At 44.7% G+C, this 70,242-nt stretch overlaps 5 protein-coding genes across 7 annotated transcripts; 2 read left to right on the forward strand and 3 right to left on the reverse strand.

Annotated features, from left to right (window-relative positions):
- Positions 1-9,646: 9,646 nt before the first annotated feature.
- On the reverse strand, positions 9,647-11,503 carry mrm2 (mitochondrial rRNA methyltransferase 2; the record flags this gene model as incomplete). Its single annotated transcript, XM_079282383.1, has 2 exons — positions 9,647-10,682; positions 11,215-11,503. The coding sequence occupies 2 exons, from the start codon at positions 11,501-11,503 to the stop codon at positions 10,252-10,254; spliced, it is 720 nt and encodes a 239-aa protein (XP_079138509.1). The 3' UTR covers positions 9,647-10,251.
- A 212-nt stretch (positions 11,504-11,715) lies between these two features.
- nudt1 (nudix (nucleoside diphosphate linked moiety X)-type motif 1) lies at positions 11,716-15,239 on the forward strand. 2 transcript variants are annotated; one of them, XM_079282673.1, is made up of 4 exons: positions 11,716-11,953; positions 12,037-12,200; positions 13,216-13,361; positions 14,748-15,239. In XM_079282673.1, exons 2-4 carry the CDS (start codon positions 12,046-12,048, stop codon positions 14,918-14,920), a joined length of 474 nt encoding a protein of 157 aa, XP_079138799.1. In that variant the 5' UTR covers positions 11,716-11,953; positions 12,037-12,045; the 3' UTR covers positions 14,921-15,239. The 2 variants fall into 2 exon arrangements, with proteins under 2 accessions (XP_079138799.1, XP_079138800.1); XM_079282674.1 differs by having other exon boundaries at positions 11,716-12,200.
- Positions 15,240-15,348: 109 nt separating this feature from the next.
- Positions 15,349-24,715, reverse strand: snx8a (sorting nexin 8a). Its single transcript, XM_079282675.1, has 11 exons — positions 24,619-24,715; positions 23,614-23,804; positions 23,246-23,366; positions 22,566-22,702; positions 22,314-22,394; positions 22,065-22,225; positions 21,729-21,858; positions 21,570-21,638; positions 18,855-19,004; positions 16,956-17,105; positions 15,349-16,503 (listed from the first exon to the last, which is right to left on the reverse strand). Exons 2-11 carry the CDS (start codon positions 23,752-23,754, stop codon positions 16,423-16,425), a joined length of 1,221 nt encoding a protein of 406 aa, XP_079138801.1. The 5' UTR covers positions 23,755-23,804; positions 24,619-24,715; the 3' UTR covers positions 15,349-16,422.
- A 2,187-nt stretch (positions 24,716-26,902) lies between these two features.
- ttyh3a (tweety family member 3a) lies at positions 26,903-46,655 on the forward strand. 2 transcript variants are annotated; one of them, XM_079282333.1, is made up of 15 exons: positions 26,903-27,306; positions 27,698-27,868; positions 30,348-30,517; positions 32,208-32,319; positions 32,461-32,681; positions 33,042-33,137; positions 33,948-34,020; positions 35,486-35,561; positions 38,211-38,266; positions 38,885-38,977; positions 39,657-39,749; positions 40,370-40,506; positions 41,803-41,976; positions 42,349-42,424; positions 44,613-46,655. In XM_079282333.1, the coding sequence occupies exons 2-15, from the start codon at positions 27,743-27,745 to the stop codon at positions 44,718-44,720; spliced, it is 1,611 nt and encodes a 536-aa protein (XP_079138459.1). In that variant the 5' UTR covers positions 26,903-27,306; positions 27,698-27,742; the 3' UTR covers positions 44,721-46,655. The 2 variants fall into 2 exon arrangements, with proteins under 2 accessions (XP_079138459.1, XP_079138458.1); XM_079282332.1 differs by having other exon boundaries at positions 26,903-27,183.
- A 6,629-nt stretch (positions 46,656-53,284) lies between these two features.
- lfng (LFNG O-fucosylpeptide 3-beta-N-acetylglucosaminyltransferase) lies at positions 53,285-60,127 on the reverse strand. The gene is made up of 8 exons (XM_079282348.1): positions 59,617-60,127; positions 56,102-56,150; positions 55,851-55,953; positions 55,610-55,763; positions 55,415-55,500; positions 55,116-55,281; positions 54,937-55,022; positions 53,285-54,841 (listed from the first exon to the last, which is right to left on the reverse strand). Exons 1-8 carry the CDS (start codon positions 60,013-60,015, stop codon positions 54,775-54,777), a joined length of 1,110 nt encoding a protein of 369 aa, XP_079138474.1. The 5' UTR covers positions 60,016-60,127; the 3' UTR covers positions 53,285-54,774.
- Positions 60,128-70,242: the final 10,115 nt, after the last annotated feature.

Here is a 70,242-nt window from a genome sequence, read left to right on the forward strand (position 1 = left end):
ATCGCTTAAAGATTTTCGCTTAAATTATTATTGAATTTTCAAATAACTCAATGCTGCTGGAGCGGCCTCCGTATGAAACACAACTGTTTATTGCAAAACAGGAATGACTTTTAAAACCAGCAATGTAAAATGGCTGCCTCAGGTGTGTGTGTGTGCGTGTGTGTGTGTGTGTGTGTGTGTGTGTGTGTGTGCGTGTGTGTGTGTGTGTGTGCGGGTGTGTGTGTGTGTGTGTGTGTGTGAGTGTGTGTGTTGTCAGTTCAATGAGGGCGGTCATACAGACCAGATTTTTGTCTTGTTTCTTATCAGCATTTTCTATGGACTGTGTTTTTCTGAATTAAATGTGAAGCACATTATTTACTGAAAAGTCCAATTTGAACACGCAGCAGTGGAGCAGTTGTGTTATCACTATGACTGCAAGCTGTATAAACCCTCTTGAGTGATAAAGCTTCAAATCAATCAGGCAAATCACGTCGTGTTTGCTGTCAGTGGCCCAGACTTGCAGTGTTTCATCAACACGAGACGCTAATACTCGCCACTCTCCAGGAAAACAACACAAAACACTGCCCGTAGATGTTGAATTTGAACCAAAAATTGCAGTATTTTGTGTACCAGCATTGTATTTCGGCCAGCTGTTCCGATCTGAAACGACTCAGTAAGTAGGAAGCCTGTCAAAAGGTAAAAGATACGCCTCTTATTTATGGAAGATCAATAATATGGATGTTCTATCTGCAACTTGCTCCTTTGATTCACTCACTTCATTCGGATCTACTCTCCTGGGCTTGTTTCAGTCCGACTCCAATCGATGACCCTTTCTGTTGATGAAACAGTCACATGATCCTCGTATTTTTAGCGCCGGCACCACGATCATTTATTGCATTGCCATGCTGATTCCAGATGATGTGCTCAATTCTTTGTGCCTGTTATAAAATGTGAACGCAGCAGCGTCAGGCAAATGGCAAACTGCCGTACGTCATAACCTGACTTTCTCTCCGACTTCAGATTTTCAGCGTTATGCAACCAAAAGTGCCCTCATAATGCACTTATATTACAACATGCTAACATTTGCTAATTAGCACTGAACACAAAGTCAGACTCTGAATGATGGAAACGTGGGATTTGTGCAGATTTTTTATCGCTAAAATGAATTAAAATGTGACCTCATGAAGGTGCTGTGAAAAGTTATACAGGATGGACAAAGTTATTGTAGTTCATCCTGAGGTGGACGTGAATGTGAGCACCAACTTTCACAGCAAGCCGTCCAATTTATTCAATCAAACACTTCATCCAGCTTGTACAGGTTGATTTAAGTAATCATATTCATTGTGTCACACGTAGACGAGCTGGACTATGAAATAGGAATTGATTATAATACATGTATTCTGATGCATCACATGCAGCGGCGACAGTGTCACAGCAGAGCACTCATATGAATATCAAATAAGCGGCATGTACACCAAAGCTCGAGCCTCCGGTTTCCTGCACCTGCTGCACGGACCGACTGAATGAAAGAGCGGGAGATTCTACCACAGAGCGAGTTTGTTATTCGTCGTGTGTCTCCGGTCCAGCTGAGATCGTTTTCACCAGGAGAGATAAGACACTTCAATTAGTCAACGCCTGCTCCACATTACAGTGGAAGTGGAAATAATTATTTGTGGTCACATTGAAAGTGAGACACATTGATGATAAAAGAGTGCGTATGCAAACACACCTCTTCATTTCTGAATCTAATTAAAAATGCTGTGTTTTACATAGTCCTGGGTAAAATTGCAACACATTATGTTACATAAGCCAACAAAGACTCAATATAACCAGAAAGGACAAAAGATGAAGAGGAAGAAATGCATCAAATCAACCGTTTCCTGGGAACATTTGCTGATTTCAGACAATCAAAAGGACTGAATGTGAAATACATGCATATCATCACATGGCATCCTGGAACATAAGCACATATATATGTAAAGCAGGTATCGATGAGGCACTTGGATATCCAGGACGTCTCTCTGCTCTGCATGCGTGAGCCTCAGTTTGTCTGCAGGAAGTGAAGGCAGGAAAAGACAAGGACGGAGCGACCCGCACAGAGGCCGTGGTAATGAGAGCTCCTTTCATTTCGGCTGCCTTGACAATGGTGATTTTTCACCATTAGCTTTAGTTTAAAGGCTTTATAAAGGAAATTATCCGGCATAATTTGCTGTCACAGCATGAGAGAAGCAGCGGCGAGGTGGTGACACAACAGTCCTCACAGAGGTTGTCACGCGCTGTGAGAGAAGCAAGAAAGTCCCGTTAAGGGTGGACAACCTTTTATAACAACATAATACAGTGAAAATTAAGAATATTATATATTCTCTATTTAATGTGCCGTGTATCTATCAAGTCAGATAGGGAAGGGTTAACTTTAGGGTTAAATTAATTAAAAGCTGTATTAAGTTCAGCTAATTTAATATTTGCTCAAACTGTCACTATATCCCGACAGTATATAGTCTGTGATAATCTGTGATTAGTGTTCTTAATTGGTATTTGCAAGATTTCACTGCGCCCGAAGAAAAACAACCAATCAGAGCCGAGCAGTCTCTAACACAGCTGTTGATCAATTCAAATAGGAATCAAGATTCTGTTCATGCGTGGCCTACTTTAAAAACTAAATTCAGTTGGCAGCTTCCCTGCTGGTTGCCTGATAACCTCACAGTGACGGCACGACTCTGGGAAGTCACTTTGCCAAGAAATGACTACGGCACATAAACCCACCTAAAAGCACAAACGTGATCATTACCGAACAGTGACGCACACTTTTCAATTCATAGATCTAGGTTTGGTACGTTAAATTCATCACAATCAAAAATAAGGTGATTATTTCATTATGTGACAGGAAACAACAAATGCCCGGCATTTCTTCTTCTGCCTCTTCAAACATCTCAGCAACCTTAAATAAAATGAAAACGATGCCCTTGGGAAACAAGGTTTTTATGTTTTCATGTATTGCGTTTTGCTCTTTCTGTCCTTTTTCTTTCACAAAGCCAAAAGACCGTGGCGAGAGATGTTCTTTCATTTCACAGACGGCTGAGGAAAAGTGGACGACGGAGCGATTCTGAAACTAAATCAGAACAATAAGAGTGGAAACAAAGAGACCGCTCGCCCTGCACGTGGAGGCGAGTCACAAAGGAAGAAGTTTTCAAAATGGTGGCTTCTGCCAAGGCGCTCCTGAACCTGAACAGAAATGAAAAGCACGGCAGCACAATGCTGTCGTCACAGACAGAAACCCAGGCAGAACAGGATGAGGCCACGGTGGCGACTGTGCGGCGGGACGGGGACAGATATAGAGCGTTAATGGGACTCAGGTGCTGCTGGTTGTCTCATCAGGCCGCCGCTCACCTCTCACCGCCTCGGCCCCGCCACGCCACACTCATCCATCTTTTCTCTGTGCTCATTTTCTTTCCTTTCGCAATGTTTGAATATTATGTCTTTCGATTTGTTTCAAAGCTGTAGAATATGGAAAGGAACTCGTTTGAAGCCCCCTTTTCTTGTTGGTTTGCACTTAGAGCCTGCTAGATTCACTCATTCTGACGAATGGATCAGAAACAGACTCTTATGTTGTTCACTTCAAAGGCGTTTTCAGGGGTTCCTTTGGCATTAAGACCACACAGAATGTATAAAAACCAGTTAACTATTTTCCCTTCAGACTCTGGATTTATTATCCTGTTGCACTGCAGACAATCATACATGTGGGATTGTTAAAAAGACGAATGATAAGTTATTTGTTTTGATGATTGTATGTCAACACTGACACTCTTAAATCCACATCCTCTTGAAAATGGAAAAGTCCTCCACGTTAACACAGGATCTTTGCAAATTATATGAATATTTCAATCACAGCATGAATCCACGGAAACTCTAACGAGAAAAAAAAGGTACCAAGTACGACTCAAGCCTCTTTCATAACAACAACGACATGTTTTTCCTCTACATTCATCAACCTCCCGCTGCTCTCGACTGAGACAATCGGAGATGCTTTGCCAAAAGTGCTGTGTTCCCCTCCTGCTGGTAGGAGTTCTACACCTTCCAGGAATGAGAAGTCAACCATAACAACCAGTCGAGCTCCGAGGAAGCACGGAGAGAGCGGTCGCTCTCCATTCTGCTCGAGAAAAAACAAAAACCCCAAACGCAGCGGCGCTGGTTGTGCAACCGGCTCCCCACACAGTGCTGACATGAGCCCGCCGTACAACCATGGCAAGTCCTGCCTTCAGCATCTTTTGGAAAGATTAATGAGCAAGCACACTCCAAAAGACTCCCCTGCTTCCCCTCTCGCTTTCTCAGTATTCCGGGAGGGATTGCAGCCATTACCTGGGATGAGTTGAGTGGGTGGAATTTACTTCAAAGTCTTGGATTTGATCGACATTTCTTCATTTATATAATTACAGCCCAGCAGACTTCCATAAGATGGAGATGGTGGCAGCATAAGTGTAATATTGAGAAATGAGAAAATGTTTGCTAGCTGAGAGAAAATATATATTTGGAAGTTAATAGAAGAAAAAAAAAAAAGCAGTTATGATTTTGATTTTGTTTGCAAAGCAGCAACTTTTGCCTGAGTGGGAGTACAGACACCGTAACCTCCTCGGTATAACATGTGAACAGTTACATGAAGTGAGATGTCACACAATTAGCCTTTGCACCATCTGTCTTCTGCCCGGTCGTTCCCAGTGGTATTTCCTCGTTTTCAACCCACCAGCAAGCAGATCGGCCCCACGATGCCCAGAAGACTGCCCCCCCCCTGTCCCATGACAAGTTAATTAAATGGAAAAGAAAACAAAAACCTCATTAAAACCGCCATGTTTCTGCTCTTTGCACAGAGCACTTAAACTGAGAACTATTGCATGCATGCAGCTCGCTGTTGCCTCTTCTGATGAAGCGATGATTCATTCAGTGATGACGAGGCTTTTTCTTGCTTTGCTCACTAAGAAGAAACAAGGATTCTTATAGGTGAGGTAAGAAACATGCCCCACAACCTTTAAACACAGTGGAGCCGCAGAGATGTAAAACAAAGATGAAATTGCGAACGTTGCAGCCACGTCAACTCAAGTTTATGTGTATCGCCCAAAATCACAAACAAGTGTCTCAACGGACCAACATCATGCGGGCGTCACGATGGCTTTGGGGGCTTTGCGACACCGATCATGTAATCGCAGCTTCCCCATCTCCAAACCTGCCCGGGGATCTTTGTTGCATGACATTCCTTCTCTCCGTCACCTCTCTACTGTCAAAATGAAGTCTCACATTTTGTGTTTTTTTGACCCAAGCTGAAGAAGGAAAAGAAGGAAAGACTCAATGTCCACGTAAACTAACATCCGACACGTCATTCATGTTGTTGAGGATTTTAAATAGTATTTCAACTTTACCATTGAATACATAATCCATAAAGACAAGATCACTTCAGAAAATGATCCGTTGACAAGACATGAATAGATACCATCTTTGTTTTTGGTTCCGGATCTTTTGCATTTATTGCATTTTGATGAATTCCTGAAATGGTAAATCTAAACCAGACACTATCATCCTGCTCTATTCTCTGTCTCCTTTTTGAGAAGAATATAATAGAGAGGTTGATTTGGGTCAAAACATTTACAGACTGAAGTGCAGTAGGGGGGGGGGGTGCTCTCTCAGAGTTCACAACAGCAGCTTTAATGCAGTATTTCTACTGGCACCAGCAGCCATCCACCTCAGCACAACGGGTGCCAGGCCGTCTCCTGTGCTGCACCCAAACACATCCCCTCACATCCGCATGCTGGACTCCATTAGAGAGGTCAAAACTGCTCTTTAAACTTGCTGCAACAGCTGCATCTTATTACACACAGACATAACTCATTGCTGAGCCATGTGCGGGTTCAGATGCACGGACATTACCCATGAGCCAATGAGCAATCGTTAAAAGGGTGAGACTTTTATAGCAGAATATAGATGCATAATTTAAAATAACATCTGTGCTTCACAGTTTGATGCCAATAACAGGGCAGAGCCTTTCACTCGGTGAGGTTTCGGTTTGTTTTTTTGTATTTTGGAGTTGACGCCAGCTGGAACCTCCTCGGTCTTCTCCATTCAGACTGCAAAAAGGTTGAAAACGATGTAAACCGATCAGTATCGCCACGAAAACAAGTCGTCTGGCTTTACGCACACATTACTGCAGAAACGGACGTCTGCACAAGAAACGAGGGGAAACATCCAATTCACACCGACTCATTAGCCGAGTCATGGGAAACGTGTTAATACGATCTCACCATTACAGACGCTTGAGGTGTTTACAAAGTCGGTAACTGATCTTTTCTTTGTGCTCTTCAAAGGACAGCTGATGATATGAAGCACTGGCATTCATGAGCTCCAGAGGGTTTAAAGCTGTACTCCTCTTTAAGCTGACACTTTAAGCCAGAATCTTTCATCTGCGTAGAACCAAGTAAGTACTAATGACTAGTTTATCAGTGGAAGAGAAGAAAAGAAACCAGTGTTTGAGTGCAAATGCAAAGAACAGAGTAGAAACCAATGAAGAAAAGAAAAGAGCGACTCTATATGATCCCCTTCCTCCTCTACCTTTGCTCGACAGACGCTCCTCTGATACATTACCTGAAGGACATCCAGATTGGCAGTGAGAATGTTAACATAAGGTCATTAGCTTTCACTTTCGCTCTGCAGTCACTTTCCATGCTCGCGAGTAAATGTCAGGCCCGGCTGATACCAGGATGCAAATGGTGCCACTGAGTGCAACCTGTGTTTTGTTTGTTCTCCGTACAGCCCGTGTCCCTTTAACCCTCCTCCCACAACAATCCTTCACGCTGTTTGCAATAATGTTCGTGACATTTTTCCGCAGGACTGACGCAACAAAAGTGCACAGCGAGAAAGAGGAGAAGAAAAAAGGGCAGAGATCAAGAGGAGATTGCTTGGTTGTTCACGTGGGTCCCTTTTGTGTGATACAAAATACCTGGAAGTGTTTGGCAAACTTTAACACGTCGTGCTGAGAGCCGCTGCGGCTCGTTTTGTCAAACAGCTTGCAAAAACATCCGACATCATGAACTGAAAGCGGAAAAAAAAGAGAGTTGCACTCGTCATACCGTACTGAGGTTTCAGATTAATTTAGCCGTGAAGATGGTATGAAATGATCATCATAATAGCAGTCATTACGGCGTGTCAGTGAATGCCTGCTTGGCTCAGGGAGTGATGAATGTTGTCAGACGGGCTATTCATTTCGGGAGCTCGGGTCAGCCGAGGGAATGAAAGCCACGATGGTTCGAAATGATATTACCGTTTCTTTAATTTCCTGTCAATCTCAGACTCTCACTGTGTTCACATCGGAGAGACGGTTTGTTTTCATTGGAGAGACGGAGCAACATTTGAAAAGGAGTTTCGTTGCATCTCATGATCAACATTTGCTCGTCTGAAAACGCCGTGCAGTGTTGATGAAAGCGTGCATGCGGGGGAACAGATCGATTCGGAGCTTTTCGAACTTTGTGTCTTCTTTTAGGCCTCTGACACCATCAAATAACGTCAGAGCACACAGGAGGCAGATGAATCTATTAAGAGCTCACTAATGAACGCAATTATATTCATAAACACCTGTAAAAGGGAACACCTTCCTCCCAAACACTGTGTTCATGCACAGACATCTCCAGCTCATTAAGGTGACACTAAGTGGCAGCTGATTATACTCATCTTCATCCTCTTAACGTGATCATAAATCCCCTCTTACGTATAAAGTGAAGGAGGAACTTCGAGATGTTTAGCAGCTATGTGTTGAATACATATTAACGATATTAATAGTATTTAAGCTGTTGTATGTGACGTCACCTTTGATATCATGAGTATCAACTGCGCGCAAACACATTCAACAAGTAAACAATCTGAGCCGTTCAAAGAGGCTTTTTGTGCGGCAGATTTGTTTGCAAAATTCAAGCAATCATTGAGTCGATTGCAGCATCTCAGCGTCCAATCAGATTTTTACATTTGCGACTGTTTTCCCCCTTAATTTACTAATATTTACATCCGAACCTGCAGCTGGCCGGGGAAGAATGAATCAACCTGCGAATGAATCATCATTCATCCTGAGCCGGGCTGCTCGGCTCGGTGGAATTAACATAAATCCCACAGTCATTGGAATCTAAATCGCAAACGGCTCAATAATCAACAAGTAATGAGAAGTAGAATTGGTCATCTGTTCACATCTTTCACCGTCGGCTTCATCGACGGCCTCGGCTGCTCCCGTTCATTCCAAACAATCATATTTAGAGGTCAGTCTCTGCAGTTTATTTCACCAAGAGGCACGAATGTTTCACTTCCTTCTGTATTACTCATCACCCCTGAGACAGAAAGGCTAAATAGCAGCTTTATTAATGTATTCATGTGAGCCAGCTCTTCCTTTTGCTGCCATAGATGCTAATTCAGTCTTAATTAATAAGCTTCTAAATTATATTTGTGGAACGATCAGACTTTTAAGAAATCTAGTTACGAGTAATATGATTTCAATGACAATGATAAGCTATCGGTCATTTGAAGGAGTTTTTTAATAGGTAATATGATTATACAGTTAGTTACATTATTAGAAACGTGAATTCAGATGTAAAAGGCAATTTAATAAAAACGACATTCCTCTCTGGCCAGCTCTCTTTGGCTATAATTGAGACATAAACTGCCCCAAAAGATGATTTGTACATGCATGAGAAAGGACGTATGAAGAAGGGAAGGGGGCCCACTTAGGGCTGCACAATTCATCTCATTTTAATCGTTGGCTGCCACGATTAAAATGTGCATGATCGTCTGCGATATTGACGTTTAAAATGCGTGCGAAATCAAGCGCTTCCTCAACTAACAGTCAGCCGACCACCAGGGGGCGAACGAGATGGGAGGTGTCATGCGCGCACCCTGCAGACTCCGGTATGAAACTGAGACTAAAGACTGAGACTAAAATGAATGAATAATCGTGATAAATAATCGTAATCGCAATATTGATCAAAAATAATCGCGATTATGACTTTGGCCATAATCATGCAGCCCAAGGCCCACTGAGGCGGCACCGGGCCCAAATATTGGTGCTACGTCCCTGATGAACAGAGACACTGGACTGCGAGTGTAACAGAGTTAATGATTCCACTTGCCATCCTGGCCTTTGGTTGCTAGTATTACTATATTATTTAAGTTATTGCTAATCCATATCATTTTCATATCATTTCCTTGTTTAAATATCATTTACAACGTATCATGAGTTCCCCATGGAGACAAGTGGGTTGTGTGTAACAGCGCCCTCTGCTGGCTGCTTGCAGACTAGTGGTGCGCCCAGCTTTCATGAACTGGTCTGAAGCAAGCTGTTTTCATGTGTTCCGGAGCTTGTGACCACAACGTTGTCCATGAGAGTCACTGAAGCTGTTCTGTCTTTTACCAGCTATATTCTGTCCGATGAATAAACGTCTGGTTGGAGCCATCAAAAGATATCGTGTCCTGAATTAAACACAACGCAACGGAGAGTACGCAACTGCTACACGAGTCAAAGAAAAACAATTACACATGCCACTGCAGACAATGTTGTATTAAAGCCATTCAGTCAGTCCCTTCATAGATCTCTGTGACATCAAATATACGAGTTGTGTCTTCTACAATGCAGCTTTGATAGAAAGCATCCTTTTATTCCAGCACCAGAATCATATCAGTGTGAGAAGACAATAAATAGTACTTTTGTGTCCAACACCGTGATTTAAAGAAGACTCGTGAGAGGAAATCTGTCAACTGGCACAGGAAACGGACATCTCTGCACTGTCAGAGAGCAGAGCCCGACAACACTCGCGGCGTGCCAAGATTCCGTATCGACCCACTTCCCATTCGTCATGCTGTATGTGACTCTGTATTGGCTCGTCCCTTCATAAGCTCTCGATGAGAGAATGATTACATATTTCTACATGGCTGGCAGTGCAAATTATTAGCAGAAGCAGAACTGGAAAATGACTTTCTGTAACAAAGCAAATACCGGAGTGACTGCGTAGAACAAACACTGAGGGGCGAACAATAACTTCAGAGAAAACGGGGCTTTTGAGGAATACCACACTGATGATTCTCGCATAAGTTTGCATGTTACTGGTTCACTGCTGCCGCTGTGTTGCGTTTGCAGGGATAGAAATCAGCATCCAGCAGCGAGCGATGCGCCTGCAGCTGTGAGCCTCACCGGTGCCTCAACAGTGCCACCTTTTGATCAAAGATATTTAGTAAGCCTCTTCTTCATGTTCCTGGTGATCATTTTGCTGCCTTTCTGTACATTCGAGCGAGGAAATACCTCTCAGCTGACTCCTTCCTGCTGGCGTTGGGCTTTAAAGTCTGAACCTTACCGAACACACTCGAGAGCTTCTCCTGGAGTTCGTGAGCGAGGATCCCGTCCCAGTATTTACAAACCAGGGAGCCCCCCGGCTGTAAAACCCTCTCAGCCATGTCTATCAAAGACAAACACATTGTGACGAGTTTCTCGTGGTCCATCTCCCGGAAACCGCTGGCGTTGGGCGCCATGTCACTCAGGATGACGTGGGCCCGGCCGCCGGGGAGCAGCTCCAGCAGCTTGGCGTGCGTGACGGGGTCGGTGACGTCGTGGCTGGACAGGAAGTGGGCACCGTCTAGCAGTGGTATGTTCAGCAGGTCTATGCCGACCACCGTACCATGTGGTAGCGCCGGATCTAGGACGCAAGAAAACCTGTCAGCTGTAACGTAGATACTTCTGTGTGTACGTGAGAGTGTTATTTGGCTTTCTTCCATCAGATTTAATGAATCCCAGGCTGACAAAGCAATGTGGCTAATTATAATATAGTATTACCTCCCTGCTACCCGTCACTTCTTTCCCTGTCTAAACAAATACAGTGATGCTTTATGAATAAAACTTGTAAAATGAGTCTCATTGCTGTACATTATTATTTATTGATTATTTTTCAGCAGAAATAATATTTATACAATGTATAACAAACTGCTTACTTGTACCACAATAACACATCATGTCTTACATGTAAAGTATTACGTAAACAGACGTAGCCTACTGAGTAAAACATATAATAAGTGTACTTGTAATGTTAATGTGGTGCAAAATGACCACATCCTCCAGGACCACTAATGATAAATAATGATCAAACTGCTTTATTTAGGCCTTTCCATCCACACAGGGCTGCAGTCAGGAGGGTATTTTAAATGTCTGTGGACCCGTCTCACCCCCCTCACCTGTCCCGGCTGAGTTGACCCTCTGGACGGCCACCTGGCTCCAGGCTCCGGGTGCAGCTCCGCAGTCCACCACACTGCATCCCGGCTGCAGGAGCCTGAACTTGTCATCTATCTCCAGCAGCTTGAAGGCGCTTCTGCACCGGAAGTGTTGTGCGTGGGAAGCTTTGACATACGGGTCTTTGAGCTGCCGCTGCAGCCACCGCTGCTCGGCGGGACTTTTCCCCGTTAACTTCTTCATTAAACTCCACGAGGAGTGGAGGGGTCTCCTCTGGAGGGACACGCACCACATTACTGTGTTTACTGCGGTCAATGGTACAGGGTGCATGTGTAACGTGTGGTAAACTGCGCCTGCGTGCAAATGCAACTCCCCATTGGCTCAATACTGTGCGTCATTCGTATATGTCCCCTTACTACAAAAACGTTAACAACAGTAGTTCCTATCCGGGACAGTCATGTTTCACGTCTCTGTTTTTAAAATGGGTTTGACTGGAGGACACGTTAGTCCGGTACAGTTTCTAGTCGGACATACTTTAAGGTAACACGCCTCATTCAAATGATGGGACTCGTGGTTCAAATCTGACGTTGATCAGACCAATCCGCGCTCCCACACGTCAGCGCGTCACGTGACGACGTCTGCGGCGCTGCACGCGGGAGTCTTTCAACGTGCAGTCTTGTTTCTATACAACATATATATTCTTCTGCTGTCTTCTTCTGGGCCCACAGAGCAGAATTTGAACAGGTGAGGAGGACTGAGCTCATACAGTACATTAACATCAGACCACGTTGCGTCAGGCTTTGTTGACATTGTGTTAACTGGACCAGACAGGTGAGATGTTGAGCTCCAGCAAGCTGCTGACCCTGGTGCTGGTGGTCCAGCCGGGCAGAGTGCTGCTCGGCATGAAGAAGAGAGGATTTGGGGCTGGGAAGTGGAACGGGTTTGGAGGCAAAGTTCAGCCTGGAGAAACTATTGAGGATGGTGCAAGAAGGTAAAAACTGTCTCCAGTTGTTGTTGTTGTTGTTGTTGTTGTTGTTGTTGTTGTTGTTACGATGCAGTGCACAGGTTTGACAGGTAAGCAAAGTCTGAATGAAAACAAGCTATACAACAGAAACTTCTATATGTATTCGTCCTTTAAAAAAGTATGAAAAACAAAGTATTACTTTCAATTATGTGTTTTCTTATAGATTTAATTGATTTCACAATCAACTTTTCAGCTGCATTACATCATGCCAACTTGATTTTCTCATGTGTATTTTATATTCTCATAAAATACAACTGTTGTATAACTTGTGTAACAGACTATCATAAGTTTGCATCATGTAACTTGTGATCCATACAGCTGACTGCCTGCACACATGTCCTCTTCTTCTGCGTGTTGGATAACAAGTACCTATTGTATGTTCACATGTTCTGTGCCTTAAGGATAACACGTATGCACCTGTGTGTCTGTTGTTGCACAGATAAAGCACTTCTTATACTTCTTTAACGGCACGGCCTGCACGGGATGAAACAGGCCCCCAAAATCATTTTTTCCATCACACAGCACATGCAGTGACAGCGTTCAAGTGTTAAAGGGGGGAGGCTGGAATAATCATTTAAAAATGTGAGTTTGTGTAGTTTGCAAGCTCGGCAGAATAAATGAATGTTGAGTCCGGATGACGGTGTGGATCAGCAGGACGTTTGCTTCAGAGCTAAAGGAAGGAAACCCTGAAGGCCAAGATGTTTGCTCTCAGATATAGAAAGAGACCTGCTCTGTGTGAAGAATACAGGCAGGATAAATAAATCAGGAACATCTCAAGCCAGCGTTGGTGTTCGGAAGCAAGAGACCAGTCCTTCCTCTTCGTATCGGTGAAGATACTTTATACTGTTCAGCTAAGATGTCCGGTCTGGAAAACACCGATTTTAGCACTTTACCTGCTTTTAGTGTCTGTGTGAAGTCTACTGTGAGTTCACGTTTTAAAATCCACCTCATCAAATATTCATTTGATGTTTTTCATTTTCAGAGAGCTGCTGGAAGAAAGCGGGCTGACGGTGGACGCTCTCGAGAAGGTCGGAAACATCAAATTTGAATTTGTCGGTGAAACGCAGCTGCTCGACGTCCACGTTTTCAGAGCCGACGCTTATGACGGAGAACCGACGGAGTCAGAAGGTTGTATGATTTTCTACTGCACCACACGGAACTGTGGAGAAAGACGGTCGTGTTAAAATCGCATCATTTCTTTTCAGGGTTTTGTGTTTCATGAAAAGTGAGAATAAATATTATGGATCAGTGGAGCTAGAAAACAGCTCTATGAGATTCACACAGCATCGGTTTTAAAACGCTTAGAAAATAGAAGTGCCCTTTATTACCATGAAATGGAACATCTGTGGAGTTGTACATAATTTCACGTTGCTGATGTGTAAAGAAAAACATGTGATCCTGCAGAAAAACAATCTTTTCACTTTTGGTTCCCCTTAATCATGACTTCCAGTTCAGCACTTGGCACTACTTTGTCCTTAAAGTTGAAATAATGAGACCTTCTGAGAATCGAAACAGTTTTCGGATCAACTTTTAAAACCACATTGACCGCAGCGATCCGTCTAAGTAAACTGATTGAAACACTTCTCACAGACGTGCCAGTGAGCAGGGAGAGCGCATCAGTTAAGAGGAGGAGTCTTTGAGAATGTGCTCTCAGAGGTTTAAAAGACTGGAAATACACAAAGGGATGAAGAGGCCCCCAGCAGAAGGAATGCAGAGAGACCTGAAGGGTTTCCTGAGAGTTCAGTCAAAAGTCAACTGGGGGAAGTTTAGAGACACACAGCAGAGTGCAGCACTCGACCAAAGAGTCTGGAGGCCATACAGCCACGGGGCCCAGAGACAAACGGAGGGAAAAGCAGATGTGCTGAAGTTAGTGGAAAGAAAGAATGTAGAGGTGTTGACACCGATTTCACAAGAGACGACTCTAGCCAGGTTCATCCTGAAAGGCTTCTACCCGGAACCATTTGCTTCTGAAGAACCCTTTTTTGAATAAATGGTTCTTCAAGGATTGTTGAAAACATGAGTGTGTTAAAGGGGAACGATCCACAATCCAGCCTGCAAGCCCCCCAAAAAACTGTGATTGTGAATGATTGTAGTGGGTTCAGCTGCACCACATCAGCCCTTGGGAGGGTTCTGGATGAAACCCTTGGAATAAAAAGGGTTCTGAATAGATCCCCCTGTGTGGGTTCTGGATGAAACCCTTGGAATAAAAAGGGTTCTGAATAGATCCCCCTGTGTGGGTTCTGGATGAAACCCTTGGAATTTAAACAGGGTGTAGTTAGCACCCTGAGAAGGTGGAAAGGTTCTGGACCATTACACCTTTGAGGAGTTCTCTATAGAACCAGATGTATCTAGGTTTAACCCTTTCTGTTGGGTTTTAGGTGTAACCCTCTGACAGGGTTCCAGGTGGGACCTTTATGAAATGTTTTTCCTTGTGTAGAACAGATAAGGTCGTGTCAGATGATAAAATGGGTTTAATTCTTAGGTCTACTAATGTTGTCCTCTTTTGTCTTCTAGAAATGCGGCCTCAGTGGTTCGATTGTGACCAAATTCCTTTCAGTCAAATGTGGGCCGACGACATCCTGTGGTTCCCGCTGATGCTCCAGAAGAAGAAATTTGTCGGATACTTTAAGTTCCAGGGTCACGATGTGATCCTCGGCCACAAACTGGAAGAGGTGGAGGAACTGTGAGAAGACCTGCGTTTCAGAGGACATTTATGAGTGTGACAAAGAAAACCATCGGCCTTCACCAGTTCTTCCTCAAATGCAAAAGTAATCCCGCTGTTCAGTGTTTGTTGTGGGAGGAAACGGTTCACATGGAGTGTGTTTACATGTGAAATGACACATTGAGATTTAACTCTTTGTTTTCTGTTACACTTCAGATGAATAAAAATCAATCAAAGCAGAATTACACTGACAGAAATATCCGTTCTGTGATTTTATTTTCAGGATAATTGATTTAACACAATTCAACAAGGACTTGTTCAATAAAATATTTACAATATCTACAGTAATCATTTTATTGGATTTCATATTGTGTGCAGGTTAGTTATATGATTCCAGATGAATTTCTTTTGCACGCTATCACAGTTTCTTCATGAAACAAAAGTCGATCTATGTGCACATTTCCTGATTTGCATGTTGTCATGTTCAACAGTCAGTTCGGTGTATTTGAGATGATATCAGTTTGTGAGGTAACAGCACATATACGGCAACTTGTTCCTTTTGATTTTATTATTTAGAAAAATACATAAAGTTCTGATAAACTATACATGTGCAGACATAAAGGTGCATGATTGTTTTCATGCCAAATGTCTGAGTAGCAAAGCAACAGCCAGATCTTGTTTTTCCTGATAAGTTAGAAAATAGCCTCCATCTACAATGTGACATGGTCAAAAAGTGCTGATTATTAAACATCTAAATTCACACTGCATGATTTATGCACCGCTGTGAGGATTTATATAATTTCCCTTTGGTAGTAAATCAATATCTTATAGTGTTATTGACATTATGCCACTAGAGCTAAAGGTTGTCATTTTTAAATCTGTGTTTACTCTGTGTAGTATTGTACTTGGAGCATCGGCCTTTCAAAGTAGCTTATGAAATAAAACTGGGAGTCAATTTAAGCAGAGGAAGCAAATATGTTGCTTTACAAAAAAGTAAACAATGTAAAAGTAAGATAAATGCCAAAATTGTCCATAAAACATAAAACGTACGCTGCCACACATCCTCATGAACTGAAATCTGTATAAAAACACATTGGTCTGAAGTCATTCTGAAAGTAAAACCTTCATGACTGGAGATTTAAAAGAATCCCATCCTTTAATAAAGTAAAACTTGCTGTCGCTCTCTCGATGTTTCTGAACTATCTTAGTGTATAAAACTCCTCACAAGTTAGAAACAGGAGATGGACCTCATTAATATACCGTCATCCCTCACGTCTGACATTCTGACGGGTCCCTTGTAAAACAGCATTTATATTTCCTCATCTAGCATGGCATTAAATGGACCCACATGGTTGATGATCAAAACCCCCCAAAAATAAGATGAGAAACCATTTACATAAAAAGAAATACTCTTGTTGAATGGAATGTAAAGTGTGTAAAAGAAGACGTCTCTTCAGCTCACAGAGCAAGTTATTTTGCAGTTTGTGATCCTCGGCGGCGGCAGTGGTTCTCTGCTGCGTTTAGGTTTCAGGTGAGAGGTTTCAATCCGTTATTTCCACCAAAGAGACATCCGAGCTTTGGCTGGAGTTCATTCCACACCGCTCCCATCTGGAAAGAAAGCAAAAAGCCACTTCTCTTTACCGACATTTCCTCGAAACTCATCATACTAATATAATCTCAAGCATTCAAAAGATTACTTGTAGTGGTTCGCAAGTTATCCTTTTCAGGAAGCATCTAAGTTCAAGTACCTACAGAAACCCTCTCAAAATGTTGCCATATTGGAATTTGAGTAAAAAAGATGAGGTGCAGATAAAAAAAACACCCAACCACAGAAATACATACTGTGTGCTTTATTTGATTTTAAAACAGGAGGAGGTGTATGAGAGGTTCACTTGTTCCTGTGGAATGAAAGTCAGCTCAAAGCTACAGAAGGAGAGGGTTTCTTTGCAGTGATACCATCCACCATTATTCGTTATTTTGTTGGACTTTAAAAGCCAATTTAAAAGTGATTTGACCCTGAAGGGTCTGTAGAGAAATGAATTCCAGACAAGCAGCCTCACCTCTCTGTGTCCTTGGACCTGGGAGTTAACGAAAGCCCCCAGAATGTGGGATGTGATTGGGAGGTAGATGAAGATGAGCTGTGTCTCTTGGTGGAGGCAGAACAGGGAGAAGTAGTTACGCAGCTCCATGGTCTGAATGGCGTTTTCTTGCTATTAACAGAGTAATGAAAAAGGAACTCCGTGACATCAGCACCACTTATCAAATGATGAGTGATGAAAAAAAGACATTTTCCTCAAACGATACCAGAGATGAGGCTGATGAAGCTCTGCTCAAACAGGGCGATGCCCATCAATCATTCCATTGGGTCATTAATTGGCTCCACGTCATCACCGACTCACTCTCCCTCACTGACACCAACACAGCTGTCTGTCACTGACGAAGAAGCCTTGTGGAAGCTTGCAGTCACAGTTGTAGGACTGAGCAGATATTCAAAATGAAAAGCCAGGATGCATTCATCTCAGCATATTACTCTTCTATTATTAAAATGCCAACGGCCACTTCAGTCCGACTAGAAACCTCAGACGTCCATGAGAAGATGAATCCTCTGGTGATCCCCTGGCTCTTTCTCCAGTATCACATTTGTGTTTTTTTATGAAATGTCTCAATAACCATTAGATATATTTACATTTGGTACACACGATCATATTTCCCTCAGGATGATTTGTAATAACTTTGGTGAGCTTTGTGACCAAAAAGCCGACCTGATAAACTCGTGACATCCCCGTCGACCTCAGCTGTACTTTGTGCTTAGTGCTAATTAGCAGATGTTAGCATGCTAACACGCTAAACTAAGATGGTGAACATGGATGTAGTCACATCGGCATGTTAGCATTTTCATTCTGAGCATGTTAGCATGCTGATTAGCAGTTAGCTCACAGCATCGCTGTGCATGAGTACAGAGTCGTAGAGATGCTAGCTGAGATGTGCAGACATCTTTTGAATAACGCAGCACATCTAACGTTAGTTGTTGAGCAATAGTTTCCTTGTGACTCAATCGACAAACATCTACAAGTTAATGCGCAAATCTCCAAAACTCAGCAATTATTCTCTAACTGCTTTGAGGCCTAAAACAGACTTACGGCAGCTTTTATTTGATAAAAACAAAATGTTGCTCATTTCGGCAGCATATCAAACACTCTGTCTGTGATAATGATGTAATAATCTACACACTTGAGTCACTGAATCTCAGCTAATAACTGACAGAACAGTCCTCTGGGCCCAGACTGAAGGTACATTGGTCAGAAAACTGCCAACGTTCACTCTTTAAACTCATGATGCAGATACGTCAAACACTCACAAACCACACTGACTAAGAGGAACGACAGTCACGAGATGAAAACCAACAGCAGTATCCAGCAACAGTGACACAATGATGATTGGCATTGTTTGAAATGGTCACTTGGTTCATTCAAATGTATTATTCATGAAGTAATATCATTGCATCAGCCTCCTCACAATGACTTTTTCAACAGAATTTGTATTTTTGTTGTTGATTTAATTTCTCAACCTGGAAAATATGAAACAGTGTGAGCATTTTAAACTGTATATAGAAACTAACACTGGGAAGGAGAGGTCTGTATCTCAGCCGATCATTTTTAAAATATTGATTTTATCTGAATTTTATACTCTTTATATTTTATAACTTTTTCTGCTTCATGTGCCACTGAGCAACTTGCTTTCTAATGAACACTGGATCCAGTTCTCTTTACACATCCATGGTTTAAACATGCATGTATTTGAGTTTTGGCTGGTGTAGTATGAGGAGGTTTGTGTGTGTATTAGCAACAGATACCCCCGGGCCAATGTAGCATCTTGCTTATCTACTACTGAACTAACACAGTGTGCTATCAATCAGGAAGCATCCCGACGGTCTAAAAGCGTGGAAAGAGATCGGCCACCTGAACGATCCGTGACTCCAGCTGCTCCACAGACGCCTGCTCTTTGGGCTGCACCGTGGCGCTCATCATCTGCCTCTTCATCATGCCGTACTTGTGCAGAGCTCTCTGGTGCTCGTGGAGCACGCCTTTCTCGTGCCGCTCGCAGAGGTCCTAGAGAAAGAACACACGAAGCTCATGTCTCTCAAAATGGCACGGTTATATAATACACAACAGCCAAGGACGACAGGAGAATTGTTTGTACAAATTATGACATTACCATATGACAGTTAATAGAGGCTATAGAAAACGCCACTTCATCTGCCCACCAGTGCCCTTGTTTAATCTCTGCAAACCACCCACTACTAAGAGCTACGGCTCCAGGTGAGATGAAAAAACAGGGTGCATTGTTGTTAAATGACTCATTGCATAATGTCCTGAACTAGAAAAAGCATTTCCTGCTGAAAATGCGTTGGAATGCTGAAAACTGAAATGAATCTCAAAAACATTGCTGAAAATAGATATCCAATTCAAAAACAAATTGCAAAAAGCTTAATAATTCAAAGAGTTTAAAGATTACAAATATGAAAAGTCATATCACACCTCTCCTGAAAGAGCTGAACATTTTGATATTTGAACAGTTTCTGTGACTTAAAAAAATTCATCAGTGGTGATATTTGTAGTAGTATAGGTTTTAGTACAAGTATTATTCGTAGAAGTATTAGTAGCATTAGAATAAGTACTAGTAGTAGTGATATTTGTAGTCGTAGTAGAAGTTGTAGTTGTAGTAGAAGTATTATTAGAAGTAGAAGTATTAGTAATTAGAAGAAGTAGTAGAAGACGTAGTATCAGCAGTCATAGTAACAGCTGTAGTATTGGTCGTAGTATTTAATATCACAGTAGTAGTAGTAGTAGTAATAGTAATGGCAGTAGAAGATGTAGCAGTAGTAGTAGTACTAGTAGCAGTCGTACTAATAGCTGTAGTAGTATTACTACTTTTAGTAGCATGAATAGCAGTAGTAGTAGTAGCAGTTGTCGTATAAGTAATAGTAGTAGTGGTAGTAATAGCAGTAGTGGTAGTAATAATATTGATGGTAGCAGTAGTAGCAGTAATAGTAGCAACAGCAAAAGTTATAGTCGAAGTAGTAATACTATATTAGCAGCAGCAGTAGTAGTTGTTGCAGTATTAGTAAGAGCATTCATTTTTTTAACAAAAAAGCCAAATTTTGAGCTTGTTTAAATACAGTTAATCCATGGGGCTTTTATTTTGAAAGGGTGGTGCTGGGTGGGGGAGAGGAGACATAATCATAATGTCTGACACACATGAACAGAGGTTATTAAATGCCTGGCTTCATCACAAGCATTTCAATTAGAATTCACTCTTTGGGGCTTTTATTTTGAAATGGGGTGTGTGTGGGGGGGGGTCCTCTAAAAGTCTCTAAGACCTGAATGACTGTATGAGAGAGAGACATAGACAGGGAGAGAGAGAGAAGAAAGAATTAGTGAGAGAGAGAGAATAAAGAATTAGTGAGAGAGAGAGAAGAAAGAATTAGTGAGAGAGAGAGAAGAAAGAATTTGTGAGAGAGAGAGAGGAAAGAATTTGTGTGAGAGAGAGAGAGAGGAAAGAATTTGTGAGAGAGAGAGAGAAGAAAGAATTTGTGTGAGAGAGAGAGAGAGAGAGAGAGAGAGGAAAGAATTTGTGAGAGAGAGAGAAGAAAAAAATTGTGAGAGAGAGAGAGAAGAAAGAATTTGTGAGAGAGAGAGAGAAGAAAGAATTTGTGAGAGAGAGAGAGAAGAAAAAATTTGTGAGAGAGAGAGAGAAGAAAGACTGTATGAGAGAGAGAGAGAAGAAAGAATTTATGAGAGAGAGAGAGAGAGAAGAAAGAATGTATGAGCGAGAGAGAGAGAGAGAAGAAAGAATTTATGAGAGAGAGAGAGAGAAGAAAGAATTTATGAGAGAGAGGCAGAGAGAAGAAAGAATTTATGAGAGAGAGAGAGAGAGAGAGAAGAAAGAATGTATGAGAGAGAGAGAGAAGAAAGAATTTATGAGAGAGAGAGAGAGAGAAGAAAGAATTTATGAGAGAGAGGCAGAGAGAAGAAAGAATGTATGAGAGAGAGAGAGAGAAGAAAGAATTTATGAGAGAGAGAGAGAGAGAGAGAGAGAGAGAAGAAAGAATTTATGAGAGAGAGAGAGAGAGAGAGAGAGAAGAAAGAATTTATGAGAGAGAGAGAGAGAGAAGAAAGAATTTATGAGAGAGAGAGAGAGAAGAAAGAATGTATGAGAGAGAGAGAGAGAAGAAAGAATATTTATGAGAGAGAGAGAGAAGAAAGAATTTGTGAGAGAGAGAGAGAGAGAGATAAGAAAGAATTTGTGAGAGAGAGGCAGAGAGAGGCAGAGAGAGAGAGCGAGAGAGAGCGAGAGAGAGGCAGAGAGAGAGAGAGAGAGAGAGAGGCTCTGATATCTCTGGAAAGACCTCTAAAGATCCCTAAGACCTGAATGACTGTATGAGAGACACAGAGAGAGAAGGAGAGGAGTGTATGTGCGAGTGTGTCTGTGAGTCACAAAACAGGAGATTGATATTTGTATTGCCTTGATGGATAAAAAGAGTTTTGCAGTGCTTCATAAAGTGAACCATCATCAGACTGCGATTAGAGATGTGCAAACGTCAGTAGAGAACCACCTGTCCATGCTCAGGTTAAAATGAGCACGACAAAAAAAAGAAAGTGAAACTGACTTACTCTGTACGACTGCAGCAAATCCAGGAAAAGATTCAGTTTTTCCACAACATCATCCTCTTCCCGTCTGCCCTGAGGACACAAAAACAAAACAACATTTATTACCCGGTGCCGGTCTCGGAAAAGCGCGGCAGAGCAGGTGGTGGGCATGAAGGGCCGTACCTGCTGAGCGGCTTTGTCAGACAGCACAGCGAACTCCACAGACAGACTCTTCAGAGCCTGACGAAGCGTCCCCCAGGTGCTTTGAGAAGAGGCCAAGGAGGGAAGAGTCGAAGCATCTGAGCCCAGAGTACTGATGAAAAAAATTAAATAAAAGAAGCATTATTAAAGGGCCAGAATGTGACATTGAGGCGTCTTAGCTGCCAAACTCATTTCAAACTAACAACTATGAAAAGACACAACAACACCGAGGATTTGGAATCTCATTTACATTTGTTTTCTCAATCCAAAACATCTGGATTGCAGAGAAAGACTTTATACCCACAGTAATAAAATTACCTGAGCTCTCTGCCAAACATGAGGAGATCAGTTGCATTCTCCTTAGAGCGCTCTGCCATCTTCTCAGCTCTGTCCCGCAGCTTCTGGAAGCTGTTGTGAATATTTCTAATCAGCTCTCTGCTTGTCGAGAACTGAGCCTGGATGTCAGCGGGGAGATATTCCTACAAAACAAATCCAATCCTTTAAAATGCAGCGGGTTGTTTGTGGAAAACGTTTTTTGTTTTTCCTCATTGCACACATGTGACAAACCTTCGCCTGGGTTGCAAGTCTGTTGGTCATGAACTCATCGCCCGTTTTCTTGTAAGTGTCGCGCAGCTTGCTCTGAACATCCTGTTTTGGGAGGACGGGGGTGAGGAGGGGGTGAGGAGCGTGTGAGTGGAAAAAGACAGTGAGTAACTGGAACAGGATGCTCCTCACTGTCAGTCATCATTACGATAACGCTTTATTGTGCAACAGCCGGTGCCACGGCACGAGGCAGCCAGTCACAATGACGCTACGTACGGAGCCGCTGAAGGCGAGGAAGGTCTTGACGAGCTCGTCCTCTGAGAAGAAGGGATGCCGTGCCACCAGGTTAATGAATCTGCCAAGAGCACGTCTCCTCCCCTCGATGAAGTCGCGCTCAGAGACGGACGTCAGCACTGTGGACGGACACCAGAGAAAACACCATGAGACCAGGACACACTATAAAAGGATTAGACAGCTGTCAAAAACAAACGTCAAATGTTTACGGTTGAGTTACCATTTGAAATAAATTAAATAATAATAAATAGAAATATCAGATGACAACTACACCTTTTGACAGGAGTACTACTGCATAAGTGAAAATAAGTTGTATAAATCTTTATGTGGCTTCATACGGAGCCGTTACATATCAGATCACTTTTTCGAAAAAAGTGCTGCTCGTCCTCTCTGCCTGAGGCTAGCCGCGCTAAGCTACTTTAGCTGCTGCTAGCATAAAACACCTGAATCTCCTACTCAACTATCCGTGGTCAGGTTGCATTGTGGGTAATGTAGGCACCAGGTTTTGAAAAGGAAAAATCATCAAGGACAAAATCCAAAGGCTCCTGGATATTTACAACTGCCTTTCAGTAAAGCGTATAAACCCAAATATTCCAAACGATGCTCTGGAAACATTAATGGGATCAGAAACAAAGGAATACATTGATGAATGTGTAACGTACCTCCCTTTAACATCCTTTTAGGCGGCAGCGCCGGCACCACTCTGTAGGCAAACCGCTGAAGCAAAACCTCGTGGAAGACATCAAAATCACTGTAGCGCCGGTAAACTGATATCTTAAAACGCTGAAGACAAAAAGCAGAGAAAGAAAATAATCAGAAAAAAAGTTTTCTGTCACAAACTTAGTTCCATAATAATAGAAGGTACATCTGTACTTTTCTTCATGTGGACTGCAAAACTCAACAAATTACACTGGAACAGGGGAAATAATTCAAAGTAAGACAAACAGGAAGAATGCTGCACCCTGTTTTCTTGTTGAGGTTATTCTAACACACTCATTTACATGCGGTGGGAGTTTACGGGACCCCTTGCCTGGCTGGTGACCTGGTACTCCACGTGTTTGAGGAACAAGCCCTTCTTCTCAGGTATGAGCTCCAAATGGACCGTGTCGCTGACCAGCAGTTTGTCCAGCGTCTGGGACATCGTCAGGACGTCCTCCTGAGCCGGCTGCATCCTCAACGCGTTCAGGTCCCTCGGCTCCCCGGGCTGAGCTTTTGGTAACTCTGCCGAGCACAAAAGCAGCTCCAACTTCTCATATTTGATTTTTTTTTTGTATGATTTAATCAATAACTCTTGAATGAACTGAATTTCCTAACTTTAAGGAACGCTGGTGTTAAAACCACTTTTCTCTTATCAACAGTGTGTCGCTCTGTTTGTCTTTATCTAGCACCGTATTGTGCATGCCGTCTGTTGTCCGTCCCTTTCTGGACATTCCAAGAGGGTCATGAATTGAATGTAATGTGCCGCGACAAAGCTTGAAAGCTTGTTCTTGCACACATGAGGAAGTGGCAGGCAGCTGGCTGCCATAGTGGCCCCACCTGAAATAACAGAGAGAGCCTTAAATAATCACAGAGGGTCGGGAATGAATCTCAAGCCGGCATAATGGCTACCTCTATGAAAACCATGAAACTCCCCCTATCATCTTCCCACTGTGGCACAGTGAAAGAATGCAACACTTGCACACAGCTCAGGCTTCCCTACCAAAATAAAACAAACAGCTGAATTTAAGTACATTTTCTTTTGTTGTAAAAGAAACTTAAAGTATGGATTGAAAGTGTATACAGTATATGAAATACTCCCAAATGACCCTCTGTTACTTTATAATCATTATGATTTTATGCTGTGTATCTAATTTAAAGAGATAAGCGGATGCATCCCAGTGGTAAACTGTCACAGAGAACTTCTGTCAGCCAATAAAAGAGTGATGACATTTCTTAACAGTCGGAGGATCGCTGAGGTTGCCCTCAGACAATCAGAGGAATCATCGAGCTACTCATTATGCAAAAGCTTTACTGCTCCGCTGTCACTGTCGCCTACCTTGTATGCAGCTCTCCAGGAGTTTGGGACTCGGTGGCTTTCCTTGCTGAGCGAGGGCGATCAAAGCGAGCGCTTTATTGAGGGAGAACTTGCTCAGGAATCTGAGGAGGACAAAGACGACGTGACGATGAAGGTCCCTGTTTCTCTGTCCGAGATTCACAATTCAAACTGTGGTTTGCATTCCTCCACGCCAAAAAAAACCCAGAAAGTGCTCGCTGGACATAAAGGGAAATTCTACTGAACCATGACAGACATAACACACTCAGATGTGTTGTGACATTAGCTTCTGTCTCAGCATGACCGGAACCAAATCTGACAGATTGTGAATAATAACGGTCTGCTAGCCTACACCCAGCTTTCACAAACCCCCTGCTGATCAGACATTACACCTGTATCTATATTATCTGCGTTGCCTAATGTAAATTTACAAAACATACAACGTCTTATCAGAATCAAATAAGTATTAGCACGTTTCATAGTCCAGCCCCTTCAAGAGCCAATCAGTGGATCTAAAGAGTGTGTGGCTGGATGGACGGACACATAAGCTGTGTAAGTTATGATAGTAAAAGATAAGAATCAGAGAGTGATATTTAATTGTTTCTGGTCGGCGCTGCCTCTTTCTCATTACAGCTGGATAACACATGTTTTTATAGACTGTTGCTGTGTGACCCCCTCACCTGGCCTACAACCGTCTCGGAGATATCGGTCCTTTGGAGCAACCGCTGAAACACTTCAACCTGCACTCTCTCATCTGCCCTACAGCGGATGGCCTCATATACTTCCCTGTAACAGGCAGGAACTGAGCCTAAAAGACGAGCAACACCTAAAATAGCATCACAGCCTCCCAAGTGGGATAAATATTTGATCTGCAGCAAACCCCTATTAATGCCCCCTTTAACTTTAGAGTCTAACTTTACACCAGCGGTACTCAATACTGAGGTTATGGCCATCGTATCACCTTTTATAGGACAACTCCTTTCATTTCCCATCACATGACTTTGTCCCAAAACAGATTGTACCGTTTTGATAGTTTAAACGGTGTACAAAACAGACAAGCTTAGAGATTCATCCTTATCATAGCTTTACAGTGGAAAGCAGATCAAATAAAGATGTGAAATCTGAGTTATAACTCATATACTACTAAAGTACTGCAATGCCTTTTTCACATGGCAGGGGGGGGGGGGGGGGGAAGCATGAAAACTTCCATAAAGCCTTGTCTCCTCTGGCATTATCTTTAACAGGAAGACAGAAAACAGGCGAATTGATATAACGTCATCCACTCGTGGCGGGTTTTAAGATGGAGCAACGTCATTTTGAGATCTTTATGTACCCAAAAGTTCTCATCGGTTCGCTCCAGCAGGATTATCCACGTTTTTAAAAACGTCGAATACAAGAGTTTCGACTGCAACGCTAAATAACAACATCAACAACAACGTTGTCATTGAGGAAAGGATTTGGCAACAATGCGTTAAGAAGAGTGTAAGAAGTTCTCGTACCTTCATTGATCTCTCCTGCCATCGCGCACACTGTCATGTGAGCGCAAGAGCACCTCCATGTGATTTCCTGCAGAAAAGGAAAAACAAGTCATTTATTTCTTAAAGTTGTAGAGGGCGCTGGTTAAAGTCCAAGTGCGGAGTGGAGCAGTATAAACTAACACTCTAAACTGACGCACTGGCAGCTCATGCGCATGGCATTTCATACAGTAATCTAAATGTGTAAGACCTTTTAAGAGGTGGAGAAGCGCTGGTGCATGAGTTTGTGTCGAAGCAGCTCAATCAGCTGCTCTGTTCATGAAGGAATATTGTGTTATTGAGACCTGTTTGTTTCCTGGTTTCACTTTGGATCTTATATTTGAGATTCTTGAAACTCAGCCTAATAACTAACGTTGCCTTAACATGCTCCTTGTATGTTTCAGCTCCTTTATTTATATTGTCGAAAATACATTAATCACATCCCACGATCGGAGTATTTGCAATTATGAAGTGGCACAGCTATAACAATTTAGGATTTGAAATAAACCAGTTATGGTTTCTTATGTACATCGTTTTGGTTGAGATGAGGGATATATGCTTAAGCTGCTCTCAAATCTCAGAAATTGGCCAGTGTTGGTTGAATTCACGTCTATAAGTAGTTGTAATATTTCCGACGCTACTTGAATCGCTCACCAGCGCGACACTATGGCGCCTCTGGGCCTCTGGGTGGCGCTGTTGGGTCAGTTTTGTGCCGGTGAGGTGGGCTGTGTGCGGGCCGGGCCGGGTGAACTGCCAGCTGGGTGAATGTCGTGAACAGTCGCTGTGTTTGGCTCCAGTCTCTCTCTCTGCGTCCAGTAACTGGATGGAGGTTTCTCTTGTCTGATCGGTGGAAGTGGAATAAAACCGCAAGAGAGGAACCGAGGAAATACCAACGAAACAAAAACAGGATGTAAACAACCGCGGACCAGAATGACAAGTGGAACAAAAGAGACTTCTTCTTCTTGTGTTTCTCCTCCGAGTCTCAGCGGACTGAACTAACCGGGGCAGCTAAACCGGCTAACGTTAGCCGAGTTAACGCTAAGCTACATTACGGGTATAACTAACTCTATAAAAAAACCTCCTTATTTTTTAAACAAAAAAACTAAATGGATCACGTGCACTCGGGAGTTTACATCTAACATTAAAACAGGACCACAGTCCGCGATGCAACATTGACGTAAGTTGACGCGATAACGCTAAATAGCTTCGGGTTAACGTTAAAGCTAGCGTTATAGCTACTAGTTAATGTTAGCAAGCTAACTAGCTACCACATAAGCCAACTAAGTTAGCTACCACGTAACGTTACATCAGTGTTCGTGAAGTTAGCGAGCAGTTGTTGTTATTTCTAATTTATTTAATCTAATATGGCCAGTTTTTAACGTATGTATTCCTTAAAATCAACAATCAGACTTTTGTTTTGATTGGCCCAGTCCAAATAACACTTTGATGTTACTATCCTGACTAACTTCGTTCCTCGCACGAGATGAGCAGCGCTGCTCTTGTTCTGTGTTTCATCTCGGACACAGACGGACTCAGTGAAGTGGATTCTCCTCTCTGTGTGTTTACAGCTTCTAGCATCCTCTCTGAGCGGATCCCGGTGACGTTGGCTCGCCATGGCAGCAGTGGTGAGCTACTCTCCACCATGGTGGGTGAACGTTCTGCACAGACTTCCACATTTCAACCTCATGTTCGAGCAAACGAGCAGTGACTTCCGACCGGAGGACTGGACGTATCAACAGGTAAAACAAACCCTCAGCGATCCCCTTTGTCTTGCATCAAATTACCCATTCTACAGATGTTTACTACAGATGTTTACTTTAAGTGTTCAGTATAAGATGAATATATCCTCCACATTGTGGAACAGGACAATAAGACTTTCTGCAGGTTTGCAGCCTTATATTGAAGTTAGAATGTATCGGTGTTTCTCGGTGACAGATGACCTGTTTGCACCTGTTCCCCCTCTTCACCTTGTGATCCATGTCACCATCTGTGTGTAGCTGTTCTGTCCACGTCTTGACCTTTGACAGACAGACAACCAGCTGGCATCGTGTCATGTGATCCGAGCCACTTTAGTTGACCGAAACTGCCTAATTCTTGATATTTAGTCAAAATATAATTCTAACCTGTATTAGTTATACTATATAAGGGGCATGTGGACTCTGGAGTAGCTTTGCAGACAACCGTAACTCCTCAAGATGTGTGGATTAAAGAGGTCCATGGTAGCAGAGGTCCATAAGTAGACTGGAGAGGCTGGAGATCAGCTGAGACTGGGGGAGGGGGGCGAGCAGCAGGGCATGTGTTCACAAGTTTAACATTAAAGAGACTCTCTACATTTAGGTCAAGTGATGCTTTTATTGTCGTTTTTTAGGTGTTTACCATATTGGCATTGATGCAGATGTCGTTGGTTTCTGTTACGCCTCGGTTGGTGCGCAGGTTTTGCCTCTCAGAACTCACACCCACTAGCTTTCACCCACAGGATCCAGTGAAATGACTCTGCACATGTATCCTGTTTGAAAATGAGAAAAACTGAATCTCTGAAAGAAATCCTGCAAATCCTCCTAAGAAATTCTGTAGAAACTGTTGAGTCAACTGTTAACAACTAAGTTAATCTCCCGTCTCGTCGGATGGGAGGTTGTTTAATTCATCGTCGGCGTGAGAAAGAGTTAAATGTGCCAACATCATTTCTGTGGTGCTGTGGGTTGTTAAAAGGCTCTGACAGACTGCTTGTTGAGTGTGTGGTCTTCTAGCTTCAGAGACTACTTGGCAGACGTGGTCGGAAGACATAAGAGAGTGGTGCGTCCATTTCACAGCGCCGGTATGATTCACGAAAAGCAGAAGTGAATCATTGCTCCCGAGAAACAGGAAGACGAGTTCCAGACATGCATCGTCGTCGTCGGGGGGGGAGATGTGTTGAAGCTTGTGCAGACATTCGTGTTTGAAAATTAAAGTAATCTAAAGTGTCAAACGCCAAAAATCCTCGTTTCACTTTGACTAACTTGTGTAGGTGTCAGATGTTTGCTGTCAGGTTTCTTCAGTAGAGAGAATGATCTAGTTCAGACACAACGAGTATTTTAAGGAACGTATTGTTCACCTGAAGTGTCCCTGGAGTCCGTTTCCTGAAACAGGTCATTTTACGACATCATTGTGAACATTTGTTCGGCTCTCTAAAGTCTGATCGGAGCCTTTTTCCTGGTCGGATGCAGGAAGGAATCATTGGCTGGATAATGGCTGCAGCTGTTTGGCACTCAGTGTGTACGGATAGAAGTTCAATGGAACAACATGACGATTTAAAGAGGACGTTCAGCGGAAACATGAAGCATATTTTAATAACATGCAGGTGATACAGCTGTTGGAGCACATTATGTCACTCCCTTCACACCGTTATCTCAACAAGAACAAAGCATAAGAGGTCATCATTAACCACACTTATTATCACACGGTGATGACAGGCTGTCAGTGGTGCTCGCGTTGGGACGCCTTCATGAATAAGCAGCCCTGGGTGCCTTTGCACAGAGGATGTGGAGGCAATGCACCAAGAGTAGCAAGCAGCACGCTTCTGGTCTGACGACATGGAGGAAATCAAGTATCACAATATTTTAGTCCAAAATCCTCGATGTGGATATTACGCCGATGTAGTAGGGTTAGCTATAGATGCGTTTCATATCATGATGTCAATATCGTATCTATGTTTGGCCGTACTCCTGGATCGCTGTGGCACTCAGGGAGCTTTGTTTGGTTGAACTGTGCAGAGCAACATGTTCAATGGTATTTGTGTATGTGATCGTCCAGTCTGTCATTTATTCACAGTGTCACAGTCGACACTACACCGAGTCTCTCCACATATTATGTTGTCAAGACAGTGCTTTGAGCCCGCAATTGTTCCAAGACCGAGCTCATCCGCTGGCATGAAAGCGGGTCCACGGCCGCTGCATCGGGGCGTGTCGGTCGCTGTGAAAGATGAGACGTCTTACTATAGAGATGTTTTCACCTGATTACAGAGCATGCTCCACTCCACTCCACCCTCAGTTTAATTTAGGACATCTAATATATTTATTAAAGCTAAAAGTGTAATGTATTCTGCAGACGAGAAGGCAATGCATTTGGAGCTCTGTGCTCTTCTCCTCTGTGGGACACTGGAGGCCCATTATCCGCTCTGTTGTTGATGTGAAAGTGGTCTCAGCTGTGAAGTGTCCATAACCCCGTCCCTCTGTCCACCAGTCCATCCTGTTACTGGGAGGTGTGGCGCTGGCCTGTCTGGCCCTGGACCTCCTGTTCCTGCTCTTCTACTCCATTTGTCTGTGCTGCCGGCGCAGCAAAAACGAGGATCGGCCCAACGGCGACTGCTGCTGCACGGCGTGGTGCGTCATCATCGCAACGCTCGTCTGCAGGTGAGGATTCAGGCCGTGTTCTTCAGATCCCCGAGCACATTCAACCACAGGGCGGCGATTCCTTTAATCCTGAAACTGTATCTATATCTCTGGAGCGAATCATCTTTAAGATGCGTTCACCAGTTGTACCTTTGCTGCTCGCTGCTTTGCATTCACACACCTAGAGGCAGAGATGCAGGAAGAGGCAGGGCACCAGTCAACAACGGACCAATCACAGCTGAATATGTAAATCGCATGTGGATGATGTGGTCAGCAGTAAACACCATGGAAAGCTACAGATACATCCTGAAACAGCTCCTCTGTGTCATTCAGACACCAAACCATCTAACAGCAGAGGGTTGAAACGTTCTTCAGTCGCTCAATAAAAGAAAAATATTCTTTATAATTCAACACACAGAAGGAAGCCATGGTCAAATGAAATCACAGTTCTATGAGATAGATGAACTTAATTTCCCCCAAACTGAGCATCTACGGCCAGACGTGCACTCAGACTGACTTTTGCACAATTGCATTGATAAACAAGTATAAAGTTAATTGGAATTTTTAATAAACTGCTGAATACATATTAATTTGGGGTTGTAGGAGTCACAGTGGGGACTGTACAGAAATGACATTAGTCTGTGTGCACACTTAAAGCACAAATGACGACAGCAATACCATAAACGTTTTTTTATGTTTTGTAATATTTAGTTTTGAAGTCGATCGTGCTAGAACTGTTCCATCTGCACACGCTTCCTATCACTGAACTCTGCACTGGTTTCCTGTTTTGCTCCTCCGGTTGATGGGCGACTGGAGAACCACCCCGGCTGATTCAGAGCGGCACAAAGAGCTTCGGGGAGCCGACGAGTACAAGAACTGCATCACAATCACTGCATCTGTTTCAGTGTGTTTGAGTGAAAACAGGAAGAGATCCTTCATTTCTCTGTTTTGCTTTTGTTCTTTGAGGGAGTCCGTGCTTTGCGTCATTGCACAAAGCACTGCACCGACACAAACAACATTCTCAACAGGGGGTCGCTGTGACAACCGCTCCTGTTCACCTTTTCCACACTGCAGAGTGTGAGGGGAAGAGATTAGCAGCCCTCCAGGAAGCGGGGAAACCCATTGATTCACTGAGTGCTGTTGGCTTCCACTTGGTCCGACTTCAGCTTGGAGTGATTCGTTTATCATCACCATCATCATCACCATCACGCCTCTTGATAAAATCCACTCTGTTATAGGGGGGGTGGGGGGGGCACACAGGACGAGATATCGGCTCTTGCTTCACATTGCTTCTCAGGGATCAGAAAGAGAGTTTATTTTAAGCAGTATCACTGTGAGAAGTGTCTCCTCTCTCGTGTGCATCAGGACAGAGGATCACAAAGTGCACACGGATGAATTCTCAGAATATTTAAGTTATTTTGGTTGATGCACCTGTACGAACTGTTTCCCATGCAGTCGCCGGAACTGTTTTTCTGTCCACCTGAGGCCCGTCTGTCTGCTCGAACCGGAGCCGGTCTCCCGCTTCAGTACGGCCTTTGTCAGCCGTGGGGGGGGGTGTTTGGGGTCCATTCCTGAGTGTTTCTATGGTTCTGTATGGGCTCTTTCTGCTGCAGCTGAAAGGAGCCTGTTGACTGGCCTCTCTCCTCTCTGAGTCTCTTTTGGCTGATCCCAACCCCCCCGCCACCCCCCCTTCCCTTTTGTCTCCCCTCAGCGCTGGCATTGCTGTCGGTTTCTATGGGAACGGCGAGACCTGCGATGGAGTGAACCGGCTGACGTATTCGCTGCGCCACGCTAACCGCACAATCACTGGAGTGGAGACGCTGGTAAGACCCGAGAGCGCAAATTCCACCAACGTGTTTAATAATTCATCGCCCGTCTGCCATGAGCATCGCTGCCCCCCCCCCCCCCTCACCATTCTTCTTCCAACTCCACCGTGTCCTTGTTCGTCCCCGTGCTGGCTCTAGGTGTACGACAGCACATCCTCACTGAACCAGACGGTGGAAAACAATCTGCAGCAGCTCCAGGGCCAGTATGCGGAGCACGCCGACTACCTGTCCATCATCCAGAAGCTGCAGGGCCAGCTGGACGAGCTGGTCGGGCAGATGGTGGAGATCCCCTTCTGGGAAAGAGCCGACATCTCCCTGGAGGAGCTGGCCGTCACCATCGAGCTGTACGACTGGTACAGGTAAGGCCGTGGCAGAGCAGTCGTTCAAACAAAAGAGCCCCATAATGCAACACATTACATGCTCAGCTCCTGTCTGATGCTGCAGAGCAAGGCGGGGGAGCAGTGAGCCACGCAGACAACAACAGACCAAGATTCATGTGCTTCTTCTCTTTAAGAGACGAATTAGGAAGCAGATGCGACTAATGACTCCTGTTTGTGAGCACATTTGTCTCGTTAATTGTTTATTATTTAAGAGTTTTCTTTTATGAGCAGAGAGATGATTGTGCTTGCTCTAAAGATTGCGCTCTATATATATATTTTAGGAGATGGTGTGCTGTGCTGCTCGTGGCCATCTGCTGTTAACGACATGTGTCCTCACAGGTGGCTGGGCTACATAGGCCTGCTACTGTTCGACGTCCTCATCTGCCTCCTGGTGCTGTTTGGCCTCATACGCAACTCCAAGGCAACGCTCATAGGGTGAGTCTCGTCGCTTCACGTCGTTCTGCCCGACCAGATTATTTTAGCTGTTCACAGAATGAGTGGTAATTAATGTACGTGAAGCCATCAAGGCCACCTCGTCATTATCGTTTAGTCGGGATGAATTTATGCCCCATAAAGATGTCCGCCCAGTCACCATTCATCCCGCATCATGACCCTGAGATCCTCAGTATTTGGGGGATCGCTAATGACACTTAATGACTCACTTAAATCTGCAGCTTTGCCCTTAAATCTGTTTTATATTCAATAGAGCAGCTATAAAGAAGGCTATTTATAGGCACTAAAAATAATACTGTAAATGCTGTAAAGTCTGCCAAAGTAAGTGAGACCGCTCAGCCTTTCCCTTTTAATGGTAGATCAGGGCAGATTTAAGCAAATAGGTAATCAAATACATTGCAGACAGTACGTTAAATAAGTCATAAAAATGCTTAATTTAATATTTTATAATCTTCTACGTTAATTCAACAAGTAGTTTGTTTTTCCCCCATTTCACACTTTGCACATCATCTTTTTTTAAGCCGTATTTAAGCTTAATTAATAATAATTAATTAAAGTTCTACTTTCTCCTTTTGTTGTTTACCGCAGTTCAACCTAAACGTTCACGATGTCAACACAGTGTTTGTTTGTTTACTGACTGAAAGCTGGTCCAATGTGAAGCATGAGCGGTCTTGACACGTACTTCAGGACCACCGTAGTTAGCTTAAACATGTCTCCTGCTCCGCTGTACAGATGATCAGTAGTGCTGTGACACTGCAGGTTAACGGTACTTAACCCCCCCTCTCCCCCCAGGGTGTGCTTGTTTGGCGTAGTCGCTCTGGTGATCAGCTGGGCCTCCCTGGGGCTGGAGCTGGCCGTCTCAGCGGTAAGTGTCTCCACCGGAGCGTGATCCTATTTTTCGGGGCAGAGCTGCACATTTCATGACATATAATTGGGAAAGATGTTTTTTTTTTTGTGTGTGTGCTCAGCCGAGGACTGCAGAATGTGGCCTTAGAGGGACGTTTTATTGTTGGAATGCTGTGAAGCATTCCAACAATGCTAATACAGTATTACTACTACTGCTACTACTACTTATACTATAACTTTTGCTGTTGCTACTATTACTACTACTACTGCTACTACTGCTACTATCAATATTATTACTACCACTACTGCTATTACTACTACTACTACTATTACTTATACGACAACTGCTACTACTGCTACTGCTATTCATACTAAAAGTAGTAATACTACTACAGCTATTAGTACGACTGCTACTAGTACTACTACTACATCTTCTACTGCCATTACTATTACTACTACTACTACTACTGTGATATTAAATACTACGACCAATACTACAGCTATTACTATGACTACTGATACTACGTCTTCTAATTACTAATACTTCTACTACTAATAATACTTAGACTACAACTACAACTTCTACAACTACTACTACAAATGTCACTCCTACTACTACTAGTACCAGTACTTATTCTAATGCTACTAATACTTCTACGAATAATACTTCTACTACAACTTATACTACTACAAATATCACCACTGATGAATTTTTTTAAGCCACAGAAACTGTTCAAATATCAAAATGTTCAGCTCTTTCAGGAGAGGTGTGATATGACTTTTCATATTTGTCATCTTTCAACTTTTTGAATTAAGCTTTTTGCAATTTTCTTTTAATTGGATATCTATTTTCAGCAATGTTTTTGAGATTCATTTCAGCTTTCAGCATTCCAACGCATTTTCAGCAGGAAATGCATTTTCTAGTTTCACTTAATCTGGAGAGGTGAAGAGTGGAGAGGTTGATGAAATGTGGCGAATAGAAACACCTGTATGATGTAATGCAGGGCTATGCAGTAACCTCCCCTCCAGACATGCTCAACATGTAAACATCATCGGATGTTTTTTTCCACACATCAAAGTTCTTCTCCCTCATTGAAAAACCCCAAAATCTATGAATATGTAAATATCGTTAATTTCAAATATTTCTCTCTTACTTCTCTGAAAAGCCCGTTCTCGTGTTGTGAGCGCCGGAGGTTTCATGTTTCCTCACCCACACCACATTTACGTTGAACAACTACAGAGTTGTCGTATTTGGTTCCGTCACGATTACAAGGTTTCATATTGTTCTCGTCAAGCAGAATGTGATTAGCATACTATTGCAGCCGTTGTTCACAGAAGACCAGAGCAGCTCATTTGGCTGCTGTATGGAGGACGAAAACAACTTTATTGATGCTTGGTCCTCAGCTGGTAAAGGACTCGGCCTGTCACGTCGTTCAATCCCTCCCTCGTCCAACATGACAGTGTTGTCTTGCTTGTTTTTCTAGACCTCCAGTGACTTCTGTGCGTCTCCTGACACGTACGTGACCAAAGTGGCAGACCAGTATGGCGTCATCAATCAAGGTATGAATAACACACGAGTTTCACTCGTCGGCTGCTGCGGTGGCGTAATGAGATCTCTTTGACATGGTGAATATTAGCCGTCTCACGCTGAAGAGGACGCTCTAGCCGGAGTTAGTCCCCTCCCCCTTCCTGCTCTCAATGCTCTGATTATGGTGCAGCAGTGAGGCAGCATTGTTCTGAAGGGCCGGGGCTCCGTGTTGTCCACGGCACATAAAAAGTCTCCAGAAATGACTGGCACATCTGCGGCGGGGTCAGGAGGGCAATGAGCTGCCTTTTATACGCAGTACAGAAGCCTCTAACACGTCTCCGCTTAGTCATTACCCAATCTGCCCCGTGATGGGGGCAGAAATGATGAGCGCCTCGGTTGTGTATGAGGGAGATAAGAGCAGCGGAGAAGACTATCAAAGACACGACATGTTTGCTACATCCCTCCCTCCAAAGACTTCCTGCTTCACAATGTCTCTTTCTCCTGCTCTCCTCTCTAGAATATGCCGATCGCTTAATGCACGAACGGAGCGTTTTGGTTCATCAGGCCAGAAAAGCAGAGCATCAGCTGTAAACTTCCTCTTTGCACTAAACCGTATTCTGAAGCTGTGTGTGGCTCCAGGGCTGAGTTGTGCAGAATGGGGGCTTTTCTCTTCTATATTTAACCCTGTAACACATTCAGCCGTTGAAAGAAATCTTTTTTATATTTAGAATTATGTTTGATTCTGTTCTGGAAATATTGCACACAAAGAAAAGCACATGATTACAAACTCTAAGATGTCATTTGTCTTTACATTGCTTTAGAAACATCTTGCTCAGTCCTTTACAGCTCTGAAAGAACAGCAGACAAATCTCCAGATAGCAATAAGTGTCTTATTATATCGGCAGATTTGTTGCTTCATAACTGGTTCTAGAACATGCATCATTCCAACGACCCTCATTGTTATGTTTCATTCCTCTGCTCTCTCCTCGTTGCACAATTGTGTCGGACACGTTCCGTTTCTCCGTCCACGCAGAGAGGGAGACGTGACCTGTAGCAGCCAGTCTGAAACACTGGATAGCAGCAGTGACTGCATCTCAATCCAACTCTATTTCAGTATTTATTCAGTCTAAGTTCTAAAACATTTGCGTGAGAACAAAATATCCTATTTCGACTCCCTCTCCCTGCCACGAGGTTTAACCTGGTGGGATAAAGTGTCCAATAAACAAGCTAATGTGACCGTAGCCTCAAGCTCACCGATGATCAATCCGATTGTAAAGAGAGAATCATGTAGAATTGCCTCGTTAAACGTACATTTGTTTGATCATTATGAGCCATAATTGAGTCTTCTTTCAGCTCCCTGTGTACCGGCTGAGAGATCCCTTCTGTACGTGAACACAGTCGACTCTTAAGCGATACAAGAACTTCAGTAGCTCCGTCTGTTCTGAAGAAACCTGCTCCTCCTGATATCTCTGTGTGTGGGTGCATGCGTGGCCCGATCTGTACTTCTCTGTACCGGAAGTCCGCTCGGCTGCGTGGGAAAGCAGCTCCCGACGTCACTCTCGCCATGAGCCGGGTCGGCGGCGGTGTTCTCGCAGCTTGTATTTGTGGACGCTTTGCTGTTTGCCTTTGAGTCACTCGGCGAGGATTCCTCATCCGATCCTACTCACTGCTGTGGGTTAGCAGCCCGAGTGGGCTGGAACAGCATGTGAAGAGTCCAAAACCTCAATTATAGCTTGTTTTGCTTCCTGGTGTTCTGTGAACCGAATACAGGTTTGGTCATGTTGCAGTTTTAACAATAAGCCCAGAGAGGATTAAACCGCTCTGGAGGGATGTGTAGCTGGAGCCTGTGTGCAGTAAGAAGGGTTTTTACCTTTTGTGTTCTTGTTGCTGCTGCATCATGGGAAATACACTCTGGTGTATACTGTTAAGCACCTGTGAACTTTGTTCTTTTGGAGCATTTCGCTGCAGAGCTCAGGATTAGTTCAGCGGGAGCACAGTTACAGAAGCAGTCGAGCTCTAATGAGGCGAGCGGGGAACACGACGAGGCAGAGCTGGAGAACAAAATACGATGTGAGCGGACTGTCGGCCTCTTTCACCGAGCAACACGGTGGCGGAGGAAGCAGTGACCCGAGGAAGAGGAGGCACAATGCATCGGGAAATACCAGACGCAGAAATCAACTCGGTTTCCATTAGTGAGATGGGGATGAGCAGCTCTGATTCAATATAATAAAATGCAGTATTTAACGCCATTAGTGCACCGTGCTCATTCGAAACAAATATTGTGTTCAAATATCTGACACGCCTCCATGTCAGTTCTTCTTGTTGGTCAAATAGTGTGAGGCTGCAGCTGAAGATTGTTTTCATTGTCGATTCATCTGCCAGTTTATTTCTCTGGTCAACGATTATTTGTTTGATCGATAAAATGACGGACTATCTCACAACTAACAACAACTATCACAACCAACTAATGGGCTGTTCATAAATGACCTTAAACCTTGTTCGGCTTGGGTTTTTTATTCCTTGTTGCTTATCAGCCAACATATCCATAGACACTAATATATCTGTAATCAGCTAATACCAGCTGATTGATCTGGTCAGACTGTTGATGGATGAAGATCATTCTTTTCTACACGTGAGCTTATGCGACTCTGCTCACTTTGTTCTGTCCTTGTTATCCACAGACATCCTGCAGCACTACCTCAGTTGCAGTTTGGAAGGAACGAACCCCTTCCAGCAGGTTTGTTGTTTATTGTTGACTCTGGAATGAATCGCGCGGTTCAACAATCGGGTCAGAAACGGGCTGAAATGTGCAGTGTGATGATAAGACTCAAATCTCAGCATCAACAACAGTCTGTGTATGATGCATATGAAGCTGTAATTGGTGAGAAGTGGGCACAATGAGTCACTGCCTCTGTTTTTCCATGTAGTAGTACAATACGACCCATCCTGCCAGGAAGAGTGATGCAGTGTGTGTGTGTGCGTGTGCGTGCGTGTGCGCGTGTGCGGATAGGATGCGCTTACATAAGAAAATGTGTGTTAGAAGCCAGAGAAGGAGAATGGCACTCTCCACTGTGCATCTTTAGTTTGCTTTAATGGCCTTCCTTCAGCACACCACATGAATAAATCACAGCTTGTGAGTGCTGCTGAAGTCCAGCCGTCTATTGTTCGTACGCCGGTAAAGAAATGGAAGCTATAGATGCGATATAGAAGCCTTTCAGCTCACTTCTATGAGCTGTCGGCAAGCTTTCACTCGACGTCCACGTGACTACAAAGGGAGCCAACCGAAGGCCCTTAATGAGTGAAATAATGGGAATACTTTTGCGATGCCGGCTACAGTCTTCATACTTGATTTCAGAAACTCTCCGGGAGCCACAAAGCGCTGGTGGAGATGCAGGACGACGTGTCTGAACTCCTGCGCTCTGCCACCAGAGAGTACAAACAGACTCAGGTATGTTTCTGGCCCCGTCACTACACTCTTTACCAGACATGCCACATTCACAGGGTACAGCCCCCCCCCCCCCCCCATCCCCCCACCTCCACATAAAGGTGCTGACGGCCCACCTGGGACCCGCTTTATGTCCATTTAGCCGCTTTAGGCTTTCACCGGCCCTCGTCAATACAACACTGCCGTATTGTCCCAGCGCCGGCCCTTACGCTGCGTTGACAGAGGCACAAGCGAGGGCTGACATCGGGAATAGAGAGGGGCATATTTCCAAATGTGCCGAGGTTGTGGAAATGTTTCTATCTGGCCATCAGACGGGTTTTCCGCTGGAGGAAGAGTCTATTCAGATGTATCACACAGTCAAATCTGCTTGTTCAGCTGGAGCTGCTGTGTTCTGTTGATGAGAGACGCTGATAACGAATTTGATTTACTCGTCACCTGCTTCCTTCTTTTTTTGCAAATGTTTGCGTCGTCTATTCTTGAATTATTTTTTACCATTGACAGGCAGGAAACGACCACTTAGTGACATTTTTATAATGCAGATAATGAGAATTACACTAGTTCCAAAGCTCTTTTTGGGGGGGGGGGGGTTCTGGCATCCAAGCATGCCCAGGTGCCAAAGTTGGACTTCAAGTTAAGCCTGTTTAAATCGTGCTAATTGTGTGTTTGTTGTTTTTAATTCCAGGGAAGTTTAGAAGAGATCCAGGGGATCCTGAACACCACAGAGATCAGTCTCCATCAGCTCACTGCCCTGGTGGACTGTCGCAGCCTGCACATGGTGAGCAGGGAGGAGGAAGACTTACACACCGCTCTCACAGAGTCGCTCCACGTCGGATGATAAACTGCTGATTGATCAGCTGCGACGGCTTCGTGGTGCAGCTCGGTTGTGCAAAAGCAACCTTTCTTTTCACGCGACTACACCTGTCGCCACCAATAACGTTTGCCGTGTCCCGTGTGCGAGTCCTTGTCCAGTTGATGCTGGCTTTGTGCCGCTTCTGAAGCGGGCTGAACAAGTGCTTCCTGCTCCGCCGTCTCTCCTGAACCCCCCCCCCCCCCCCCCTCGACCGAGCTTATTACTTGATGAAAATCGTGCCGTGCACACAGAATGGAGCTTCTCCATTGTGATACTGTTGGGTGTAGTGCTTCTTCTCAAACTGGGACAAATGCCTTGCCTTCCTTCTAGTTTGCCAACCATGAGCTCATTAGTGTGACCGAGTTTAAAGGAGAAATCACAGCAGATGCATTTAAGATTCTTAGAAAACTCCAGCCCTTTTTTACTACTTCTGCATTTTAGTTTTGTTTCTTTCCTTCTCGTGTTTCTCTAATGTCCTGCTGTTTTTAATGACCCAGACCTGCTGCCACGTGCCATAATAACCCAGGTGTCTCTCCTTGCTGCAGGACTTTGTCCAGGGCATGACGGGGCTGTGTTACGATGGACTCGAGGGCCTCATCTACCTCGTGCTCTTCTCCTTCATCACGGCTCTCATGTTCAGCTCCATTGTTTGCAGCGTGCCTCACACCTGGCACAGCAAGAGGTGAGACGTCCACTGGCCACGCACTCGCCCTTCAAGTCCCCGCCGCTGCAAAAAAAAGGCTTTTAAGCCGAGTTTGTGTGCGGGACTGCGTATACAGTGAGAAATAATTTAAGAACATAAGCCTATCAATAAACGATGCTTTCATGGCATTCCTCCTATTCCTCTTCAGCAGTCGCGCGGCATGAAAATGACGCAAGCGAAGTAATTTGGGATAAATAAGGCTGTTTTTATCACCGGGACTCGTCCAGAAGGCTCCAGCTGCTTCCTCAAATACATCGCTTCCCGTCGTCCACCCCCCCCCCCCCCTAATTGTGCCGAGTTGGCCTAAATCTATCGTAACCACGGTGGCCCGGTGGCTCTTTCTGCAGCAGATGGGTTGAAGTCATCCTGATTGTCTTCTTCCCGTCAGCAGCAGATAAGGAAAGTGGTCTCCCAGACGCAGCCGTCGGCTCGGCTGCGCCGTGTAATTAACTGATCTCTGCTGACGATTGGGGGCCACGTTCATCAGTTTGACCTCAGCTGGTGCTTCCTGTTATAAAACACAGGCTGACACGCCACCAGTGTCTTGTCTCAGTGGTCCTAAGCTTGTTCAGTGTTACTGTTTAATTCATTGGACCCTTCTGGAATTATATGAAGACTAATAATTATTATGCTGCGTTAGTTTACCGAGTGTACCTAGTATTAATATTATTATTAATTAGTTAGTAAGACGCCGCTTTCTCTGATATGCACACTGAGGTAAATATGTTTTGTACATCCATTGCACTGAATGAATCTCTGTGGATGGATTATCTCTGCTTGAAGAAGCCTGAGGGGTGACCACTAGAGGGAGACCGGCGCCATGTTGCTCTGTTTTGACCATGTTGAGTGCGTTGCTGTTGTATCTCACATATTGGGCCTCCTTGTTTGAAAAGAATCCAGTGGACTCACGTTCTCTCTGCGTGAGAAAGCTCCTGCTTTCTGTGTGACAACGTGAACCGATGCATTTATTGTCCTGACGCTAAATTAGGGCTTTTCATTTTCCTGCAAAAAAACCCCCCTGATCCAATCACACGAGGCTATTTTTACCGCCTTTGTTCAGTCCCATTATTAAGGTCAGCGGGAAAGACTGCGTCGTCTTTGCTTCACGCAGCAGAGGATTCATCTGGTCCCCCCCCCCCCCCCCAGGCAGCGCTGAGCGTGAATGAAAGCGGGGCCCACGTGGCTTCTTCCTGCTCCTTTGTTGTCACTCAGACGGGACAGGGGGTCCCTCTGCTGGTGGTGGTTTTCACTGCAGCGCTGTGTGATGTTTTGCAGGAACGAGGAGGACAGCGAGGACGAGTCCCTGAGCCACGGGGGGAGGCAGAACCATGACAACCTGTACCGGGTCCACATGCCCAGCCTGTACAGCTGCGGCAGCAGCTACAGCAGCGAGACCTCCATCCCCGCCGCCGCCCACACCGTCAGCAACGCACCCGTCACCGAGTACATGTAAGTCACCGCTTCATGTGAAAGGCAGAAGGCCCGGTGTGAAGGTGGTGTGGCTGATATTAGATACTCGATGTACTCATGAGCCAGTTTGTCCCCAGAGAGGAGCTCAGCCCTCCGATAGAAAGCCATGCAGTGGGCAGCAGATGCAGCTGTTGCTCTCCAGCTGTGGAGCCTCATGAGTCGAGCTCATGTGTTGGGGGAGGGGATCCGTTCTCTGTGCTCTGTGTTTTTAGGGCTTCGGTATGCTGAAAGCTGACGTGGAGAGTTCCTTGTGTGCGGTGTATAGTTTCATAATCTCTAGAGCGCTGTGTCGGGGTTTATGCACCGCTCGGCTTGTTGTGTTTGATCTCAATGTGTGTTTGATTTCAACAGGGCTCAGAACGCCAACTTTCAGAACTCTCGCTGTGAGAACACGCCTCTGATAGGACGAGAGTCTCCGCCGCCCTCGGTAAGTGTGTAGCGAAAACACAAAACACACACGAGAGCTGTAGGAACACGTCTGGTCTCTGGTAAGGGAGTGACCACCCGCCCCTTATTCTACCAATGATCCAGGAACTAACATCAGGACTAAACTAGGAACTTTGCACGTTCCTGTTTGCGTTTCCAACACATCTGAAGAACCGTGACGGTTAGGCAAATTAGACCAGTAAAGAATTTAAAAATCAATGGTGGTGTTTGAAACGCAGTGATCACAAAGAGTCGTCCTTCTGTGTTTGATGCTCATTTCAAACCATCAGCTCGTGTTTTTTTTAATCGCTCACTTTCTTTCCTCATCGTCGCTTCCTTTCTCTCGTTCACACACACACACACACTCACTCTCTCACTCTCTCACACACACACACAAACTTTGTTTTTAAGTTCAATGAATATCAAGAGATGTATTAATACCAGTAAGACGCAGTACTTCCTTGTTTTGTGAACACAAGTTGAAGGTGTCTGTTTGACCAATCAGCGGCAGTCAGCCCTAATATTGCCTGAACCATCGCAACGTACTGCTCCTCCATCCTGCTCCTCCATCCTGCTCAACACCGTCACAGACACACAGCGAGGCTCGTCCAGCTCTGTACTCCACCCTTTTTCATGGATAGGGAGGCTGAACGAAAATGAAGCAGGCTTGAGTTTGTATTTGAAGAGCTCGGTTACATTCTTACAGTTTATGTTTACGGCCTTGATACGTACGTATGGTGCAACGTGACTGAAACGTCATCTTAATAAAGTAAGTGAAGGACAGAAAGCCGGATTCTTTGTTTCCCTCCAAGTCACCAGTTTGTGATCCTCTGCAAGACTTTATGGTGAAAGAACCTCTTTATAGTTGTGACTTGTTCAAAGTTACTAAGTTTAAACATGTGTGAGGACCAAACCTCAATCGCCCCCCCCCCCCAGTGGCCATGTGTCAGCCTGGAACTAGAGCTGCTTTGTGTATCTTCTCCATACTCTCTTCTTGTCGTTTTTTTTTTTTTTTTTTTTTCTTTTCTTCCTGCGTATCCATCCAGTTGTATTTGACTGCCGCGGACAGTAACAGCGGTCACAGCTGGCAGTTAAAGCCGTCGGAGAGTTCAAGATCGTTTTGGTAACCTCGTCTGCTAACAGGTACTAAACATGCTCCTCCACCTGCTGGCCTGCTCCTCCTCTGTGCCTCCTCCACCTGCTGGCCTGCTCCTCCTCTGTGCCTCCTCCACCTGCTGGCCTGCTCCTCCTCTGTGCCTCCTCCCACACTCCCAGCTCCACTCACCCTCTATTCAGGTCCCTCCCCCTCCCTCCCCCGTGTCCTGACTCTTGCTAAGTGTCCCACCTGGTGTCACACCTGACGTTTTGTTTCCTGTGGCCCTGGGCTGCATGTTTTTGGAGACCACCTTAGTCTGTGGGAAATAAAAACACAGACATGTTATCGGCGGAACAGAAATGAATGATGATGAAACAAGCTTTAATTACAGCTCTACATGTTTTTCTTTGCCATGCGAGGTGAGTCTTGAGCCCATGTTGGTGCACATCCTCAGCAGGCTGTCCAAGAGGCTCTGAAGCCCGATCGCAGCATAAGAAAAATACATTACAACTAAAAAAAGCAACAAAGTCAACTTTGTGTTTCCACCTGAGTTTGAAATGCAGCCTTTTCGTGCTTGTATCGCCTGTATTTAAAAAAACAAAAAAAATGCATGGGTGCATCCTAAATGTTTATGAATGTGCACGAAGGTCAAAAGCAAAAAGTGAAATTATTGAAAGTAGAGAAATGTTCTGTATTCACACAACTCCTCGTACTCTGATGTGGTCGTCCTCTGTAGCCGTCGCTGTGATGTTCTCTCTGTATACGAGTCACTTCACTTCCCTTTAGAGTCCAGCAGTGTGGAAGGTCATCTGTGTCTGTGGAGAAGTCATATCAGTGCATCGGTGTTCCTCCACTGCTGCTTTGTGATGTTTTATTTACCTGAAAGGTTTCTTCTCACTCAGCAAAGCACTGAGGCTCTGAGTCTGTTTGGAGCAGATCCATTATATTTCAGGGTTTAGAACCTACATGGTTTTAAGGAGTGATTTTATCCTTTTTTTGTCCTACTTGTAAGTCATTCTTTTAGCCATAAAGAGTGAAAGCATTAGTCATGTTTGGTTCTGTGTGTCATTTTCTCGTCTTTGTTTGAACGCAGTACACCTCCAGCATGCGGGCCAAGTATCTGGCCACCGGCCGACCAGAGCCCACCAGCCCTCCTCCAGCTCACCCGGCCCCGCTGGACTCCTCCCGCCTGCAGCACTGACGTCTCTGCAGCCTCTCACCCAGTCAGTCTTCTTCTGTCTCACACCTCTCTCGGTCACTCCGCCACCGTCTCACGTGACTTCAAACGGAAAAACCAAAATGTGCGTTTTTGTTTTCTTGCTGTTCAGTTGAAGCAGAACTCGATGACTCTCGCGCGTCATAGTGCTCATACTTTCCCCACAATCCTTGGCTGATGTTTACTGTTGCGGGACTCGATGAATTCATCTGCAGCTCTGATGTGACGGAGCCTGAACTGACTCTTACACTCCAACTTGTTGTTCTTTACACGTGAACGCACCGCGACACATCTAACACGGCATTGCAGTGGACTCTGGAAGTGCTCGTAGACTAACACCGACTACTACTGGTTGTTGATTTTGTTCTGTACTGTACTGCACGCTGTCCTTGCTGTGGGAGGGGAAAGCCTCGCACATGACAGTGGGAGGAATCCACTGTTGTCCCACCTGACGTGTGGACGTTGTTTCTCACTCAGCGTAGATTAGACTCCTTTTAAAATGCAGCTCTGTGTTTGAATCTCTCTCCAGTTAAAGTTACCGTACTGTATATTACACACACACACACACACACGGGCTTGTTTTTGTGTTAAATCTGACGTGTGGGACCAATTTTCCTGCAGCACGTCTTGCAGGCATGAAAGTTTTTTTCACATATACATCGATGAGCCACTATTCTACAGTAAAAGACTAACTTGTGAAGCTGTGAACTGTACTGTGGCACATGCTCCCAGAGGACAAAGAAGAGCTGCATGATGGAAATGCAGCTGTTTGGCAAGAAGAGTCTCAGCAGGATGACGACGGTCAACCAAGACGAGAGGTTTTTATACTACTGGAAGAACTTTTTATTATTTTTACAGCCCTTTGTAGACGACGGTGACGCAGAGACAGAGTTGCGCGTGACGTCTTCTGCAACATTACTCCAGACTTTTTAAGGATATGTTGCCTCTTCACCAGACTTCTTGTTGTTCTCTCCATGTTCCTGTTGGGTTGTAAAGCCTCGTCTCCCTGAACAGAACTGGGAATTGTCCCCTCCACACACACACACACACACACACACACACACACACACACTTGATCTTTGCCACCAACTGCAGCAGCTTAGAGTCAGAACCTCGTCTCACAAGAATCTTAATGCAGGTTTATGCGACAGTTTGCATATGGAGAGATAATCTCAATGCATTGGCAATGCAGCGTCTCACAAATGTGTTTTAGCATTTCTCACTACGTAGATGAGAGCGGATGCTGTGAAGGGATTGAACTCTGCTCTCTACAATCTGGAAACCTGCTGACTTCCTGTTGAAACGTGATGCGAGATGTTGGTACTCCTGCTTGCTTCTCTTCGATGTGCATGGTGACCAGTACAAGAGGTGATCCTGTGCCAACGAGTGCAGCACAACTCTTCTACTCTCTGAATATCTTCTTAAATGTCTTAACTTGAGGCCACTTTGTAAAGTTGACCGCTCCTGGTTGCTTGTGTAATCAAATGAGACTTTTTTTCCCAAATCATTTATGCTCTTTAAACATTACACCGACGCAGTCTTTGTGTTTTTGGGTAGTGGTCATATTCTCTTTGTTGTTTGTACAGATTATAAACATTTACAAATGAAGGAGAAAATTATTTCAATTTCTTCAAAAAGTTATTCCACATTTTTAAATATATTTTTTATTTGATTTGCTTTTAGTTGTATTATTTGCTTTTAGACTCTCTAGCGAGCACAGTGTGTTGCTTCATTAATGTGAAGACGGTAAATAGATTTGAATTTGTCTTTGAGTTTTTTTCTGGAAGAAAAATCACTAGATGTACTTTTGTTTTTTTTATTTTATACATCCTTTTTATTGCAATCTCTGAAATGTGTTCATGTAAAACCTGTGGTTATATTGAGCTTGAATGCTGTGTTTTAAAATTAAACAACCTTTTAACTGTAGAGACCTGCTCGGTGCATCATTGGATGTAAAAGCTGAAGCAGACACCAGGGGGCAGCACTGCTCTGATCTCACTACGATAGAACACAGAAGATGCGTCTCTTTAAGAGGGAAATAATATTAAATATCAAATGTTAACAGCCAGGGATTCAATACAATTATACACTTGAAAGATGTTTTCACTCATACCAACAAATAGTGACTTGTTTGTATTAGAATTATACAGTTAATGCTTCCCGGAGGATTTTATTGTTGCATTTAGTGTGTTTTTAATCAGGAAGTTTCTTAAATTACATTTTCTATTTGACAAGAGAGGCCTGAACGAAGTGGCTCAGACCCTCTGAGACACTGAAGATGATCTGGGGTCTGTAAGACGAAGCAAATGGAACTTATTCTGGCTCACGGGTGAGCCTGGATAAGCACGCAGATCCACTTACTACTGACATCAGAACCATGAGTGAGATGAAGGGGTGACGGCTGCGTGAACATTTGGTTAAAGCGACAGCAAGAAGTGATTCAACGAGGCTAAATACAAACACGATGGACAGATACACAGAACTGTGTGTGTGTGTGTGTGTGTGTGTGTGTGTGTGTGTGTGTGTGTGTGGTTTCTGCAGTGCAGCGACGGACCGCAAGCTGCATGCAGATCAGTCTGAGGAGCAGAAAGGCCGTCCTGTGTTCATGACCTCTCTGGCCCGACAGCAGGCGGGAGGTCAGCGTCAGCTCCACCAGTCTGGTTTATTCTGCTTCCTTCATCCCGCCAGCCAGCTGCTGCCGCTCCAAACTCTGACGTCTCGTGTCTGAAGTCTGGATTATAGAGAGACGGAGGAAGTGGACCTTCTTCCTCTTAAACTGAATTTATCTTCTGGATCTCAACATATTTGGAGCACTTTAATTATTTGCTCTACAAATCTTTCATTATTCATGCAAAATGTAACTACAAAATGATTAAAGCGCAGCCATTTCTCTGCAGTAACTACAATACTTTCCTCTAATCTTTCAAGGTATTTCCTGTCTGAAAAGATGAATATCGAGATTACATCATCTCCTGGGTTCCCTGCTGTTTATTGTGGGGGCCGAGCTAAACAAAGCAGTAAACAAACAAAGCGTGATAGAGGGGGGGGGGGGGGGGTGGGGTTTACACAGACACCCAGAGATGCAAATGAACAATTCACACGGTCTCACTGTCGAGGAATTGAATTACCCGGCTTGTTGCTGGACTGGAGGAATGCATTACTAATGCTTTGAGGTGAGGAGCTGAATGGAGAGGGAGGGAGGCGGAGGTGCCCCCCCCCCCCCCCCCCCCCCCCCCTCAGACACTTCCTGAGTCTGGCTGGGCTCTCTGCCAGGTGGTCGGACCACGGCTCTCCTTCTCCTCGATGCCAGGCAGCTGCAGGACGGCCAGGAGACACTCCAGAGATTTAAAGCCAGACTTCCATTTAAAAAAAGCTCCCGTTTAAGCCGCCGGAAACACGAAAAACGAATTATGTATCTGAGCATAAACCTGTGGGTTTGTACGCAAATACAACTACATTTTCCAAAGCAGCATCCCATCAATATTTCGATGCATTTCCCTCCTTTCTGACTTCTAGATTCCATTCATGTCGCGTTGCAGCAAAGTTAAGCTGCCGTTATCATTTAGTTACATGACGTGGTGTGTTGTCTAAATCCTCCTCAATGGTGCATTCAAGGCTTTAACTGCTGTATGTTCGGTTCAACCCAGTGGCTCCTAACCTAAGGGTCACATGACAAATCTCAGGGGTCCTGTGGTTAATGGTAGAGGAAGGAAGAGTTCTGCTCCACAAATTTTCATTTATTTTTGGGGCTTCTCTGGGGGGGGAATATTGGATATTTTACCTTTTTGGGCCTTAAATATTTATATTTAGACATAAATATTTGAGACATGAAATGTAGCGAGGGGCCCCAACTAGATTGTGTGTGTGTGTGTGTGTGTGTGTGTGTGTGTCAAAGTATTTTCCATATTCTTATGACAGTGATGAGTTATCTCTGACTGAGGTTGCACAACATCTGTCGTGAAACCTTCGCCTCTCCTTGCAGGATGTAAAGATCCAACTGAGAAAAAAAAAAAAAAAAGGTCTTCCTCAAAATTGAGTCCTTCACTCAAGTGCTGCTCATACGGAAGTTCAAGTCCGTCTCCAGTCTCCAGCAGGGATACGTGATACCTGGATTATGGTAAACTCCCACTTTGAGAGCACATGTAGAGCAGGATTAAGGCCTGAGCCAGTTGCTGTGAGATGGGCCGGTGGGACGTGTCCCGCCGCTCCTAATCCTGCAGACAATGCTGCCTGTTAATTGGAGACTGACTGATATAGCAGAGGGCAGTCGTGAAGACAATGTGCGAGTGGCCAGCGTCTCTGTAATCCCCTGCACTGTGAGGAATGTCCCTCTGTGGCAGCCATCCACACTCCACCACATCCACCTCCCACTCAGGGGTTTTCCCTTTTACTGACAGTTAAGAGTCGCTGTTTCGGGTTGTTTTTCTTCCGAGTCATAACAAACACAAAGAGAGCGACTTTGCAGAGTTGTGAAATTTCACATGTTGCACTGATGGGAGGTGCAAGAACGCACACCCAGGTGTTTGTGTTGTAATCAGCAGGAGACGAACCGTTAACAGACTGAAGTGTTTCCTGTCAGTCCACCTTGAAGCAGGGCTGAAATGATGTCAGTGTGAAGCCTCGATATCTCGTGAATTAAAGGTGTGTCTAAACTTTAATATGCAGAAGATATTAATAAATATCAACAGGCCACATTCTGACTTGTCACAGTAGGAATAGCACAGGACTGATGGTTGCTGCATTTAGCTGCCTGGCTTTAGGGTTGCTGGTGTTGTACAGCTGACTCAAACCCACGGAAGCAGGAAATCATCCCAACATGGACGTCACGAGGCCACGTGACAGCCGATTGCAGCGCTACTCCGATCGTTGGATTGGTTTTATCCTTCTGTATATTGAGTTTTCCACCGTACTTTTAAACTTTTTTCTTGGACTCTACTCATAGTATGGCTATGTCACTGCAAACTATCATACTCTCAGTTAAGGGACGTCTTCCACCACCTGGATGGTGTATCCATGGCGGCGGCCCAGTCGAAGCAGATGTCATTTATGCAATATTCCAGCCTAGCTCACCATCCTCTGATGACCGATCTGGTTCATCTTTGAACAGCAACAATAAAACAATTTTATAACCCAAACGTGCTGCTTTAATTAAATAGTCATTTGCCTGCAAATACAATCACATTTTTCTCTTTTAAAGCTATGACAGTATAGTGGTGTAAGATCCGGAGGACAGGGTTCAAAGCTCACCTTTATTGTAACTTATTTTTGCTCATGAAACATTTTTTAATAAGTACGAAAACCATACAGAACCAGGCTTTGCCAAATGAAAAAAGGGTTAGGGTTAGGGTGGTTTCTCCCTGAGGCGAAAAACTGCAGGCGGGCAGATTTCTCCTCAAGTGTGACTCAAACTGAGACAGACGCAAGTCATGCGGGACTTTTTATGTTTTGTATACAGAACATGATCGACTTTTAGGATAACGGATCCTTTATCACTGGAAGATAATCAGCAACAGCCTCCAGTCATATTTCACCATGTGCGGCTTGCTGACAGTTGGTCAGCCATGTCTACAGTTGGATGTTTGTGTTCTTCTAATCTCTTACATGTCTCGTGTGCAAAACAGCTGGAATTATTAAAAGCATTCCATTGACTGACAGATCTTTGGAGACGTTACAACTGAGTTCTACTTTTTACCATGCGGCAGCCTCCTGTGCTGAAAAGTGAAGACCACAAGGAAGTGCCAACAACTGCAGTTCCTCAAATGGCCACTTGAGGCTGGTTCCAAAAGCGACTCAATCCCCATAGACCACCATGTTAAAATGTCCAACTCTACAGCTGAAATAAACGTGCTAACAGACTGGTACAAAAAACGGGTTTGGTCTCCACAGCCAATATCCCCATTCATGACAACTGTACGGGGGTTGAATTTTTATATAACTCACCCATTTAAATAAAATGAAAGGCTTAAAGTTAGGCATAATTGTGGGCGTGGCCGCTTTAAGTGACAGTTGGGTGTCGTCGTAACTGCCAAGATGGCGGCGGCAACCGGAGCGACCCAACTTTGAGCCTCACAACGCCCGTTTTAAAACTAACACGGACTTCACGTCCATATTTTACACTGTCTAAATATATTAAAACAAACGCAGTTTACCGTGGAAGAACTACTGAAACCCCTTACTTTAGTTATAATACCTCAATGTTAACATTAAAACATGTACTTCAAGGAATAGTTTAACATGGTAGCGAGATAAGATCTGTCAGTTAGCTCGCTAAATGTTAAGCTAACGTTACAGCTAGCAACTTACCATCATGACACAGGGGGAATCAGCTAGCCTGGCTCTGTCCAAAGGTCAGAAAACGGCCTGTTAGCACCATTAAAGCTCACTAATTAACACGCTGTATCTTACTTGTTAAATCGGCATAAAAATAGGAATGTAAAAACATCAATTGGCTGTTTTTCTTTGGGTAATGTGCAGCTGGTCATTGGGCAACTGGGCCCAGACCAACACATTTTTCAGTTTGTATGAATTAATAACGTGAACAAACTTGTGTACTTTAATTTAAGTATCCATACGAGCAACTGATTCACTCTACTACCAGTAGTAGAAATGCTGCCATGTCTCCCTATCTGAGACATGGCAGCATTTCAGCTCGGAGTGTAAATTGAAATGCTAATAGCGTAGCTACACTTCAAAGCTCACTCCGACTGTAACGTTATATATTATTCTGCGTCTTCTGGTATGGAAGCAGTCATAATTGCAGTAGCAAACGTTATGAAAAGATAAACAGTGGAAAAGCACCAAAGTACAGTATCACATAATAACTCTGACTCGTAGATGTGACAGATTAGTGTGTTTGAAGGATTACTGACGCAGAGGGATTAGAAATGAGCGGGAGGAAACAGCTTTAGGCTAATTTAAATCTCAGACGTTCTACTTTATTTCCCCTCTTTGTAATAGTACACAAACAAACTTGCCTTTTTAATGTTTTACCAGTGAACAAACCCACTCTTAACTCTGTGATGGTGTGCACATCTCTTCTGTTATGATTTAAAAAAATGTTACATCAAAGTGACAGTTTTGAGAGTTTAAAAAGATTAGGGGCGCATTAGACCAACACTTTAATGATTTGTTATGTATGTCAAAACCTTTATCTTTTGCAGGAAAAGATCAATGTGCTGCAGATGTGATTACTGTTTGCACATCCACAGCTTGCCAGTTTAATAAGACAAGTTTTAACTTAAGCCTCATGCCCTTCTTTCCCATGCGCAGTGCCAGAGGAGGCATCTCTCTCTCTTCCTATTCTGTGAAGCTGATCAAGCGTTTGCCACTGAATACATGGTGATTGTAACTCAGACTGCTTTGATTGTTCTTTGTCATACAATGTATGATTGGAAACTTCTGCACAGATTTATTGTAAACGTGATACAAGTCGACAGAGAGAAGAGAGAGAGGGTGCAGATGTCTGTTTGAACATGAGATTTAGACACATGAAAGACTGCAGTTTTTCCCACTTCATGTCTCTGGAAGGCAAAGCTGTGGTTATGGGTTTGTGGTGAGGATGTTTGCGCCGAGTAATTTGTCTCCCATGCGAGGCTTTGGTGATGGATCCTCTGCTCTGTGTGCCAGAGTTCAGCCAGCATGTGCACATGCAGGATGATAACGTTTTAAACTGCACCTTTGTGCTGATTAGTAAAACTGCAAGTAATCTGTCTTTTAGTCAGAATTATATTCTCGACAGTTTAACATCTTGTGAGGCAGTTTTTTCGACCAAAATTCAACCCTAAAATTCATTCAAAGATGATATAATGTGGAAAAAAATAGTCCATTAGAAGTGAAAGTCAGAGAAGGACTCCTGACAGTGTTACTTTATCATGTATTATACAATAGGATTGATGCATTGACATGTAAGCAGCGTCTTATCGTTATATTTGTCTGTTGTGAAGCTAATTTGACCCATTTTTATTGATCGTTGGCTGCTTTACTTTATTGTATTTAAAAAAACATTTTCAATGTTTAATACAGATATTTCAACTCTTAATCAGCGAATAGATTAGTAACTACGTTCTCCAATAAGTGTAGTGGAGTAAAGAGTAAAATACTTTCCTCAGAAACATAAAAGTCAAAAATCTAAATACCAGAATGATAGAAAGTGAATAATTATTTAAATACAGTGATATATTTCAGCCCAGCGGTTAGGTTAGAATATGAAACATGTAGGTTTCATTTTGAAGTCCTGCTACAGAAATTAGCATTTTTGGACGAATCACTGATGTTCGATTTGTTTTGTGTGAAATATGAATTTTTGCTTCTTTAAAGGCGACGTCACTCAAAAGAGTTGTTTAATCTTTAATAATGCATTGTTTTACAAGGTTATCATGTTTACGTGAAATTTTGTTTATATAGCCGTCAGTGCTTGACTAAATGTAGGCTCCCGTTAGTTCACACCACTGCATTAATAAATCAATAACACCAAAAGAAGATCCATTATCTCAAACTTGGAAGACAAAGTCAAATAAAAACACGACCAAATATGTAATGTTTCTCAGTGGTTATGCACTTTTATTCAAAGTTGTCGGTCCCACCGTGGGTCCCATGGTAGTTAATACCAGGATCAGCTCGTAATCCCTGAGAAGCCAGTATTGGGAATGAACCGCTCGAACCCTCCAGATACTGGAGAATAAACACCACAGTCACTTAACGCAGTTCAAGGCGGTACAAAAATATCACGTCCGGGTCAATAAACGCACATGTAAACCACAAAGGGGAAATTCCATCCTACACATTATACTACGCATTTAAAACAAAGGGCACAGTACACAATACTGCAGTCAAAATGTACAGGGCCACCCAATATGGGTGAGAGACGACACGGCGGGAACGGACCCCTCCATGTGGAAACACTCATGTTGCTCCTGTAAAGTTCCCACCTCAGCGGCAACCAGCCCATAAATATTATGTGTAAATAAAGAACATTCATGTTGAGGACAACAGAGAAGCTCAGCAGTCTTTTGTGCAAACTAGTATAGACTGTGGCTCACGTTACACACGTGGTTATTATTTAGATGCCATTGTTTCTTTCTTTGCTTTTCACTAATTCTTCACTGTTGAACCTTTTTTTGAGGTGAGCAACTTTTCAGGAGCAATCATCAGCTCATTTGAAACTCAGCTGTGCAATTTTTCAAACAACAACAATAAAAACATTTCAAAAGCAATTTAAAAGCTGATTGTAACCCTGAATCAAAATCTCTCCCACTCGTTAGTCATCCTCCTGTGTAACAAATGCAAGGAGTGTTCTTGAAAACATGAATGGCTGAGAGATTGCGACGGGTTATTTCTCTTTTCTTTGTTATAGTTTGGACATAGATCTGAGGCATGTCATTAAAAAGGACGTAAATTAGGTCAGTTGACCAAAAAACTATCGCAAAGGGAAAAGTGCTTCGTCCTGATATACCTCACATTAGGTCACCAAAGGATGCATTAGGGAGTCTGCCAGCTCAGTTCATGGGACAAATAACAGTTCACTTAAAAGCACAACAAAATCTTCATATTAGCGCATTTGTCCGGAGTCATCGGAGTAAAAACATCGAAACAAAAAAGCCAATAATATGCGATAAAAGCCAACAAAAGCCTACAAACAAAGACCTGTATGGCTTTGCATTTTTAAAAAGCGAAAATAAATGTTAATGTGAAGCTGGCAAAAAGGCTTGAATATATGTCAATACATTCTATGAGAATTGCAGATACATTTACAAGCAACATAACCATCACAAAGCTCAACTGATTGCCTGCAAAGCTTAACGCTGAAAGCTACTTCCTGCCGAGAGCCGGGGTCCTTCCACCAGAACATAATGGGGCGAGGTCCCGGCTCCGGACAGGAAGGAATAGTCCCGAGGCGGGCCGCACAGCAGCCCAGTAAAACTATCAAAGGCCGCACAGCAACAATACAGCAGCCGTGCGGTCTAACAACAAACACTGGTCCCCGCGAGCCTTTCAGATACCGAGGCACGACGGGGACGAGGATGAGAAAGGAGCGGTCGCCCTAGAAGGCAACCTGAGGGGGACACCATGGGGTGTCTGGGTACAGGAGACAGTGCACCGACTTGAACCTGGAAGACAGCGAGGAGAACGTTGGAGTCACACTTGTTGAAAAGTGTTGAAGCTGATTTAAATCTGCGTTATTAAATCCAGAACAATCTCTCACCTCGATGGATCCTCCTCCGCAGGAAAAGCCCCTTTGTAATTGATGATATTACTCTTGTTTTCGAACATCCCATAACTGAGGGTGATCTGGAAGAGAAATTACAGGGGAGACTTAGAACACAGAAGAAGAAAACCACCAAGAATACTGGACACGGACTGTGTGTTTAATAAGCCTCTCACCTGCTTGTGTATCTCCGATCTGGACACTTGTTGCAGGTTCTCCAGGTGGGAGTGGAACAGGTTGCTGCGGGTCAGAGGAACCCCCAGAACCGACTCGATGATGTAGCCGACGGTGCAGTCGTCGGGCAGCCGGATCTTCTCCGCCGTGTTCATGAAGTGGCCGCCGCTGGAGGAACAGAAAATACACACTTGGTCAGTGCTGAGCTTTGCTGTTTTCACCCTCAAGACTGAGCGCTCTGTAGATAACACAGGGTGTGTGTGTGTGTGTGTGTGTGTGTGTGTGTGTCTCGGTATCTCACCTGGCCCACGGGCTCATCTTCAGCGCCAGACCTCGGCTCACACAGAAGCCTGCTCCTCCAGTAGCAAACCAGAAGTTGACTGGTTTCTGTAAGGACACAGAGAAGAAGTTGGTCAATATGCAGAATCATCCGACAAATACGAGCCTGTATGATCCGGAAGTTCCAATTCAACAAATATAAGAATCTTCTGCGTACCATCTTGTTGTCGCCCAGCCTCTCTGTGGCCTCGATGGGCCGGTCCAGACTGGGTTTACCGATGTACATGTCCTGGGTGTGGGGGTACTGGGACAGGTGCTTCACCAGAGTCCGAACGTTCACGTAGTTGTCATCATCTACGTGACAGAACCACCTAAGAACCAGAAGAACCGTTAGATCCTGAGATATTCACACTGATGAATAAAGAAAATCACAATTCAAATAAATATCAAGGACTTACTTTTTCCCCGACTCGATGAACTTATCGTATTCCACCGCCATCTTGCACGAGAGAGCTTGTCGGCTGTGAGCTGCAGAGCAGTTTGTGTTGATTGCGTGACTTCCTGTGGCAACAATGCAAGAAACAGGTTATTGATGAAAGATGACACCATGAATAGAGGCTTTCGCAGAAAAATGACCTTTTAAAAATAAGATTCAGCGTGCCCGTTCTAATAAAACAAAGAGCAGCTCAGTTCCCAACATGACACTTACCAATTTTCTTTTTCAGCTCGGCATCCTCTCCGTCTGTGAAGATGTGCGTCTGTAAACAAAGAAAGGGAGAATTCAGATCAGTGGTCGTGAAATCCACAAAAATGACAAGCGCTTTGGACGATCGCGTGAAGCGGGCGGTCACACCATCAAATTCAACGGTGCGTCCGAAGCCCTCCTCCCTCACGGCCATCCAGTGCGCTGTGATTAGCATCAATCAACGTGCCTTCTATGCAGCGGAAAACACATCGAGTTAAACAACCCCGGCTCTCAGAAAGGCCTTTTGTCCCGCGTTTCACTCTCTCCATGGCAACGGTGCTGCCGCCCCGAAGCATCCCAGACATAGAAGAAAGCAGGAGGCAGACTGTCCGCCCCCACACACACCCCATTCATGTATCCCACGCCGAGCCCCCCCCCCCCCCCCCCCCCGGACCTGCTGCCGGGCCTCAACGTGCTGAATGCAGCTAAAACAGAAGCAAACAGCAGATAAACTACGAACACGATCCTCTGAGAGACCCGTGAATCGAGCCACGAGACTGCAGGCGCTTGTTAAATGTAGCAGTTACTCATAAAAGGAGTTCACGACAAAAGGATTAGACTCCTCTTCATGCCGCCTCACACTGAGCAGGTGCAAGCCGGTGAATGGCGACCGATGATGAAAAGGGGCCCCGAGCTTCGTGTTTACTCTTCACCTGAGGTGAGGCAGCACCTGCCCAACGTCACGCTACCTTATCTGCGCCACGTGTCCCTACACGCCGGTGTCAACTATGACTCGCGCTCGTGCAACTTCTCTGCCCTGCTGCCGCCGAGCAACTGCCGTTTCGGCGCTCTGCATCCAGAAGCAGAAAAGTCTCATCTTTCTACTTTTTTCTTTTCCCGGCCGCCCGAAACAGTTCGTGGAAGCAGATGTTGCTCGATGTCGAAGCCATGAGCCGGTATTTGTTTAAGGAAGAGTGGTGGTTTGAGAGGAGGCTGGCGCTGGTTGCTTTAAAGCCTGTTGAATAGACGGCCTAATCACTGAGGCAGCTGCCAGAGCTGCCAGGGCACTGACAGAGAGAGAGGGAGGGAGGGAGGCTGGGGGAGAGAGGGGAGGAATCTCACTGCTGATTAGTAAATTGAAAACCGTGTGTGGCCATTCACCCCCCCCCCCCCCCCCCCCCCCCCCCCCTTAGGCCCACGTACACGGCCAGAGCCTCTTGAATAGAACAATGCTGTGAGTTTTCATGCTGGGTAAAGTCTCCACTGGGTAAATTCTAAATGTGTGCCAGCATTTGCATACAGCTGCAGGAGTTAACTGAAGAGAAACCTCCCTGGGAAGGCTTTTTTTTTCCTCCCCCTCCGTCTTTGTTTCTGAACAGAAACTTAAAGAGAACACTTACTTTCTCGGAATACTAATTCATACCACATAAAAAAAAACAAACACCAGGTGGCCGTGTGTGAAGCAGAGATAAGAGGAGAGGAGGGAGATGAGAGCTGCACTCCTGACCACAGGAAGACCTGGCACAGTCCTGTCTGAGCTGAACGTGGTGCCTGGCTGGCTGTCTCCAGCTCCACGGGAAGGAAGGGCATCAGACCCCCCCCCCCCCCCCCCTCCCTCCTGCAACCACTTCCACCCCCCCTGATTCAAAGCCTTTGTAGCCCATTTCATCAGGACAAATTATTTGTACCACCGCTGCACGGGACGGGGTAAATGGCGTGCACATATTAGTCACATAGTTTTTATAAGCATCTGTCCTCTTCAATGACACCCTCCCAGTTGTACTTCACAGTGAAGACATTTTTAAAAAAGCGCCCATTGTTAGGAGTGCTGGCTAATTATCATACTCTTAAGAGAGGAATGCATGGCACACCGTGAAGACGCCGGTGGCAGCTGCTGAATGCATCTGAAGACTGTACAAATCAACCCGATCTACTCCCTGGAGCTGTTGTGATCCATTTTCTTCTTCTTGTTTCATGGCCCTGCTCTCAGTACAAAAGTCATATCGCTCAAGGGTGATTAATAGAGAACAGGAAGGCGTTTTGTACAAGAAAAAGTTGAAATGAGCGCCAATTCACAGATAAAGTGGGTCTGGTGTTTAATAGCCTCAGAGGGTAACCTTTTACATAAAGACACCAAAGAAAAGGCTGTTAGTGCTCTGAATGGGCTCAAAGACTAAGGCGCTATTGTGTCAACACATCTATCGCAGAGATAATCTTCCCTCTCTGTTCTCATGTAAACAGCAGCAGATAGCGGCTCCATCTGCACACCAGAGAAAGAGATGTCCCTCTGAGCGGAAGAGGAGCAGAACAAGAAGTCTTTTAAAGGGCCGTTTGCATGAATAAGACTTTTGTCCCTCGTGTGTGCTGCTACAAAAGTGATCCAAACTCCACAGACGTCCATCAGCTGAGCGTGAGAATCGACCGAGGACGGCCATATGTACACGGTGGGAACTCGGAGCATCATATGGCTGGCATTGGGGCCGTCCTTTGTTCCGTCGCTCCTGACCACCTGGCAGCCTTCCTCCGGGAACTCCCTCTTGCATTGTGGGTCCCGCTGTCCTTTTTTTGTCCATGCAGCCACCCACCAGCTGCCCGCCCGCAAGCCCTGCTGTTAACTCTGTGGGCTGGGTTAACTAACATCATCCAGTGCAGTGATTACAACCAATTAGCACAGTCAACTCGCATCCGAGCAGATGCTGCGGTGCAAGGTTTGGGCATTAACGTGAGCCGTGCAGGTGACTGTGCCGGGCCTGTTATCTTTACAGTGTTACTGACATCAGACACAAGAGAAGAAACCCAAAACTTCACCAGAGGGGAGAGCCTGTGTGTGACAGCGGCCGAGGCAAATTAAAAACGCACATCTGGGAGCAGGACAAAACCACTTTTTCCTCCACAGTATAGCCGTGCGTGTCTTTGTGCACCCTCTGAAGGAGCTTGCTTCTCAAGGCCACATTTTCACACTCAGCGTGCCGCATAAACTCGCCTATAGACGCACCCCTTTGTCCCAGGCATCCCCTCAAACGAAGCCCCCGTTTTCCCATCCCTCCAGTGAGCTTGACCCAGACTCGGCTCCCACGTTCCCATGGAGAGAGGGGAGACAAGGGGCTGGGAAAGCTTTTCTTTCCCCTTCAGAAAGACGCTTTGTTAGTGCTGGAAGGGGGACAGCACTGGAGTCGGTGCTGTGAAGCATCCATTGCACCGGGGGCATTCACAGGGACGCCCAAAGAGAGGAGGGATAATAGAGAGGGGGGTGAGAGAGGGAGAAGTGGGAGTCCTGAAACTGCTCCCTCTCGTTCTCAGGGACATCACTCAGAGGAGAATAAAAAGTGACAGAGCCGAGGAGACTCAGCACGGTTAACAGGGCTTGTGTGGCTATTTCAGTGTGTCATGTGGTGACAAGGGGGAACAATGCAGCACTGTAAGCAGCCATCAAACGGGCATCACCTGCATCACTTATTGTTCAGCTCTGCAGCCCACAAACAAGCCCCCCATCATATCTGAACATCATGAACACACATGCATCCCACACTTTCCTTTACCTGTTGCATGTTCCGTGAGATCCACGTGTCCAGCAGCAGATTCAGTCTGGACTGGTGGAACTTCTTGGTGGTCTTCACGGCGATGAAGACGTCGTCGGCGCTGATGTCCTCGGCTGGAGGCGGCTCGGCGGCGGAGGAGCGCGCGGGCTGCTCCGCCTCCCTCCGTCCCCGCGTGAGTTTGGTGAAGTACGCCGAGAATCCCTTCTTAGTTTGCGCGTCGCTCTCACCGTCCCGCGCGGCATCCTGGAGCGGAGAGCGCGTGCCGGCGTCCCCTCCGGTCGCCTCGTCGTCCACCTGACCGCGGTGATGCTGCACGGCGACCAGGACCAGCAGCAGCAGGCAGAGGCAGGCTGTGCTGGCGACAGAGATGGCTGTCTTCTTATTGCTGTTCATTGACATGATTCAACTTTTTCTTAAAAGACTAAAAAAAAAACTATGAAGCGGCGCAACAAATCCCCAATGCAAAGTCCATAAGGTGTTTTATTCTATCAGTAAAAGAAAAGGATGAACAGATCCGTGCCTGTGCATCGCAAGTGAGTAGTTTGTTACAGGGGAGAATATATCAGCTTCAATGCTGGCCACGCCTCGTGGGAGGGCCTTGAATGCAGCATGCCAGCAACAGGGCGTGGTTACAGTGTGTGCGCGTGTGTGCGTGTGTGTGTGTGTGTGTGTGTGTTATGCAGAGTTCAGTTTGGCTTTTACAGAGATAATAGGAGTAAAATATTGACCCAGAGAACACAGAGCTGCAGGTGGTCACGAGGAAAGGTGTGTTTCAAAATGTACCTGGAGGAAAAAGAAGCTCCTCCAGATCTAAATTTGCATTTGTCTTCTTTTCAAGGTGAAGCTATTTGAATTCTGCCGGGTGTTCACCAGAGAAACGGGCTCTATTGTTCTTCACTGACCTTGTGAGGACTCTAAACAGTTGGCCATTCCTGAAAACACTTGTTATTCAAATTCTGGCTCTCACAACCGAGTGCCGTCTGGTGCCGGGAGGCTGACCAAAAGACACGAGAGTCCATTTAGACCCACATGCAGCTGGTGGAGCCTCAGTAACCCCCCCGACGCCGGGCAACACATTTTGGCACAAGATTGAAAAAAGCTGCCGAAAACGCAGATGATTTTGGTCTCAATCTAGATGTTGGGATAAACTCCTAAAAAGTCGGTACTCATGCTGAGTCACACCTTTCGTGTGTATTTTAACTCATCATGCTTAACTCTTCTGTCTTTACCTGCACCTGAAATATTTAGCAAATCTTTTGCAAGAGAAATAAATGTATTTTCCGCTGCAGGTGTTTCATTCTTTTAGTTCTGGGACATCAGGACATAAGTTACCTCTGTGCTTTGTTGCTGCTGACAAGGTCTTTTGTGCCCCTTTTAAAACTGAGCACAGAAAGGCTTCTAAAGCATAAGAAACCAGGCAGAGGGGGTTGTCTCCGAGGCCTTCATTCTTCTCTTTCTTGCAGGGCATTCGTTGCACCTCAGAAACTCTTTTTGGTCCTTTTGGACTTGTGGAGACAATGTCAGCTGTTAGAATGTCTCCAACCTCCCTCTCTGTTCAGTTTGTTTCAGCCTTCTGCTTCCTCCACGGACACCAGCAGGAAAAACGCTTTCTCGTCCCTTTTGAAAATCACCCCACCTCGTCTTTGACGGCCCTCCAGCTAACACTACTGCTGGATTAAATCCAGCGTCTTCAGACGAGCCCACTTCCTCACCAGAGAACCCACAAACCCACGAATAAACACCCCAGAGTGCTTGATTTCCCCCCCCCCCCCCAGATCGTATCAGCACGCTGGGGGATCTGAGCGGTCTGAGAAGCTATTTATAGTTCCTGCTTTTACAGAGACGATGACATGTGATGCACATAGCCTACAGCAGGTAAACGGTCCCAGCATGCACTGGGACCACAGTGTCACAGCAGCCCACTAACTGTCCTGAAAGCATCGTTTCAGCACTAAATATCTCTTCTTTTATTCGCTGATACACGCCGCAAAAGCAGAGAACACATGTGCGCACTCAGCTCTGTGAGATGTCAGTTATAACTCGATACTCTGAGGATCCAACATGGAAGACATTAGCTGGAAGCCACATCGTTCTTTTCAACTCGTGTTTCCATTCATCTTCTGTCTGTTTCACATTCCTCATGCTGGATGGTCCCCAGTGTTTCTGAAGCTTTTGTTTATTACGGATTCAAATCTACTCAATTGCAGCCTTTCATATTTGAATGAGTCTTAGATCTCCTGCATACTAGACTCTTGGATCATTTCCTTAATGTATCCATATCTCCTTCCTTCATATAGGATCACATGAGTGTTTCAGGGCGTCAAACTAAATGTAAGAGTTGTAACTGTTCTGTAAAACATCAAACAGGGAGATTTAGTGTCATTAACTTAATGTACACACGTTTTATTCATTTCAAGATAGTTCAGAGCTAGCAGAGACTCACTGTGTGTCTTTAACGCATGTCGTAACGAAAGCAACATGATGAAAAGTGTGATCAAGAGCTATCTAGAACAAATTGAATGAGAGTGCACCGTGAACCGGGATCGGTCTGCGGTTCTGTTTATTTTCCCAGCATGCACACACCGGCTCTGATTGGATTACAGCTCACACCAGAAGCGAGAGCCAGGGGACCGAGCGTCCTCCTCAGATCTCGGTGTCAGTTTCCCTCCTCATGCAACATCAGAGGAAACTCTCCGAGGACCGAAGGCTGAGAACGCTTCAGCTGCCCGACAGACAACTAAATACCTCCCGCTACGATTGACCTGCAGAGAGTCTGAATGGACTTCCTTCAGCTAAACGCAGTGAACCTGTGGAAGTAGACTTAAGTTGAGATAAAACTTCATCGTGCATGAGATGATGATGATGCGAAAGGCTGCATATGTGTTCTTCTGTCTCTCTGAAGCAGCAATACTGGCACAATATCATGCTGCCGAGGAAGTATTCAGATACTGGAACAGAAGTCGCAATCCTGCAAATGGAAAAAAGTGTAATTAAGTATGAGTATAAGTTTATTATTCCATTATGCATCTGTGCGTTAGCAGCGTTTTATTGTTGGAGGGGGTCATTGTGGAGGAAGTGTGTACTGTTATGTATCAGTTCATCATGTGATTTGTGTGTAAAACCTTATTTTTGTAAAGCTATAAAAACAGTTGTATAATAAAAACGACAGCGACACTCATACGGTCACAGAAATATACACATATGTACTGTTTTTATTTACTGTGGCAGATTCCTTTAGTTGTGTGAAGCAGCTTGATTTAGTTGAACTGTAAATGATCAACCAGGAGCTGAAGAGAGTGTTGGGTTACATGCTGACAAGCCTGGACATGTTGAACGTCATTTCTTCTGTTCAATAATAATATAAAGACACGTAAACCATCTTTAATTTGGGATTCATCTGTGAGCCACTCAGAAATGCAATGAATCAGGTACCAGTCTGCTCCACTCTCTACAGAACCAGGTGTTGTTGGAAACTAGATATTCACTGGAGACCTTCAGCTTTATATTTCTACTCACAGCTCACTGAACTCATGGGACCTCTAAAAGCTGCTGACAACTTTGACTTGTTTCCATTTCATAATGTGAATTTGAAGAGGTCGGTGGTTGCATGTGTGTTGGGAACAAGCCTGTGAAAAGGTTCCTTGTGTTGAAGTAAAGGCCAGTAAAGACAACACCGTCCCTCGTTGTCTGTGCCGGTGTCGCCTCACTGAGACGTACAATGGGAGGCTTCAGCAGACAAAGAAAAGGGGCATTGAGGTACTTTTAATTGTTTGTGGTGGAGTTCTCTCATCGGGCCCTTTCTCATTTAAATAGAAATGGGTGAGCCATTGCAGAGGCGGTGTGCATAATATGACTAGTTTTCTCTGTAATCGCAGGATGTAGTTGGACAGGATGACTTCAGATATTTCGGAGGATGTGTCAGCAGCGATGAAGTTTACTCCTGATTTCAGGCTAAATAAACAAGCCGAGTCGAGAAGAAAGACACGACTCTTTAGATCCAAAGACAACAGGACACTCACGGCTGGTGGTTGATGTCCTATTTTAAAGTGCCCCCCCCCCCCCCCCCCCATTATAATTGTTCCCTTTTCACTCTTCTCTCCATAACCAGGCGAACACGAGCTATTTGCATAACTGTTCGGACCTGCTCGTCACCCCCTGCTCCTGCCCTACTTCCACTCCGTCAGCCTAATGCTTCCCAGCACTCTCTGTCTTTGTGCCTCCTCTTGTTGTTCTGGGAACGTACGCTGGTCGACACTTTCAACTCCAACTGAGATCCGTTTAGTGGGTAAACAGGCCCCAAACTATGAGAGACTGGCCTGTTTTTTCCCTATTTGTTGTCTCTTTTCTCCCCAGTGTTGAGGGGAGGCCTTTGTGTTGTGGAGCATGAAGAGGTGCAGAGTTCTGATCTGTGAGTGTATTATGGTGGAAGAATAGGGCTGTGGGATCTGATACTGTGAAAATGAGAGAGAGAGAGAGAGTTGAGGGTACACTGAGTGTGATATGGGCGTTACACACATTGTGTTATTTCACAAGTTATTTTTCACAAGTGGTGGAGCATTTGACTGCAGATCACGACGTCTCTGGTTTAAATCCAGATGCCCTCGTGCTTCCTACAAGAGGCAAATATTTAAAGAAGTGAATCATTGAGCTGCAGAGTTATGAAATAAGAAAAGACTTTGCTCGTCCCTGAGGGAAAATTCACATTAAAACCACATGGACAAACTGAATGTTTAAACAGGGATAATGCAACTTATGTATCATCTCTAAAACAATGAATCCTATCTCGGTCATAGGATACATCACGGTGCAGTGAGGCTTTTGTGATTCCTCCATTCACACTACATTTCTTCCACAGGTAAACTGGACTCCCTTGGGTCTCCCTCATCAGCGCATCCTGTTACTTAATCTGTTTAGAAACGACCAGCCCTCTGCGACCTCCTTGCTTCCCGGGGCCTCGGTGCCTTTGTGGTCTCTCCCAGCGGGCCCAAAGGAAACTACCGCCAACATTCCCCATCAGCAAAGACCATTTCTGAGGTGCCCGGTTCCCCCCTGAGCTTTTATCACAATATGCTCTTCTGATACTGTGACACCCTCCGTCAATCATCTCCACGATACAACTCCATCTGCATCGAGTTAGGACTTTAATGCACGTGTGCTCTGCAGCCAGAGGTCTATTAGCAACCGGTGAGATTAATTAACCGTCTACAAGATTTCAACCTTTTTTACTTGTTGTTTTTAAGACTCGTGTGGATTTGAATTCATGTTTTGGTAACGCGGAGCGGCAAAGTTCAGTCGTGGTCTTATTGTTTTGGGAGCGGGCTGATATACTGCAACATTAAAGAGCCATGACAATGAAAAGCAGATGTGACTGTGGGGCAGTTAAATGACTTCACTGCTCTGTGAAAACAGTGAGAGACCATGTGGTAAATGCTGGTAAATAGGTGAACATTTAGCGCTTAATACACAAGTTAAAACAGATGTTTATTTTTGGTTTCTACCTAACTTGTCTTTCGTGTCATTTGTCTGTGATCTCTCATCATTTTCCCAGCTTTGCCAGCTGTTATTTATTTTCATGATCCGTAAATTGCTATCAATATGTGGTGTTAAATGACAACAGCAGGACTCAGTATTAAAGGATAAAGGCTAAATGGGCCAATGCAGGGGCTGCACACATGGTGTGTATTGAACAGAACACCTGTCAGGAAATCCTGCTTCATTACAGACTCCGCAAACACGCACCTTCCTCCCAGACTGTCCAACCTTAGCTGAGGGAATCCCTTCTTTTTATGGCCAGGATTAGTTCCCGGCACCGGGCTTGGCCCGGCTCCAGCCGTGGGGGACCAAGAGCAGCCTCCGTCCCACAGACCGGCGGTTTATCTCTTGCGGTGGGGTCCAACTGGGCTGATCCTCTCATATTAAATGGATTAGCGGAGGCCTTGTTCTGCTGTCAGGAGCTCGTGAAAAGAACAGGGATTTAGCATGTCGGCATTTTTCCCATCTGCCAAAATTCTCAAACTGTAAATGTAAATCCTGTGCTCATTGAAAATAAATCCTGTGCATGGGGCTTCTGAAACGTTAAGTATTTCCGCACGCTAGTGTCAGAAACATGATTCGTAGCTGACCTCTCAGTGTATCGGCCGCGTCCAGCTCTTGTAGTATCCGTGGGAAACTGTAGCATTAGTGCTGCTGACAAGCCTTTCCGATTTCCCATGGGACACATCCATGACCGGAGCAGGTTAGGCCGGGACCCAAATGCTGGATGGCAGGACTGGGATAGAAGTGTCACAGATATCAGGAAATAAATCACATGAAGAGTGTGAGGTTGTATTCTCTGGATTTATTCTCAGATACAACATCACTGCTGTACCTCAGCCAAGAATTTATCGAGTTATTTCATGTCACACAGACAGTGTTAGATCTCGAGCCCATTCTTTGAATAAACGGACGGCAGGTGCTCGTCCCGGCCTGCGCTGCTGCATTAATCTCCTTCTGAAGGCAGCCGACCCGCCACCCTCGCAGGCCTCCATACGGGCGCCGCGCTAATCACACTGTTTAATAGGAGGCCGCCTGTGGCGGAGCCCTCACGCCACCGCAGATATGCTGAGATCAGGCTGGCCACAAACAGCACTGACCCCGGATCAGCCCCCTGGCCCTGCTCCAGGACCAGACCCTGCGCTGTTAGCTTGTGCTAGTCTGTTTGCAGCCAACAGGCCTTAGTGCGGAGCTTAACGTTGATGCTATCAGGAAGTTGTGCTCTAGTGACTGAAGGCAGAAAGTCAAGCTGAGATTCATTGCTTTTTACCCCAAACACAGAATGAGATTTGTCTAATGTTTTGGCTTCGAAAAAACTGTGAAAATGTTCTGCAAAGGCTGTTGTGTTGTCTTAAAATATTCAAAATGTTCACATTTATTCACATTACCATGGCCAGAACCCTCGTTTATATTGTAGAGAAGCTTGTTGTCTTCAACATGACATCAATTTGTCTTTGTTCAGATAAGTCAGAGCTCAACGAGGAGCCCAACACGCATGCCACCCAACGGTGTGAATGTGTTTGTTGGGTGGGCTTGGCAGTGAGGTTTCATGTCTATTTAAACACACACAAGCAGAGTTACGTCTCTCCCGTCAGGTTCCAACAGTCCTGGTCATGTGATCCCCGGTGAGCCCCCTCTCCCCTCTGGCTCGGCTGGACTCGGCCCAGTGTCATTAAAGTCTGTGTAGGCCATTCAGCGAGGCAGGACCGGCCCCCCGATTGAGGCCACACTTACTCAGTGGCCCTTTCCCACAACCTCCAGGCACCTTGGAGGAAGTCATCCATGCATAACGTTGCTGCCGAATCAAAGGCTGAATGTCGAAGTTGTCCCGGAGGTTTGGCTGCTGCGGGTGCGGCGTCAGCAAAGCACATGCTCCCCTTTCAGGGAGAAACAATGCCGCCCATTGTGTTCGGTCCACAAGTGTCTATTTTGATTTAAAAGAAGGATCTCACAAGTAGAGAGACAATGCAGAGAATATCTCTGTCTGCAGGCATAACACACGGGACTCATTCGGGACTGCACACCACCGTGACAGTGAACAAGCCCCGCGTGTCACGATCATCCTCGAGATAAGAGCCGCCGCTCTGCTGCTGAAATCGAAGGAGTAAAGATGTCATCAGCTGCCAGGGCTGCACGCTAATGTCTGCTGTAAGTGTTGTGACAGGTTGAATTTATCTCTGTTGTTAACTGGTGTAGCGAGCTCTATTGGGCCCCTTACACATGTCAAAATAAGAGCTTAGTGTGATAAATGGATGAGACCGCCGGATCCCTGGATTTACTCTGATAAGAGCATTAGAGCGCTCGTTAGTGAGAGAGATAAGCGCCATAAAATCACCTGAAAATGCAATTTGTGATATCTTTAATCCAATATATTTAGAGACTGGGTGTAACAGTGAATGTACAACAATAAACCGAACGATTCCTGAAAACCGAAAGCGTTAAATGTTGTTTTACAAGTTCCATCGCACCTCCTCTGGCCTCTTCGCTGGTTTATAAATACCAGTGACCATCTTTAAATAGGACATTGTTTTGTCTATTGTCTTTCCATCCCAGAACTGTCCCGATCACTGATGCTGAAGCGCTGCGGTAAACATCCTCTGACCCGCCGAACCCTCCACTCCCATCGACTCTGACCTCACGCTCTTAATCCTCAGTTACACTACGCAGGCCTCTGTGTTAGGAATGTGGACAGTGTTTTCTGTTTCCAACACGAGATAATGGTTGTATAGACGTTAGAGTTGAACTTCGTGTTTGGCTGATAGGATTAAAAAACTACAGAATGGGGACATGTTCTCAGAATCAACCCCTTGTCCTTTTTGATGACTGTATTTTTATTTTTCATTGCACCTGTTTTAATGCACTTTTTTAATTTGCACAAAAATCTAAATATCGGCAGAAATAATGTTTATAATTTTGGCTGCGTCAAAAAAGTTGGTGTATCGACAAAAGAAAAATCTGATTCTGAATCTGACACTCATAGAATCACACTAAATGAATACATGTTTCTCCCAACGCGCTTAACTCCTGATATTGAAACGCAGATTAACGAAACAGTTTCTAACAGCTCACGTTAACACAGCTGGCGTGTCAGAGGACTACGGTGGCCTTCAGTGTAACATAAAGACGTGAAAGGCTCTTGCTAGAGCCAGTGTGTGGTTTGTCCCTTCTGGGCTACTGTAGAAACATGGGGGACTCCGTGAAGAGGACCCGCTGCCTATGTAGATATAAAACGGCTCATTTTAAGCGAACGAAAACACAACAATTCTTAGTTTCAGGTGATTATAAACATAGTTATCAATATTATATTCCAAAGCTACAAAAAAAAAGCTGCACACTAACCCTTATTTATTTTATTTTACCGATTGTCTGTTTAAGACTTGCTCTAAATTTGTACGGGAAGTTAACTTTGACAAGTGTTTTTTCCTAATTTGTTTGAGATGTTAAAGGAAAAAGCACCAGCTCTAGAAGCGGGAAATAAAAGTTGCTCAACACGGTTTGTCCTTTCAACGTGATTAGGCTCAGCATCAGACTGTTTAAAAGGAGCCCTTTAAGAGGATGTTTAGGGGCTTGGAGACGGGGGTGTGCTGGACTGCTGGTTCCCCATTCTTCCCATTGTCCGGCTTGCCATTTTCATTGGAAGGAAGGCCATCTATCAGGAGCCCCTATAGGTCTTTTCAGACATGAATAAAAGGATCACTGTGAACAGACCTGTCTGTGGGTTGCTCAGACATAGGAGACAACAGATGTGTTAAACATAGCCGGCTCCCTCACACACAAAAAAAAAAACTGGGGCTGCATGCTCTCTAATGGATAGGCAGCTTTATGTTAATTGCTGAATGGAGTCGGTCAAGGCTCCTGCATGCTTTTAGTGAGCCCGTTCAAGGATCAATCCCTTCTTATTAAAGGAGACTTCACTTCCCTCCACTTTCAGGAAGAGAAGAGCTGCAAAGAAAAGGCCGTAAAATTGTTACAAGACATTTAACCAAACTGCATCTTAAAACCCAAAGGTTTGGGGTTTTTGTACTATAGCTAGGCGGATCTAATACTAATAAGTCATATTGCTTCATTATGATTGATACAAAAAAGCCTAGGATCCATCCAAGATCATGATTCTGGTCGTGGGATCGGATTGAAAACCCAAAAAACTTGACCTCAAATATGTTTTTTTATATTTTTCCGAAAAAATGTCTGTATTTTGGCTCTATGCTTCTCAGTTGCAGACAACGAAAGACTTCCAGTATGATCGCAAACGGTGAGACCTTGTTGCTGTTTCCCTGCAGGGGCAACGCTCTCCTCCTGTATTCCTGTGGGAATCAGGATAATCCAGGCGGATCACAGCTTTTTGTCTGGAGCACAGATGCTTCATTCATTTACCCAAACAGATTGTTTTACATTAAGTTCTGATAAATGTAGCAACATGCAGTGCAGCTATATCAAAATATATTTTTTTTAAAAGCAGATGTTTTGTTGATTCCATCCAAACACTTAGAGGTTTGACTCTGCACCCCAGTATCCTTCTGTGACACTGGAGGAGGAGGAGGAGGAGGAGCAGCAAAGGTCCCTGCATCAAACCCCGGAGCCGAGACAATGGGAGCTTGGCGTGGACAGCCCGAGGCGAAGCCATCTGCCACGGAGAGAGTGGAGTCCCTTTGTCAGCTATTGTGGAATGTGGAGGCAGATTGATGAGCGCCGGGTGATTCCTTTAGGGCCCGGCGAGGCAGCAGGCAGCGCAGAGACCCCGAGTAGACACCAAAGGGAACTCCCTCCCCTTCTGTCTCCACACTCAGTGGTCACATGACGGAGCAGCCAGACGCTACAACCTGGGAACATGATGAGGGAAAGTGCTGTGAGAAGCCGATGTAATGTGTTAGATAAATACCAGGTCAGTTGTGTTCTCAGCAGACTTTTCGGTATTGTTTTAAGTTGCTTCTTTTCTCAGTAAGTGTAAGAATGTTTTCTCCTTTGTTGTGTTGTATAAGAATGTCATGCCAGGTCACGATGGTGTGCCAGGATCATGACCTCTGACCCTCTCAGCAGGTGTGTGGAGGATGGCCTTTATTGAGAAAAGCCCGTCCAGAAGCTCTCTGGCCTTTG

Source organism: Melanostigma gelatinosum (genome assembly GCF_949748355.1).
Source record: "Melanostigma gelatinosum genome assembly, chromosome: 13".
NCBI classification, from domain to species: Eukaryota; Metazoa; Chordata; class Actinopteri; order Perciformes; family Zoarcidae; genus Melanostigma; species Melanostigma gelatinosum.

Coding starts and splice junctions, on each gene's coding strand:
- lfng (XM_079282348.1), bottom strand. CDS start 60,015: ATGTCAATGAACAGCAATAAGAAGACAGCCATCTCTGTCGCCAGCACA. Junction 55,501..55,609: donor GGCTGGGCGACAACAAGATG/GTACGCAGAAGA, acceptor GTGTCCTTACAG/AAACCAGTCAACTTCTGGTT. Junction 55,282..55,414: donor AAGATGAGCCCGTGGGCCAG/GTGAGATACCGA, acceptor CTGTTCCTCCAG/CGGCGGCCACTTCATGAACA.
- snx8a (XM_079282675.1), bottom strand. CDS start 23,754: ATGCAGCCGGCTCAGGAGGACGTCCTGACGATGTCCCAGACGCTGGAC. Junction 21,859..22,064: donor ATGTTTGGCAGAGAGCTCAG/GTAATTTTATTA, acceptor TTTTTTCATCAG/TACTCTGGGCTCAGATGCTT. Junction 16,504..16,955: donor AGGTCCAAGGACACAGAGAG/GTGAGGCTGCTT, acceptor CTTTCTTTCCAG/ATGGGAGCGGTGTGGAATGA.
- nudt1 (XM_079282674.1), top strand. CDS start 12,046: ATGTTGAGCTCCAGCAAGCTGCTGACCCTGGTGCTGGTGGTCCAGCCG. Junction 12,201..13,215: donor ATTGAGGATGGTGCAAGAAG/GTAAAAACTGTC, acceptor TTTCATTTTCAG/AGAGCTGCTGGAAGAAAGCG. Junction 13,362..14,747: donor AGAACCGACGGAGTCAGAAG/GTTGTATGATTT, acceptor TTTGTCTTCTAG/AAATGCGGCCTCAGTGGTTC.
- ttyh3a (XM_079282333.1), top strand. CDS start 27,743: ATGGCAGCAGTGGTGAGCTACTCTCCACCATGGTGGGTGAACGTTCTG. Junction 27,869..30,347: donor AGGACTGGACGTATCAACAG/GTAAAACAAACC, acceptor TCTGTCCACCAG/TCCATCCTGTTACTGGGAGG. Junction 30,518..32,207: donor ATCGCAACGCTCGTCTGCAG/GTGAGGATTCAG, acceptor GTCTCCCCTCAG/CGCTGGCATTGCTGTCGGTT.